Below are 72,089 nucleotides of genomic sequence, written 5' to 3' on the forward strand. Positions count from 1 at the left end.
GGGACTCTACGACGAGGAGAACTGAAATAGATGACGATCAAAGTCACATGACAGCTCATGATCTGGAAGTTTTTATCATAACTCAGCTTCTGCAAACGGAGTTCTGCATGTGGATGCAGCAGCTGCTCCGCTGCTGCTCCGCTCTCACCCGCGAGGCTGCAGCAGCTGGGAGCTGAACCAGGAAGCTCTCAGCCCACTGTCCCGCCCGGTCTTCATCTGGAGCAACACCGTGTCCTCCCCAAAGTCCTCCCGCGGTAAAATCTGATGGTCTCTGGACCAAAGCAGACCGGCACCACCGACCCGTACCACAGACGGACCGCGACCACCGGCGGGACCGGTGTTCGCGAGCCGCTGTGGCCGGCAGAGCCTCACGTTCCGCGGCGAGAGGCTGTGACACGGCACGGTGCGTCTGTGTTATTGCTGTTTAGTGGCGCCCCCCCCCGCCCCGATGGTGGTGGTTTTGTGAATAGAACAACAATTGTTGTGTATATTTATCTTATACGAGCCCTTTGATCCAGAAATGCGAGTGTCAGAAGAGCGACAGACACAAACAGCACACCTTTCATAAAAGACGCTCTATCTCCTTTTCTAGAAAAAAAGGAGGGATTTTGGTGAAACCCAGCCATGTTTAGCTTGACTTTTCTCAGGAACGGAGGCACGTAGAAACAAACGGTTTGTGGCCATTTGAAGGATAAAGTTAAACCACCTTTCAAATGAGCTACAGTATGTGTTGGTGGCAATAATATAGAATACACTATGGCTCTAAAATAAAAAGTCAAATATGGTCTAATTTGCCGGTACACTTGACTAAAACTTTGGAAAGGAGCGCGGCACTCAATGAGTTAAGCTCATAGGTTAATCTTGAGCGCTTGAGTTCAACGTCATCGCCTTCACTTACCCGTCTGTTCGCTGATTGGTCCGTCCGCTCTGGCGGACGGAGCAAACCGAAACGCATTGCTAGTTTCCTGACTACATGGTTGAGGCAAATGAAATTTGCCGGAACCAGTAGGCGGCGCTAGCCTGGCTAATCCTCATCTGCTTTCCTCTCTTCTTTTCTTCCACTTATTCTCTACCCTTTTCTCTCCCTCTTCTCCTTTTCCTCCTTTACTCACTGTCTCACTCCTCTTTCCCCTCTCATCCTTTCATTCTCTACCTCCTCTCCCTTCTCTTCCTTTCTAATTCAGCTCCCCTTGTCTATCCCCCCTCCTAATCTCCTTTATTTCCTTTTACTATCCCTGCTTCCCACTAATTTCCCTCCGTGTCTACTTCACCCCCCTTCTCTTCCTCCTTTACTTCCTGTCTCAGTCCTTCTCTCTTTTCTATATAGTGTGTTGAATTATGAAAATGGTCTTACTCTATTTCTTTTCTTTTCAAGGTGCATACTGACATGCTGGACAGCACGATGAAGGGTATACAGCTGAGCTGATCGCCTGTGAAGGGAGTGAACAAGGGCCCATTCCACACAACATTTTCGACATTGCCGTCGTGGTTGCAGAGACTGTTGTTCTCCACAGCCGGAAAGACATTGCACAAAGGAGAAATTAATCTCAGGCAAGATTTGTTTTTTTGATTGTTGTTCTATGGAACGGGACCCTGTACATACTGACTTTACTCCTTCACACACTCTGTAACCTGCATTGATAAGATGAGTCTTTATTGTTTCTTGATTGTTCTATGCATTGGAGCCCCTCACACTCACTCTCCATGACTCTAATGTTTTTTGATAAGATAACCCTTTATTGTGACTGGAGAAATTCATCAAGATTGTTGTTTATTATTTTTGTTCAATAAATGTATTTGAACTGTAAGTCTATTCAGTGTGATCTTTAGTAAACTTGTTAACTTGCCATTGTGAGTCGAGACAAAATCAGTAATTTAAAAACATTAGTTTGTTCAATTTGCAACTTTAAGTCCAAAAGCTGCCTTAAAAACATGAGTTAAAGTCACTTAAAAACATTAGTTTGTTCAATTTGCAACTTTAAGTTCAAAAGCTGCCTTAAAAACATGAGTTAAAGTCACTTAAAATGCAATATAGTAAGTAGTTTGAACTAAAATCATCAAGTTTAAGTAGTACAAAATCATGAGTTAAATAACTAGTAGAACTGAACTTCATGAGTTGAAACAACATATAATCATAAGTTAAGTTAACAAGAGAAAGTACGTTTTATTTAATGTACAATGTAACATTGTAAGTAATTTAAACTCAGAGTATCAAGTTAAAACAATAAATGGTCATTAATTAAGCGATTTATATAACTTACATTCCTTAGTTGAAATAAAGCTTTTGTCAAAGTTGAGTTAACTCATGTTTTTGAGGCAGCTTTTGAACTTAAATTTATAAGTTAAACCACCCTGAAATTTATTACAGTGTATGTAGATATGTTTCTGTGTGTGTGTGTGTGTGTGTGTGTGCAGCAGCAGCAGCAGCATTGTGGACTGACACTTCTAATAAACATCAGCATTAAGGCAGAACTGAGCAGGAGAGTGGAACACCTGTCTTCCTCTCAGTTCACCGCCCCCCCACACATCCTCTCCTCCATTTGTCTTCCTCTTTCTTTCTATCCTTTCATTCTGCCCCCCTCCTCTCCTCCTCTCCCCTTCCTCTTCTGTCTCCTCCTTCCCTCTCACATTCAAGAGGAGATACATGAAATGTCTTCAGCAGTGCACACAGGGCAGCACTTACTGCAGCTGAACAGGCCTTTATGTGTCAGGAGAGGTTACTGATAGAGTTTCAGCCTGTTCTGTTTGACGTGTCTGCTAGCTTAGCTTAGCTCCCCCGGCTCCCCTCTTATCGCCCCTGCACGCCGCCGTCGCCACCGCTGCCAAGTGAAAACCCTATAAGTCAGATTTTTCTTTCTTTTCTTAAAAAAAAAAAAAAAAACTCTACTAGGGGAAATTTAAATCATCCTTAACATGATGTGTAGGAGTCCTGCCCTGAGTTCCTCAGCAGGACAGCACAGGGAATTTCAAACAACTTTAAAAAACCTTACAGCGCTCTGTATGAAGTTGATCGTGGGTCGTCCCAAAGCAGCAGTTCACACCAGGAATGTAAACTCTGCATTTTACTGAGCACCACCAATGTCAGTCAGAATATAATTATATAAATACACACATTTAAAATAAGAAATGATCACTTTGAAAATGTAATGGCATAATGACGGCACATGCAACATTTGGCCCCTGGGAACAGATATGACAGCCCCCCCCTCTGTGACATGAGATCAAGACACAAAGAGACACAGAACTTCTACAAACAATGCTGCTGTCACTTTTGGTCGTCGTGTGGTTGTTTTGCTTCTTTTTTTTTTTTTTTTCTTGCATCTGGACTCGGAGAAGTTACAGCACAGGGGGGTCAGTTTGTGTTTGTTTGTTGATGCTGGACTTCGCCTTCACAGCCAATCTCCTAAACTAGACAGCGGTTGTTGGTCCTGAATCCTAAACAGACCGACAAACCGACACTGCAGCCTAGCCTCCTTGTTAAACATGAACAAATGCTGCGCTGATGTTAGCTGTCCTATACGTGTCAGAGTTGGCATAGCACATAGCTCCCCCGGCTCTGAGTCACAGCCATATGGCGCCACAAGAACTGATGTCTGTTATTACACGGCGTGATTGGTAACAGCACTTGTGTGTCTGTTGTAATATACAGTTCTGAGCAAACAACATATTGTGTATGCTATACCAGGCAGGTATTTGTGTGTGTGTGTGTGTGTGTGCGCGCGCTGAAAGGTGGAGAGGAGTGCGAGCGGTGCTTGGCTCTGCATTAGAGAGCCATATGGTGAGAAAATCCACTGCTGAGGAACTTGTTCACTGTTCAGTGTGTCTGACTGATTATTCAAGTGTGAGCGCTGTGAAGTGGCGAGTACAGAGACGGTTCTTCACTTCATCATGTGACGGCGCGTTGTTGTTTGGCTTCGACACTTAAAACAATGAGACGGTGGAGGGGGAGAGAGGCAGGTTTATTTATGCAGCACATTTCATCCACCAGGCATATTTAAAGTTCATTAAATGCGCCACAGAATATTGAAATCACAGAGCTAATAATTCAATACGCAATAGTATTACAGAGATTTGTCATGGAGGTAGATTTTTCAACAACAGTATTAGGGTTCTCTCAGGCCTTTGGTCTGTTATTGGTGGTTATTTTAAAAGCTCCTGGCTAATTTGCTTTATTACTTACTTTAATAAGTAACCTGTCACTAAACTGTATTACTTTATATTAAAAAGCTCTGCAAATTATCCCCTCTGCTTGTGTGTGTATTACCTAACTTCTGCAACATGCTGCTGCGGTGCAGTCGGTGCTGCCAAGTGTGTTATTGATCACCGGATTTAAATGCGTTGTGAAATTAAACTGTTTTTAAACAGTCAGCCACTTTCATTCATGTGTGTCAAGCAAGCTATGGTTGTTCTGTTTTTTTCTTCTTCCTCGTTTCCAACTGGAACAACTGACTGAATAACAACAAAAAAAGGAATTTATATGAGAGAAGATGTTAATCTGTTTCAGAAGGGTCAAATTATTGGCATGCATTAAGCTAATAAAACATCTAAGGAGATTACTGAGGCTACTAAAAGTGGGTTAAGAACTGTCCAACACATTATTAAAAACTGGAAAGATAGTGGGAACCATCATCTTCAAGGAATAAATGTGGTCCAATGTGACCACAGAGTCCAGACCTTAACCCCACTGAGAATCTTTGAAAGATTAATGCAACTCTGGATGTAAATAAATGTTGTGGCACTGCTTATCAAAACGACGCCATATCAAATGTGTGCTGTAATCAAAGCTAAAGGCGGTCAAATGAAATATAATGTGTGACTGTTTTGGATGGACAGTGTATATATATTCTAAATATAATGTATTACAACAGGGCTCGACAGTGCGACAGTTTTGCTCGCATTTGCGAGTTGATAATAGCCCGTGCGAATAAAAAATTGCATTCAGTCGCATCAGTGCGACTCGGACAGAAACTGCATGCACCGCTTTGCATGCTGTTTAACGTGAGCAGTATCTCCCCCGCCCCGCCCCCCCTGCCTGTTTGGTGATTTTGGCCGCCGCATTGATTAAAGCTTGTGTACATCGGGGCCGTTCAGATGTAACGTCTTTTCCGCACATTACTTTCAAGGTAGACGCGCGTCATGCACGCCAAGGCGACACCGTAGCAGCGCACATTCGGTGCGATGCGCTTTTTTTCCGTGCACGTTCGACCTGCTTCTTCCTCCGGTTCACGGTCTCGGGCTGTGTCTCTCCTACTGTTTCACACGGAGCTCTGCCCCAGGTGAAGGAAGCCCTTAGGTGGTACGTGGCCTCCGAGGCTACCGCGGAGCTATCAAAAAAAAAAAAACGCTTGTCGCGGTGAGAACAGCTGACATGTGGTCACAGTCTCACAGTGTAACATTCATATAAACTTCAACCTCAAAGCTCCCTGTCTGACCTGTCCCTGAACATCACACAGGGGCAACATGGAGCTGCTTGTGTGACAGGTTGTTGAGGAAAAATGTTTGGTGTTTTTACTGTTCTCAAATGTAAAAATGGGTCATGTTGGACCCTCAGCATTATTTAAGGCTTAAACAGCCTGCTACAACATTTTTCATTGTGCTCCTAAAAAATCTTAGTGTAGAGCCCTGTATGTAATGTTCAGCTTTTTATACTGAGGGAATAGGTTCACTGCTCATCAATACCCCCTCCCCTGGGCCACATGCACACACATACAGCATAAAACTAAAAACTAATATTGGTTGTAATAAATATTCTATTTTCTCACACATATTTGCATTGTTTGTCTTTCCTGATTTTTGTTAAGGCAAAGAGCCAGTTAAAACATTAAAAATTAGTCTACAGGGTTAGGATTATAGGCTAAATCTACTTTATTTGTTTGAAAATGATATTTTCACCAAAACTACAAAATTTTTATTGTGCTACTAAAAAATGTTGTGTGCTACTAAATTTTTCAGCATGGTAGCACAGTGCTACTTGGAAAAAAGCTTAGCGTCAAGCCCTGTACAACTGTGTCAGCCCAGCATCCCTATTCTCTTTTCCATCATTCCCTCCTTGTCTGCTTTCCCTCTCTCTCTCTCTCTCTCTCTCTCTCTCTCTCTCTCTCTCCCTCCACCCCCTCCCCCTCCCATTTACCCCCTTCTCCTCCTCATGTCGACAGCTGATGTTGGCGTGTCAGCAATATAGTTATTTTTCAGGTGTGAGGAACTGTTCCTATAGCAGTGTGCATATATACTGTGTGTCTATGTGTGTATAATGTGTTTCAGGGTGCCTATACCTGCTGTCTGAACCTGTTTGCTGTGTGTGTGTGTATATATCTGTATGTGAATGTGACAGGACCAGTAACAGAGAACTGTGCTTGTGTGCAGCTGTGGGAATGTGTGGGTGCATAGAAAGTATATACTATGTGTGTGTGTGTGTGTGTGTGTGTGTGTGTGTATCACTTGCTGCACCAGGGAGCTAGATTGCTCTCTGCATTTGCTGCATAAGGTACTTCAGCAGTGTAACTGTACACTACACACTAAGTGACGCAGTGGATGGCTCTATTGTTTTGCTGCATTGAGTATTTATACAGCTCCGTCTCCATCTCTGCACCGGGGCAAACCCCTCGGTGTCGGTGTATCTGCATTATAACCCAGTGCTCCAGGGTGTTCACGCTGCCAGCACCAACTGGGATCTCGTGCGTTTTGGCTCCTCGCTGCAGCTTCTCAGCCGTTTCTACCTGACTGACTGTTCAGCAGCAGTGAAGACTTCTTTGTTCATTTAAGCAGGAGTAAAGGTGGTGCAGGTGCACGCTGCTACAGATGTACTCATCTGATACAGTGGAGCAGGAACAGGGTAGAAACAGATCTTATTAAGAGGAATGCCTGCTGGCAATGGTTACAATGTAAAAATGCACTGATTACATTAATTTAAGCTGTTTTTGAGCTGCACGACTCATTTTAGAGTCGGGATAAATTTCATCGTTACGTCAGGCGTCATTTGTCATGCTGTGTACAGGGTGGAGCGATGACCGATCAGCTGCTCCCCAACAGCCATTGAATACAGTCGGAACAATTTCAGACATGTCAGAAATGTTGGTCGGCAGATTCCCCAGTGTAGTGCTGTCACGATCAAACGATATACCATACAAATAATTGCCATTAACGATTTAATAAAATGTAATTACTTACTTACATACTTATCCCCATCACGCCGGCTGGCACATAGGGCAGCACAAAGTCCCTCCACTTCTGTGTGTCTTTGGCCATCTTCTTGATGGTTCCCCAGCTCTGTTGGAGGTCCTTCTTTATGGTCCTACACCATGTCATTTTAGGCCTCTCTTTCTTTCTTTTGCCTTCTGGGGTCCAATTAAAGTGACTCTTGGGATAGCGTTGGTGTGCACCCTGAGGATTTGGCTAATCCAGGACCATCTTCGCCTAAGGATTATGCTGTACATGTTATCTTGTTGGGTGATGTTGAGAAGTTTATTGTTTGAGATGGGCTTCGGCCAGAATATATGTAGAATTTTGCGCAGGCATGATGTGTGAAACGTTGATAGTTTATAGATGTAAAGCGCTTTGGGTGTTGGGAAAAGCGCTATATAAATGTAAGCCATTATTATTGGATGTCACTTTCTGTGGTCTTCCAGCATTCTGCACCATACAGTAGTTGGTCCAAATGTTGGTTGGCAGAGCCACGTTCAATTCCTCAGTGAAGTTTTAGTTAACGATTAATTGCCAAACAAATAATTGGCATTAACGATTTAATTACGATTGAATAACATTTCATGCCACTAAATGAAAGCCTAAACATAGTTTGATAATACACACACACCTCACCTTATGAAGAAGAAGAGCCATTTATTGGAACATATATGCATTTCTGTTTGCAACTGTTTGCCATCCACGATAGATGCTCATTGAAATACAGTCATCAAATATTAGAAATCTTATTAAAAGAGCACCAGTCAAACCTCAAACGGTGGAAAACAACGAGGAAATGGTGATGGAAATATGACATTTATGTTAGTTTCATCCAGCTGTTTTTATACAGATGAATGTAAAACATTGTAACGATCGTGCAAAATAACTGTGGTTAGCTCAAATAAATGCTATCAGGCAGTAATGTAATAATTGTGACAGGCCCACCCCAGTGTCTGAGCATTTTTCTCACTGTGCCTGCACCAAGTGTCAGAACACAACATCTGAAAATGCCAAGGCAGCACAACACTAGACCGAAATTATGGAAAATAGACGAGCTGTGACTCCGGTCACAACTGAAAAGAAGCCGGCGCTGTTTAAAAAATAAATAAATAAATAAATCTTCGTTTTTATAAAGTTTGCAGGACACAGTTTGGCACAAATTATCAAGGCGGAAGCTTCTTCTGCCTTGTTAGCATTGTAGCTGAACAATTTAACCTTGAATAAACTGTATTGACAATTGTCAATCAATAGCCAGGAATTAAACAAGAGGATTTCTAAAATCATACAGTGTATGCACAACTTTATAATCTGTGACAGCTGCCCGCTGTCTTGTTATCTGAACCGACAACACATCGGTACGACTGAGGTATCAGAGCTGTCAACGCTGATATTAATGAGATGTCTAAAAAACTTTAATGAAACGTCAGGTAAAACAACAGAGGATGAAGCAAGAACAATCAACACTCCACAGCAGAAGAGATGAGAAATCTTTCTGTCTGTCTTTATCTTTGTTTCTTCTTCCTTCATGACTAATGAGGTTTTAATGGACGAGATTAGTAAAACTCTCCTTGAAAAAAAGGAAGGTAATCAGAATACATAGAAAGATTTGACAGCCACTTCCTTCCACTGTAATAATAAAGCTTCAACCAGTAGCCAGTTTACCCAGTTTTATGGTTCTGTGGATATTTTTAAAACTTTGCTCTGCTGTTGATCTTGGCCTCCTCCTGCTTCCGCGCCACCTGTCCTGTGCTTGCTAGCTTGTCTCTGGTAGCTCTAGTTATTTGCTCTGTCGCTGTGCAACAAGAGATTTGTGTTGCTGAAGAGGGCGTCTGTAGCTTTTTTTTTTCTAGGAGAGAGACAACAGTGCAGATAAACAAGTGTGTTGTTAACGCTGGAGCAGCAGCACCACTGTTCACAATGACCCAGAGACTCTCTTCCATGCAGATGATCACATTATTTCCCAGAATCTCTGTAAACCACGGGATGTGAGCATCAGAAAACAAACTCACCAGAGATATCCACTCCTCATCTGACTGTCTCTATCATTCAGTCCCTGTCATTATGTTTTCTCATTCTGTTCCTCTCATTTTCTTTTCCTCCGTCGCCCTCCCCCTTCCCTCTGTCTCTTGGAGTATAGTGTAGAAGAGATGGATTGACTGAATGTCTGTCTCTCTGTGGGAAATGAGCCTGCTAATGTGGCGAACTGGGCTTGTTCCATATTCATCTGTAAGCCTGTGAATCATTGTGCGACTATAGAAGCAGCCGTGTGCACGGAGCCACATCTGCTTCCCTTCCAAAAGTCAAACAGAGCGCAAAATGAGTGGTGAATATAAATCCATTTCCTGTCTCTTTCAGGTCTTCATCAGTCCATCTCTTTGCTTTTCACTCTCTCATGATCCTCTTCCTCTGTGCCACCTCTCCATCTCCCCTTTCACCTGCTGTCACAGACATACTATTATTTTTCCTGCTGCTATTGTGCTGTCCCTTTCTCTTTTAATCAGCCTATCCGTCATTCTCCTTATCTTCTTTCTAACTGTCTGTGCCATCATCCTCAGCCATACACAGACAGAGAGACACAGAGACAGAGAGGAGGCTGTTATGAAAAGGTATCTGAGAGCCAGACTGACTGACACACGGACGCCCTCACCAGCTGCATGGAGAGGGGAGGGCAGGGGAGACAGACAGAGACAGAGAGAGAGAGGCTGGGAGTCACCAGGGATGGCTGCAGGGATTAAGGTATAAATAATCCACAAGTCAATCAGACACAATATTGTGGTCCGGTACAACAACCTCAGCAGAGCCCGGCTCATGGCTCGGCAGCAGGCCAGTGTTAAACAGTGGCTTAACCAGTGAATTACAATAGATCGTCAACAAAGCACACCAGGGCTATAGCAGGTCTGCTACATACGGCCCCGCTATCAGTGAATGTTAAGTAGCCGCGCAGTGGAGCAGCGGACCTGAGAACACAGCTGGGAGAGGGGTCATTTCACAATAAAGGCTGGTATGGCCTGTTATATTATACAGCATATTGGCAGAGGGGTTGATCCAGTGAGTCACGGTTTTTCATCGGTCTCGTCAATAATGCTCTTCATGCTGTGTGTTATTCATCCGGCTCTCTGCAGACTGAATGATTAAAATAGGCGAACCCTGTCTCCTCGAGCTCATATGCATTTTAAACTTAAATAAGTCTGGTAGGATACATAAGGGACACATAGAAAGAGACATTTTATATTTTTTAACAAACGTTATGAGGAATTAGTGTCATTCATTTGTTTGACAACATTTTATATCCCAATATTATCTGCTCCTGCAAACTAAAGCATGGTTAAAGGAATAGTTCACCAAAAAATTTAATTCAGTCATCATTGACTCACCCTCATGCTGATAAATACTCCAGAGGAGTTTTTTATTCCTCAAAGTGCATCTGGAGACCCGGGAGGGAGGTTCGTAGTCCAACGAAAACTTTATATGAGAGTCAATAGGGCCTGACACAAAATGGTCCATAAAACTACACAAAAACCTTGTAATATTACTCCACACTGCTCGTCCGCTGCAATCCAAGTGTCCTGTAGGGATATAGTCCAGAGTTTACTCGAAACTACGTCATTTAGGACATTTTTACAGCCTAAACAGTTCTGTATTGAATTTGCCTGGTGTGCCCCTTCCCCCCTTTTGGCAGCTTGATTGACACATCACGATTCAATTGACTTCAACGTTACGTTCAAGTTGATTGGATGCTGTTTTTACATGATTGTCTGTCCCACAGGTGACTGACTTTTTTCATTTTTGTGAAAAAGCATTTAATTAATTGGTTGCAATCAGAGTGTGAAAAGGATTTCAAGCAATTTTGTATGATCTCCAACCCTACCTTTAATGTTTTCATGGTTACGTTCAGACAACTCAGAACTCAGCACCAACAGGCTCATAGCAATTCTTATAGCAAATGTTGGTAAAACATTCAATAGATTATAGATTGAACACCCATTGTAAAGTTTCAGAGCATGTGGTGAGTGATTCAATCATTTTTTTTAGTTGTGTCTCCTGCTCCTGAGGGAAATACCAGGCTCTCTTTATGCCCAGTGCTGCAGCTAGCTGCTAATGCAGCGGTACTCAATAGGCGGCCCGCGGGCCGCATCCGGCCCGCCGAACCTTCCAATCAGACCCGCGACTGAGTTCTACTAGTTTACATATTACTGTATACTGTATTTCTCGGGCTCCGTGCGCCTGTAAGTCAAAGCGCTGGGACATGGAAACGTGCGGAGCGTTTGTGTGTGCCTGTGAGGCCCTGCACTGGGATACAGAAACGCTGACGAACCCAAATCACCATGCGCGAGTGTTTGGGGAGCGGGCTGGACTGCAGGGTTTTCCCTGCCTGTCTGCAGAGACCATGGGTGATTTTCACCACCGTCTCGGTTCAACTGTGTGTGCATCATGCATGGGGGGCCGTTCAGATGAAGAGTCTTTTGCGCGCGCTCAAACCCATTCAATGTAGCCGCGCGTCATGCACGCTCACAACTCAAAAGCCGTAGCCGCGCGCATTTGATGAAACGCAATTGTTTTTTCGTGCACGTCTGCGGCGCACAGCTGCACGACCTGCTTCTCCCCCGGTGTTGTGTCCCGGTCCCATCGGTCTGTCTCTCCTACTGTTTCCCACTGAGCTCTGCCTCGTTTGAAAGGTGAAGGAAGCCCGTGTGTGGAAAGACGTCGCCTCCGAGATGTAGAATGTGTATTATAGAAGAGAAACACACATTTCAGGACCAATGACTTGTATCCTCAGAACAGAGTCAGACATGTCCTGTGATGGTCAGGTCATATTTAAGCTGAAAATCACAGGGCATGTCTGAGGATACAAGTCAGCAGTGTAAAGCTCCAGCATGATATGTAAATGATGATATGATAATGTCAAGACATTTACAAAACACCATTAAGTGTATAAATAAAAATTATGTGCTTACAAGTAAAATAAAAATATTTAAATTATTAGACGAAAAAAGGTGAATTTAATTTCAATCTAGGCCTATTTGAATGTGCGGCCCCCAAGGTGTCTGTTCAGAAAAATTCTGGCCCTTCGACAAATGTATTTGAGTACCCCTGTGCTAATGTTTTCTCTCTGCAATTTGATAGTGGGATAGAAGGTTATCAGCGTTTTGATGAAAACATTAAAGCCTGCTGTGACTGGAAATATCGCTGATTTAAGAGTACGGTTGAACGCTTGAACGCTCCATGGAGCCCAGGTGATCAATATAGCCAAACAATATTGATAACAGCCAGCAAATGTCGGGTCTAATCATCATTTTTAACGGTTTGTGTGGCACGTTTTGGTGCGTCTTGACATTTGAATATAGCATTGTTTGCCGATTGCAGAGGCTGGTTACTATGGTTACTAAACATGTAATAAAAGTGCAGCTTCCTTCATACAAAATCATCACCGTATGGTGCAGTCAGGGTGCCACTTTATCAAAGAAAGAATATTCTGTAATGTGACTTTTGAGGGAGTTGCAGAGGTCTCCTATATTGGTTTTTTATTACGCTTTGAATTTCGGTGACTCATCTCCCACCAGCTGGGAAACCAGACAGACGGGCAGGAAGGCAGCACAGGTCATCAGGATTCACCCTCTCAACTTTGGTTTCTGTTGGGTAAAGTTCACAGGTCACAGTTCTCACAACACACACTATTTCTGAGTTTTAAACCGTCTATGACAGATTTTCCTCCTGCATGTCTCAAACTGTTCTCTCTTATCTGTCATCTAGACTTAAATCAGTCATAACTGAATGTTGCTCAGACCTGTACCGAAGTGAAGTTAAAGAGCAATTTGAGGTATAATAACAGCAGGTCAGCACAGATATCAACATTACATTTTCAGTACCTGAGAAAAGCAGATTAAGGGCACGACCAACAGCAAGACAAAAATAACAAATAATGAGTGTTTGGCCCAGATACGTTCTCATCATGTAATCTGGGACTGACCGACTGGCTGACTGTACTGGGCTCGACAGTTCATGTTTTTACGTGGCCTAGATACATAGTTCATCTGTTATTTTAATCTATCTTTGGACCTAATCTGGTTTTAGTTACATATAAAGAACATTAGGAATTTAACTCATTCCTAATGTTTTGTTTATGCAAAGAAAAGCAAGGATTGATTAAAACGAGGACCACAAATATCCCACACAGGGGAGTTACGAGACAAGAACAACAAAATAATTTATTTTGGTCAAACTGCGATTTGCAGTTTTGTAACAGTAAAGTTCATCAGCAGCGTCTCCTCCAGTGTTTCTGCTGTGTGCTCTCGTTTAAATGGTCTCTGTCCAAGAACTTACTGCAAATGACACTTTCTCCTAACAGACCGTGCAATGATGGATTATCAGACTGGGAGCGTTATGTCTATACTATTATGCAAAGCTATTGGTGGCTGACTACATAATGGAAATGGAAAATTAGTTGTAAATTCACTGACTGGTCTAAAACTTATGGAAAGCATTAACTTACCGTGTTCATAAAATAGCACTTGAGGTAGTTCAAACAGGGCATGTGCTCATTCTGTGTCATTAAGCACTTATACTTAATCAGGCCTGATCATCATGTGTGAAGAAACCTGGACCAACATGAACATGGCGTTAGAGGCTGAGTGCTAATAACTGACATTGAACCATCAACGAGTAACGGACAGGCACATTTTCACACAAGTAACTTAAACGTTGCGACAAAATTTTTCCATTTCTTGTAAAAAATAAAAATATTCAGCTGTGGAAACTGGATGTAATTGCTGTAGATTTTTGACACTGGAAAAAGAACAAAATGGAAAACCTTTTTTCTGGACCAAAACATCAACTGTATACATGTAGGTGTTCATCCACTTAAAGGTCCAGTGTGTAAAATCTAGCATTGAGATTCCGTTTGGGCTGCCGTACAAACATGGAGGTGCAAGATGGGGACACTCTCTAAAGCACGACCCTTGCTAGTGATTATACACTTATAAAAATATATTCATGGGCATTATATTCAGATTTTGCCAATAAACCTTGCCAAATATTACACACTGGACCTTTAAAGCCAATATTAGGAAGAGGTTCTACTGTAGCACTAAACCTTTTCACAGTAGTTGTCAGAGCAGTAAAAGCACAGGTGTAGCTAACTGCGAACACTGGCTTTGTTTCAGTGAGTCATTATGCACAATCGCCAGGCCTCGAAACCTGATCACCCACATGCAATGCTGCCATTATCAATATGATTAATTATAATGTAATTAATTATCCCAGAGCGTGCAGACATGTCACGTCAGGACATGTGAAGAATGTATATTACAGGTGGGAGTGCACCAACTGTGTTTGATTGACGTCACCATTGGGCTGCTGTTAGTTTTGTTGCACCTGTCAGGACGGGACGCTGTGCGGTGAGTCATCACTGTGATTAGTACACACACACATGTGCGCGCACACACAGAGAGTTTAGTGACATCACCACCAGCTTAAACCTGACAGAAAGTCTAACTGGTTAGTAATTAAAGAGACCTGTGTGGGTGTGCAGGAGTTATAAGTGATATAAAAATGTAACCTTGGATGGATATACACTTTATAAACTGTGTATGTGAGTCTCTTTCTGTACTACACTGAGCCAGGTGGACTGCAGAACTACATTCGGAGACTTGTATAATATTTAAGAGGTCTATATGGACTCTGAGTATGTGTTCAATTCCAAGGGGACGGAGCGAACTGCAGCACTGCTCAGGTCCAAGTGGGCTAAAAGTTTTTATAGGCACTGAATGTCTCGCTTTCCAAAATAAAAAAACCCAGGTTGTACTTCTTCACTTAAATTGCAATGAGAAAAGTTTTACAGTTTGGCTCCCGATCGCCACGTTTACTGCCCCACTTCAAGTGAAACTGTTAATACCTCTAGTTTCCTGTTCCACACACACACACAATCAATTTTACAGTGAGGAGACATCGCTGCTAACATCTAAATACCCTTCGTCTTCAAGCTAGAATCAATTAATTTGTTAATTAATCACACAAATACATGCTGTATATGGACATTGATCTACACACACTCACACACACACATGCTCACCTCTTTTCCCACGTCCCTGCCCTGTTCTCCTCTGTGGATCTCAGTATGAAAGGGTCCCTCGCTCAATTCTAATTTCATCTCCGATCTCTTTTTCGCCATCGATCTTCATACACCCTGTGCGGCACCAAGTGATATTGAGAGGGGGGGGACTGATATGGAGATGGACATTGATTTGGAATTAAGTAAAAAATGAAGAGGGTAGACGTGTCCCAGCGCTTGAAGAAAGAGTTCAGAGAGATGAGAGGAAAACAGAGTGAGAGAAAGATACAGAGAGAGCGACAGTGTTGATTAGATGAACCGATGCCGGTGTTATGACAGAACCTGCTTCTTCCCATTTTCTACTTCAGCTGAGAGAACTTCATCGGGAGGAAGCTTAAAGGTTGTCTTGCTGGGACAGCTGACAGCTCGCTCTGCCTGCTGGTTAGGCTTTCTGCACAGCAGCATCTGAATACTCGCCCGAGGTGTAGTCTTTGTACAGCAGGGTGTCTGGCTCGGGATTTGGATTTTTACTTTGTGTCTGGATGTAAGGTTAAGATGTAAAAAAAAAAAAACTGCTAACAGGTTTGGCTTTTGCTCTTCTGGAAGTGATGATGTAGAAAGGAAGCCGCCTTGTAGCATTTCCACAAAGCTCCTTTCTTACTGAGATGTCATGTCTTGCGCAGGCAGCCATAGAAAAACTGCAACAGTCAAATCTGCAAACACAGGTGTTGAGGTTATCCCTGCCCACAGTCTTGACGATGCCATTGTGCAAGAAAAAAAACCCCTTAGCTGCAATGCACCCACAGAGGATAACTGTCAGCACTAACTATAAACCTCAATGGTCATTTCCAGATTAGCTGACGACATTCCTCACAAAGCCTGCGCATTTAAATACGCAACAACAACAACTGGTAACGACAGCTGTGACAGAAATGCAAACAAAAAAACCATCCAAACACCCATTCTGCTGCAGTTCTGCTGACTCGGTGGATTCATTAAGCAGCTGCCTGGTACTGCGTGCTGTAGGGCGATTATACCGCTCCTCAGCCGGGCCGTAATCAGGAAGTGGGCTTCGAATGAACAACCCCAGGTTAAAAGAAACGCACAACAACAATCGCAGTGAATAAGAAAAGGAAATACTGTAAATGACGCCACTGAATTGGATCCTTTTTTTTTTAGATCAGGATCAAATCTGTAACTAGGACAAAGTTCGTACTGTATATCGTGGGAAATGAAATATTGTGTCACCTCACCATTGATGGTCATGCAGTCAAGGTCGTTCAAGGTTGTGGCCAGCGGGATCCTTGATGGACACATTAAAAACGTCTGTGGTTTCAGAAACATTGCTCGCCGACTTGTTGATGATTTGCTCATTGGCCTGTGTTTCCCCTGACCTGGTCACTTCCTCCTCTGTCTCCATTCAAAATAACATAATGGCAACAAGATGCACAATATAATGTTATCTGCACATTGGTATCAGCTGATAATAACTTATCTTCAGATATGAAAATGATGCATATGTGAAATTTGTCATCATTTCATTTCATAAATTGTCATTTATAAGTACATCATCACAAGAGGTTAATTCTATTGCAGGAGAGACAAAAAAGTGCTTACATCAGTGTTGAATTTTGCAATCTGCAAAATTAGTTTCAAAATATTGGCACATCACAAATTGGAAAAAAAATCAATGCATCTTTGGTACGAATGTAGTTTTTTAGATTTTTTTTGGCCCTTAACTTAAAATTTTAGGAGCGTGGAAAATTTAGGGGCGAAAATCATAAAAAGACTTGCAGAGCAAATATTCACATTTCCTTTTCATTCATGATCCTCACACACATTGTCCTGCCACCTGTAATGACAGATACCAGATTCTTTGAGTCGCCCCTTCACATTTCACCAGTGTTAAAAAATACCCCAGCATATTTACTGGTTCCACATGTGCAAGTAGATGAAAAATATACTTTCACTGTCTCAATTTTTAGGGGCAAAATGCCTCCATTTAGGGGCAGCCCTGTCTTTGCCACTTTCTTCAGCTGCCATCCCACCTGCTCTCTGTAGATTTGTTCCTGGGTCTGGTTAGTGTGTATGTAGTGACTGTGGTGGACATTGTGAGCACGGCCTCAGGGGAGATGGCACATCCCGAGCCCTGTAGTCTTACAGTTTCAACAGGGACCCGAGTCCAGAGCCTCAGACCTACAGCTCCTTTTGGAAGGTTTTTACTACACTGGGCTTTGCTTCCTGATTTTTTTTAGTTTCCCCCTCAAAAAGAATTGGGTGGACTTGAATCACCTGCTATAACAGAGCTGCCAGATTCCTGGCTTCTAGTTTCTACTTTGCAGCCCTCAATTACTCATTCATTTCCTTGATTTTGGCAGGCACCTGTAACTCGCTCGCTAGGAGCTCCTCTGGCAGAGCTCACCGCTGTATTATTTCAAAATGAAGGGCAAAAAAAGCACCCCGAAAAAGATGAACCAAGTGGCGCTGAGGAGACATATAATACTGTGAGCTGTCTCGTGGAAAATGGTGTTGGTTGGTATGGTCTGAGTATGTAGTGAAGAAAAAGAATGAGCTGATGTCTTGTCAGCTTTACACCTTCATGTTTTTTAATGTTGAAAACATCCAGATATACCTCAGCTGTGTGATGTGGGCCCACGGCAGAAGGGACCTTGGCCCAACGGCGCCGAGGCCAGAAACCTGCTGGGCTCATTTCACCTGCTCTGCTTTTTACCCTGACACATCTGACCAGAGGAGACGTATAGAGAGAAACAGAGAGAGAGAATAAGAGAAAAGACTGTTGTCTCCCTCCCACCTCCAATCTCCCCGGCTCCCGTGGATCCCTGTCTCCCCTCTGCCCTTCACGTCCCCGTCCCTCCCCTCGTTTTCTCACCCCCGGCCTGTTTATTTGCAGCAACCCGTGCAACCGTGTGTCTGTGTCTCTCATCCGCCTCTCTCATCATCGTCTTCTTCTCATTCTCTCCACCCCACCTCGCGAAGGAGGTCAAGAGGTAGAGGAGAGGAGGGATGGAGAGAAGGTCAGATGGTGAGGACGAGAGAGGAAAGAAAAAAAAACAGCACAGAGAACTGAAAACCTTCTGCAGTGGGTGTCCTTAACCTCTGTGTGGCTCTCTGTGGGCTGAGCAGACCACTCGCTTCACCTCCATGTTGTTCAGCTCAGCTCTTTGTGTGTGTATGTGTGTGTGTGTGTGAGATACTGTATGTATGAGGCTTCAAAACTGCTCTCACACAGCAATTATAGTAACCTCTTGTCTTCATGACTATATTTTAGTAAGATATTTCTTTTCTTCTTGTATAATGTGCCCAGTGCGCATCCAGTAATAGAGGTATATGAAGAAAAAAAAAGATCTCAACAAATGGCCCATTTAGTACCATTTTATTTGTTCCCCATGACATCTCTAATGACAATGTAGTAGAGAAAAGTTGGAAGGGGAAGTTCAAAGTTTAAAAGCAAATTTTCAAGAAAGTAACTTGAATATTCTCTGACATTATAGAGTCACAGATTTATGAGAAAACAGCTTTTATTTTGTAGTAAACAAGGGAAACAGTCAGTTTACACAGTGAAATGAATGAAGTTGGTAGATTATGGATTGTACCCGGTTAAAAGGAAGAAAATAAAAAAAATACTCACAGTTTTCTCGCATATTTGTGAGCTTTTAATGTCAGGGAATATCTAAGCTTCTCTCTCATAAATTTGTGACTTTAAACTTAAAAAATTTAACTTTTAAACTGCTCTTCCAGTTTGATTTTTTAACCTACAAAGACCCTTTAGCCTCCTTCATAAAAGAGTAAACTAAATATTAGAAACAGCTCTGACTGACTTGTGTTTATGCCGATATGCAGCTGGTTGAGCAGACAAGAGGAAATAATAGAACGAAAGCCATCCTAAAGCCCAGTGTACATATATAATGGATGTTATAGGACGTCTGTGACCTTGAAGAGTTATATCAAGGTTTTCTTTTTAAACATGACCATCCATTGATTCTTTAGGGAACGTGACACCAGCACAGGTTCTAATCAATTATTACACAAAGTGATGGATTTACTTGTCAGAAAGTCTATTAGGGCTCCAACAGCAAACACACTATCAGAATTCAATCAGAATCTACAGTACAGTTTCATGATGAATCCTCCGGGGTTGCTTCAGTGATCGGCCGGCTCTGCAGTCTGATATTAGAGAGAAGATGAAATCAAATGGAAATCAATCAAATCAAATTAAGGTTTATTGTCATTTTTTACTGTCGATATCTGTGCAAGGCAGAATGAGAGCGTTTCTCAAGGACCAAAGTGGAAAGAAAAATAAAGAAAAACATTAAACTGTATTTCAGCTTTCATATATCCTCAGATCCTTTTAGAAGTATAGAAGACAAAAACGATGAGCTGTATTTTCACCTGAGCTCAGTGTGATATTCATCTCAAGTTATGGTCATACATTATCATCTTTGTCAATACCCATAAAGAAAAGCTTGCATTAGTCAATTACTATTTCCCATAGCCAGGCAGGTTCTGGGAACTCCTTTACAGTGGGAGTTATTAGAGAAGAAATCCAGACGTTCTGTCTAGCAGACAGCCCAACAGCCCCAACAGCCTGGTCCTCTGAAAGCCATAAAGACTTTAAGATGAGGCCATAAAACCAACTCCAGCCGCTCTGTTACTGGACGCTCTGTCTCTTGTTTGTCAGTCAGTCGGTTGGTCTGTCTTCTCGGCCCTCTGTGGTCAGCATTAGTATCACCGGAGGGCCAGATAATTACTGAGTTATTATCTCAGTAAGTCCAGAATGAATTTCATCCCAGTGGAAATGGCCATGTAAGTGATTTTCTACAGCTACTGTGATTGGGGTGGGGTAGGGGGAGGTGGTGGAGGGGGTATCCAGACCTCTAGGGTGCTCAGCTAATTATTTTTCAATCCGTAAAAAATCCATGGCAGAAGTCTGACTCACGCTGCAGTAATTACTCGACGTTTGGAATTAAAGAAATGAATTTTTTTCTTTTTTGACTCTTGCTCGTTGTAATCACTTTTGAGGATGCACACCACGGGGGAGAACACTTCACAATGATTTGATTTATTTTATTCCATGTTCGTTTGATGTGAGCCTCCATAACAAGCGAGCGTTGCTAAGCAAAGATGTCAACAGAAACGACTACTCGTGCTAAAAAATAAATAATCCTTTGGATCAGTTTTTCTTCATCCCAGCTGGCGTTATGATCACTTCATTGATGACCTCGGGGGAAATTAATATTTTTGAGCTGGAGCTGCTGGATCACATACATACACGCACACACACGCACATTCACAATGTCCCTCTCCTTGAGTGACACTCGCCTTCTAATTATTCCTCTATGTTCACTTTTGCCTTTGAAAACTCCCATTAAATATGAATGAGCCCCTCCCCTCCTCCTCCCCCCACAACCCCCATTCCCCCCCTGTGTTTTGACTTGACTCAGCTGAGCACCAGCCTCCCCAATCATCAGCTTTTATGATGTTAAGTTGCCATCAATTAGGGTCTCATTTGATGTGCTCCCTCCCCGGCCACCCGGTCCGACGGTGCCGTGTGCCGTCAGCGGTGGCAGCGGGCCGGGGATGCGGCCCTCAGCAACTTGCTAATTAAAGCAGTAATTAGGCCTAATCCTGGGCTTTAAATGAGCTCCTTAGCGGGCCAGGTGTGCCAGACAGCAGTGGAAGATGAATTTTGCCTCATTCATTCGCTCGCTGGCTCGTCCTCAATTTACATACTGATGGACTGTTTGTGTCCTCTATGAGATATTTGATATAATAAGTGTGATTCCTAATAAAAGCATGCAGAGTACTGAGTGTTTCTGGCTAAACTCACATCAAGTCGTAACATTTGATGCAGAAATGATGCATCACATCCGTCCGCACACATCCAGCAGCGTAGTAATACAGTCCCAGCTGAAACAGCTGCAAGGCTAAACAGCTGTGCCTTAACCGACCGTGCAATGTCAAACACACGTCTCCAACTATAATGATATTTTTTTTTGTCCTTTGCTTTCAGGTGGCACTCGCTCTCAAAGAGAAGTCTGTACTCACAAGGACACAAACATCAGCTGGACGTCTGGTCACTACTTCTCTGGAGCCTGTTCCAACATCTGTAGGTGGAAACAGCTGCAGCCATGTGCATTAAACTCTTAAGTAGGTACGTTACAAAAACTTCTTTTAGTCACATGTGACATCTGTGCTTTATAAACAACAAATAATCATTTTATAAATCTCTGTAGCCCCTGCATCATTAATTCATCACCGGTACCAGTCAGAGTTTGGCTGCATCTCATTGTCCAGTGTCAGAAAAGTAATCAGTGATTAATTATTAGCTCCTGTATAAACAGAGAGATGCATAACAAAGGATAGAATTAGATCATCACAAATACAGAGCAATAAAATGCAAATGATGTGAATGACTCATCACACCAAAGTAAATGATTAAGTGCGAATAATAATTAGATTTACTGGTAGGTATGAAGGCCACAAAAAGGAAGCACCCTAGCAACCTGAAAGTTTTATTATTCACGTCACTCTTCATTTTCACTTTATGAAAATGGGCTCGGATCGTCGCCAAGGATTATGTATATGTCTGGTCTGAAGAGCACTGTTTATACTAAAACACTCAGTAATTCAAACAGTTTGAAGAGCATGCTAACATGCTAGCCTTGCTGGAGACAATTCTTGGCAAATGAAGGGATGAAGTCTGATACTGAATTCTTAATGTTTCCTCTGGAGTGCCAAGAGCTGTTCATGACAACAGTGGCTTGCGCAAAACTTTCAAATAGCTCCTTTAAATGAGGATCAACCAATGGGATTGTGAATCAGATGCTAACCCAGTGCTCCACACCAAGTTTTGACTGGGTGCACTGTTGCCACCAGCTTTCTCAGTTGGTTGCAGCAACACATGAGTTCATTGCACCCTCTGTTTGTCTTTTTAGTACATAATGGTATTAATACAGCCCATTAGATGATTCAGCATTCTATCATTATCAATGACATGTACAGAGATGATCTCACATTCATTGGTGGAGACGTTTTCATCACTGCTTATGATAAATTTGTTGATTGTTTCTTTATGAAGGAGGCTCTTTGTTTAGAAATGTTCATGGACAAATGTAAATCTCACATCGTTGACTTAAAGATGCTGCTGTTAAATGGTCGAACCATCAAACTTTTAAATACCCCAGTGGTCAAAATGGCTTCTTTTCTTTCCCCATGAACCACATCACTAAACATGAGTCTGAATAAACGCGCCTCTTGACACATAAACATATTTCACCCTATGTGAGTGTGTCCTGTATGGAGATCAGTAAACGCGCCGTGAGCGAGCTGCCTGTGTACATAACTTCAGTTCCATCTGTTAGCTTTAAGTAGAGGAGGAAGCGAGGATAGTTGCTTGTGATTCGGGCACAGATGGTCTGTTCTTTCTGATAATGTTTCGCAGTTGGAGCCGTCAGTGGAGAGAATGTGTGAATTAAAAAATCCCAGTTGAATAATAAACTCTCAGTACAACTCCGCAGGTTCTTCAGCTATGATCTGCTGAGCAGCGCTGGCCAAGTGACGAGAGACGAAAGCAGAATAACTCAGCGTGTGTAGGAGGTATTTTATATCAACATCTTGTTGAGGCAATTTTGGAGGAAGGATGTAAAAAAAAACAAAAAAGAAAAGGAAGAAATACAAAGTCGGCCATTCATTAAGTAGGTACTGGAAGAAAGTGAACCATGTGATTTCTTGAAGGAGAGATGTTGTTAAAAGGGAGGGGAGGCAGACAGGAGGAGATAAGTTGGAGAGATTAGTAGTAAGAGGCGAGCAGGAGGTGAACAGATAGAGGAGGGATTACAGGAATCCCCTGACCTCGCCAGGCAGCCATTAGAGCAAAACTAATTACCAGCCAACGACCCTGGAGAGAGAAGTCAGTGCCCTGCCATACCACAGTCCACACCCACACAAGTGCCCTTCTCTCCTCACGTGCACGCGTATGTGTGTGTGTGTGTGTATATGTGTGTGTGCATACTTAGTTTCTCGCTCTGTCTCTGTCCCACAGACCTGATCCATATGATGTATGGATGTATGGGAGCAAAGGGAAATGGCTAATCACCTCCGAGAAATGAGGGAGCGAGAGAGAGAGGGAGAGAAAACACCTTCAAGGGACCTTTACCAGACCTCCCTCCCTCTCCTCTTTGCAGCTACACACATAAAAATCTTATAATCCCAGTTTTCTACCTTTTATATTATGTAAAATACATGTGGACCAGGACTGACAAAGCTTGAAGGCTGAGCTGCTGCTGCAAACGTGCTGAGGAGGGTGTTGCTGGTAATCACAGATACACTCCTCCTGCATCTCAACAGCTCAGCGTTGTGTGGACCTGTGTGTCGAACAAGTCGATTGGTTGATTCATTCCTTGTCCAGAGTTGGGAATTTGAAACAGAGGCAGAAAGACAAAAGTTGTGTAACAGACCAACAACCACATTGATGTTCACCCGTTTCCTCCGAGAAACCCCAGAAAATGTTACTGCAGCTTCAGTTGGTCAGTGAGACGATCCAGAGTGACACTTTTTTAGATGGATTGCAGTGAAGTTTTGTGCTCCAGAGGATGGAGTCTAATAACTTTGCCTTTCCCTGTATCAGCCATATCATCTCTTTCTCTAGACACAAGTTTTCTTTTTGATCCCTTCACTTTTCAACTCTCATCAACTCAAACTTTACTTTATGACCAGATACTGGGTTGTACCGATGAGTGATTGGTGATCATTACCTTCTTTTACGTCGGAATGATATTTACGTTGTTTTCCCTTTTTAATCCGTTAACTTGAACACACCACCAATCATATCGGACGATCTCAGTATTTTTAAGGATACACAACTCCACCCAGATACTTGCAATGAAAACATCCCAGTGACACATGACACTGGTAGATTTTAGCATTGACCACAATCCCACCAACCACTGCCATTTCTACTGTACCTCAGGACATCAATCCAGAGGTACATACTGTATATTCCAGCTGAGCACAGCTGCTGGAAGTTTGAGTTAAGGCCTTTACACACTGGGGACGTGAAGAATAAAAGACACGAAGATAAGAAATATCCAGAGGCGAATATTTCGCATCAAAAAACCATTCATACCGGCAGCGATGTGAATATGCGTCAGACGCGACAATTGTAAACCAAGGTTTCACTTTGCGTAGGGTGGTTCTTGCCTTAAAACCGTTAACACACACCTACTTGTTGATTATCCCTCATGTATTCAACACCGGTTTGTTTACGTTATCCAACCCTGTTATGCCACTGTCGCCTTGTTACCAACTCTACTACATCCACAACAGCAGCTCAGTGTCCTGATGACCGAGCCATCGTCACACCTCGCCCTTCATTTTATTTGTAATGTTTGTGTCCCTTGTCAAACAAGACAGAAGGGTGTTGTCATGGTGTTGTGTGGGGTTGTGACGTACCTCCTCTCAACGCAGCACGATTGGTCGATGTGTTTATTCGTCAGATGGAAGCTCACAAAACTCGACCTCACTCTGAAAAAAAAATGTTACATTTTCACGGCATAACATTCGCCGTCTGTATGAAAGGAGTCGTGATGAAAACCAGACTTTGAAAAAAAATATTGACCTGCGAAGTACCCACACGAAAAATACGTCCCTGGTGTGTAGAGGGCCTTTACCATCAGGCTTTGTCCTTGTGTCTACGGTAGGACACGACCTACATGGAGAGCCATGCAACATTTCATCAATGTGAGGAAACACACAGAGGAGCTAAAGCCATAGATCAGCCTGTAACATTTACCTCATGCATTTCTTAATATCGTTGAGCAGTTTGCATTTGTGATCGATGTCAGGGGAATATCGGCGAGGGACGCGTTCGTTGAGCAAGGTTTCCCTTGAAAGCAGATTGAAATACCGACTCTTTGTTGGTGGACCCTTTGCTCTCAGCGGTGGCTTCCAAACGCAATCAATATTTGATAAAGCCGGAGTGAGGAACATAAAAAGTTGTGGCACACATCCAGCCGTTTGCTCTGTTAGGTGTCACACTTCCTTTTTGTCACGACGCCTGCTCGCCTGCCGCTGTGGTTTTTGCTCAGGGCTGAAACACCAGAGGTAGGTCAGAGGGGCAGAATTTAAAATACACACTCACACACACTGGAATATGAATTATATAGAGATACACAAGCAGAAAGACACAAGGTTCAACACTCCTTCAACTCTGAGCTTTAGACGAAAGTCTTTAATCTTAGCGATGCCTTTCATCAATTAGGAGAGACTCAGACTGTCTAAAGACGTCCTCAGGGAGCACAAATCCATTATCAGTGAGACACTGTTGCCCTGCAGCTGACTTTGCTGTCGAGCCCTGAAGTTTGGCCATCATCATTAAGACATCACCTTCATTATCCATCCCAAACCACAAACGTTTCGTCTCTGTATGAAGAATATATCCAACAGCACGATTACTATCACATGCTGAAGACTTTTCCTTTTCGTCTCACGGTCTGCATTTCAAAAAAATCAGCCAGCGCTCGTTAAAATGAAACTTTTCTAGCCAAGTGGATCATAAGTAAGCAAAAGTTGATAATTAGTTAAATCTTGTACAGTTAGAACTACAGTTGAAAATACATTCTTTACATTTAAGCATTTTTTTTTTCCGGTTTCCACTTCTATTACTCCATAACTAACGAGCATGCCACTTAAGCACGAAGATAAATGTGTTTTATGGAGGTTATCAGAGGTTATCATTCGCAAGTATGTGTGACAATGTTACCATGGCAGTCGCACAAGTATAAGCAGAAGCACCGCGGCACTTTGGCTCCGTCAGTCAGGAGGAAAAAAAAATCACACGACTGTATGAAACAGTTTAGGAGATACTGTATTATTATTACTTCCCGTTATAACCGTGGTTCTGGTATACTGTAGCTCTAAAGCAGGACAACTTCTACTGTTTTAATGTTTACAACCTGACAAACTGCCGCCATGTTTATTTTTTCATCTAGTGTGAAACCTTTACACATAATCCCTCTGCCATGACTTTATCAAAATGGCATGTACGGGATGAAATAAATAAATAAATATTAACCACAATGTCAAGCACAGTGAGCCAGTGATCAATACATACAATATGTGCTTGACCTACAAAGATCAAATTCCTATTAGGCTTGATGGATTAAGCTAGTGGCGATGTATGGATTTTACATTCATGGTGATATCAACCTGAGGTCACCTGAAAACGTCTTGACGGGTGGATTACTTCTTAATCTCCTCACTTACTTCAAAGAATAGAGTCGAGGGTTGCATGTGTAGAAGTGTTAAATCAACCTAAAGGCATAGCATGAAGTAAATACGGAGCTTTGTACCTGATGTATACAGTAAGTAATATAGATTTTTGCCTTTAAAATGCTCCTGTGCTGATTGGAATTAAATGTTTGATAATACTGCAATTCATTAATTCTGATACTTACTACTTAGTAGGTAAGTAGTAGGTGAAACATCTGTTAACACACTCTCTAAACAGAAGTACATGTTGAAATCATTGTTTGTGTAAGTGCAGCCTAAATGCACATCTAAATAGTTTGTTAATCATTTACTTCATACACTTTATAAATGATCTTGTCAACGACTGACATCTCTTAAATAACTGGTTTGTAATTGATTGATTGATTACTGGAGTAATAAATGCAGAATCCATACTTTAAATTTCTAATCGTGTTTATAAATTAATTAAATTAGGATAGGAAGACTGCTTTATAAATGATGAATTAATTGATTATTAACGCTTACCGGTACCTAATGTGTGTAGTTATTCTAGTGTCTTGCCAGAATTTGTTGTTAAAAAAAAAAAAAACGCTAAAAAAATGAACCAAGAAAAAACAACAATGAAGCACTGACGGTACTTAAATATAAATAGAACAAGTAAGTAGTAAACAGAACAGTAAAATAAAGTCAGATATTTATGGCTGAGGCATGTAAAATACTAGTCTGCTGTCTGGGATGCAGGCGAGCTGCTGGGCTAATGAATGAGCGGGGTTGTAATAATTACCTTATTAGGCCCATAATACACGTTTTTCCACTCAGCCTTGTTGTGTTTGAGCGAACAGGACTGCAGCACACACTCATGACTACTCCATTTAGCTCCGTTGTCATGTTTATTTGCTGGAAAGACAGTGGGATATTGTGCGGTAATTGAGTCTATAAAGGCTTCTCTGGTATATCGCCGCCATTGTGAGCATTTTAATCTTTTTTATTTTCTCCACTGCCCCGTCTCTCAATTGTGTGAAAAAGACGACAAAAATAACAAGCAAACAGGGAGGATGAATTGGAAAATGATGTTTCTAATTAAAAGTTAATTTATTCCCCGCTTGCTCGCTGTTTCATCTCATGTAACCACCGCTATCAAGCAATTAAAAGATAACCTTGCATTGGGAGGTCAATATTTTCCCACTTATTCTCAAATAAAAATACACGCAAATAAACACAATTCATACAAGTGCAAGCCAAGGCCACTGTGCTCCATGTTTTATTCATGTAGCTATAGCCTAAAGTAAATTTGTCCTATGGTTTCAGGGACGCTCTCTGTAAACACATAACCTAAGTATATGTAGCATCTTTGACGACCTGCTGCAAATTATTCTAATGAGTGTTTTAATGATAAGTGCAATGTAAATATCATCTGGACGTTTTAACCTAGATATACACGTTTGGAAAATATGCCACTTCTTGATATAGAAATCATTTTTTATTACTATTCTTTTATTCTTGCAACTAGTATGTTTAATTCCCCCTGAGATCATATTCATAATAATTCTCCAATAGCTCATACTGCCTTTTGCATGTCTGACTGAGGGACATTACGGCTAATTTCAGGTTCAGTTGCCATTAAGACGCTGGTGGACCATGTAGAGTCTGCTTCCTCTGAGCTGTCAGCGATGCCGTTAACCTTGGGAGGAGGACAGGTTACATGTGTCTTTATGAGTCTTTGAGGAACTGATGCATTTACACCTTTTCAACATCTGGCTAGAACATGTCTCACACCCCGTCTCGCCTAGATTTCAGTCCATCACATCTTGTTAACACTTAGCTTAGCTCTAAGCATTGTCAAAACTGTAAATGTAAATGTAGTCTTGATGACAGAGAGTGAAAGTTTTTGTTTATGTAGAATCAACCGTTCTCATTTACAGTATTCTTCATAAGGCTTCAATATAAATATATATCATTTCCATGTGATGAGGATATCAGGCAGTTTCTAAAGCTTTCCATAAAACTGACCGCTGAAAGATTTATAAACCTTCCGCTAAGTGGTTACTACATGAGAACGACCTTAATGGTGGGCATTAATCGACTTCTTTTCGCCATGGATGATGATTTACTTCCCTTCATTTATACCTGGGGCACCTCTGCTGCTGAGCACATTATCATATACAGTATGATCCCAGTGCCCTATAGCACTCTCCATGTTGCTTACTTATATGAACTCAGTGTTGACTCCATTGTCCGCCTGGTTGTTATTTGTTCTCCTGTTTGGATGTAATAACTCTGCTGGAAAGGAACAGGAAATAGCTTTGAAAAAAATCTCAGTTTGCTAATCCTTTGCCGCAAGTATATACCTCAGATATTAATTTGTTTTTACCTTTAGAATAAGATAAGAAGAAGAAAGAAGAAGAAGAGTAAATATTAGCAGGAAACAAGAAGCGTTACACAAACATTCTGTTGGGTGGGAGCAGTTTATCTGAAGAGGCATTTATTTCCACTTCTCAGACTGTTTCATCATATTTTTTTGAAAACGTATGTAGCATTTCAAGTAAAAACATATAAAGATTAGAGAGTTGTTGGAAAGATAAACACGATTAGGTTTAATTTAGATTCTCAGATCATCCTGCGACCCTCTGGGTTAATCTTGTTCCATCTGGTCCCGTCGTCGGCGATATCACAAGTAATATTCCAAAAATGATTAGATTGGCTGAGCCTTTGCTGTTAGTTATTAAGAGACAGTGTCGAACATCTCAGGATGAAAACCTCTCATTTGCTGGGACATCTGAAGTCGGTACTTTTTTTTTTTTTTTACGGCAGTGAGTGTCGAAGTTTTTGGAGTGCAGGACCTGAATGACAAATGTTCTGTCTCATCCAGGGACCCGGGCTCATTAAAACATATTACTGCTCCTGTCATGTGGGACCCACAGGCATTAAGCCTTTGGCCCATTTTGGGTATGCATAGTTAAAGTAATCATGATTCATGGTGAGACAACCCAGTAATCTTAATTACAGCATTGTTGTCTCTGTGTGTCTGTTGCACACCATAGTGTGTGTGTGTGTGTGTGTGTGTGTGTGTGTGTGTGTGTGTGTGTGTTGTGCTTGTATCCACTGTGATTTATGAGCAGATGTGAAAAGCTTTCACATAAAGTAAGTAATTAAGAGTTAGGTTGATGAAGTCCAAACAGAAAAGTACTGTACATGACATGGTTTCACCTACATTACAGTACCTATATATAGATATTATTGACTGTGTGTGTGTGTCTTTCTATGTTGCTTATCAGGGTGTTGTGTGCTCTCTGTACAACAGGTACCAACACCAGTACCTACAGTCGGTGTGTGAAGTTTTTCCAAAGAGAAAAAGAAAGTTAAGAAAGGTTTACAAACTGTAATGATGAATTTTTAGCATTTGAAAATAAATCAGCTGGATGTATTAAAAAAGAAAGAAAGAATAAATCAGGGAAACACCAGGATGTCATTATTTTAGGCCATCATTTAGAAAAAGTTTGTGTGCTTGGCCGAGGCAGCACCGTGTTGCCAAAGTAAATTGTTTTTGAAACAAAGCAAAGTAACAAATAACCAAACAATAATAAAAAATGGCACATACAAGTTTAATAACGACGTCATACCAAGATAATACTTGTATTGTATTTTTCTCCCTTCTTTCCACTGCGGTTGTTGTGGCTGCATATTGAGCTGAGTCCCTGGTTGTGGTAGGATTTGTTGTTGTATTATTTCAGAAATGATAGAAACTGTGAAAAGGTTTGACGTAATGAGCTGAAATTCATGTTGATGTTGGGATGTTTGTCACAGTCACATCTCATTTCTGACACACAGTGCCACAGTCTCAGCTCAGTCAGAGCATGATGTTGTATTAGGGCCATTATGGGTTAAAATTAAAAATTGAGCTGGAAGAAAGGAGGGGTACATTTTCAGAGTTTGAAAATTCAAAATGATCAAATTTTAAGTTTGCAAGTTATATGAAAAAACTTGAATATCCTCTGACAGTACAAAGCCACATATTTCCGAGAAAAATAAAAATGGCAAATTTCCAAGAAAATTTGCAAATTTTTCAAGGAAAAAGATATCAAAAACTTCTACTTCTAAAAAGCTCTACTTTTCAGTTGGATTTAGCACTAAGGAAATACTTGTTATTTCCGCCCAGAATCACCAGATCATTATGGTGCCTGCTCTATTCCAACGCTTTCAAGTCTCAAGAGAGTTTCCTTCCTTGATTTAAAAGCAAAACAAACCCTCAAAATTTTAAATATTTTTTTTAACTTTACTATGTCAGAGAATAGTCCAAGTTTTTTCTCTCAAATTTGCAATTTTCAACTTTAAAATTCTGGTCTTTAAATGTTCAAATTTCTCCTCTCTCTCTTCCAGCTCATCATTTTCAACCTACAATGGCTCTAAAACACCATCATACACAGAGAAATGAGTGACATTTTTTAAATATTTCGGTGTGAACTGAGTCCAGGATGTCTTGCATAAATACAGTGTGTGCTGCCTGAACAAAGACGCCAAGGCTTGTGTGGTTGTCTTGCAGCCTGGTGTTTGTTTTTGTGCAGTTTAATCAAGGTAACCGTAACAACAGATCATTGTGTGTAATGGCGCATCGCTTTTCAAATTAGAGGCTGCAGATGGACCTCACATACATGTCCTAATGCCTTCAGTGAAAGGTGACGGCTTTCATAGCTCTGTGCACACCTGAATGAGCGACCGCCCTGTATGGGATGTGTTTGAATGAGGATTTTCTATTTTCTATTTGTCGATGTTTATCTACGGTGGACATGAGACAAACTGCTGTGACTGGACCGAGCAAGTTCGTGCTGGTTCCAGTAGTTTGTGCTATTTCTACGTTATAAAGGGGCATGATTGTGTCTTTATCTCACCACATTCAGCTTTATTGACATTGTTTTGAACTTATTAGTGATATTGCAAAATTATCCGTCGCAATTTTCCACAGGAAAACACTGGATCTCTGTCCAGTATTCACGGGATGTTTCCTGCAGAGCTCATAACAAAAGTAAAGCACATTTCAAGGTCAGGGAAAATACCAAAAAGAAGTAACGCCGCCTGTATTTCCTCCAGAGTCTTTCCCCCTCACTCTCTCTCTGATGGATTGGCCTGTCTTTATTTCCTCGTTTCCCCCTCCCTCAATTATTCTGCTTATTTCTACATCTCTGCCCGCCTCTTTCCGCGCTGAACTTTCATACACTTTCTCTCCATCTCTATGTCTCGAAGCTATCGTTCTCTCTGACTCATTCGTTTTCTCTCTAACTTTAACCTCAATACTTTTCTACCTGGCCCCCCCCTCCTTCCTCCAACTCTTCCTCTCTTACAGTGTTATCCACTGGTCTCCCCTGACGGAGCAAAATTAATTAGAGCTCATCCCATTAACTCAGGCCCTGCCTATGCGGAAACAAGCCGAGGTGTGTGTCTGTCTTAGTGTGTGTATGTGTGTGTGTGTGTGTGTGTGTGTGTGTGTGTGTGTGTGTGTGTGTGTCAGCTCAGCAAGAGATCCTGTAAGGAGATGACGCACCAACCTGAGCTGGACTCCAGCTCCCTCCAGGCACAGAAAGCCCACTGGGACAAACAGCAGTGGGAATGGAAAGAGAGAGATTTGTATTGTGAAGGGAAGAAAAGGGAAAAAGGATTAGAGATGAAGAGAGGAGTGAAAGAGTAGGAAAAAATTGTGAAAGAGGTGTTAAAGTATTCATTAGGAATGAATGGAAAGATTTCAGATGGGTAGTTATGACGCAAAGTCAAACTACGTCAACGGAAAACCTGACGAAAAAGACGTCACACTGACACTGACTGACAGGTGCCCTCTGGGTAGTGAGGTGACGGAGTGACCACAGCGGGGGAAAATTAGATGAGAAAAGTAACTTGTAATAGAGATTCAGGGACAAAAAGACAGGAAAGGAGAGAGAGGGGGGAGGAAAAGTTACCAAAGAGAAAGTAATGGTGAGAAAAGTGAGCAGAAAAAGAAAGAAAGAAAAGTGTAGAACAGGTCAAACAGTGAGTGATCTGCTAGAGAAATGTTTACGCAACTGTCACTGTCACCTGTCAGAAGAGACTGAATGTTTAATGGTTCCCTCATCCTGCACTTGGAAGGTGTGAACATAAAATCTACACAGAAAAGCCTTCACACATTATTAATTAATGGAGCTCCTACATCCCTCTTATGAAATCTTGGTCCTAATGTCACAATCTATCCACCTTTTTCAGAAACGTCAAAAACGTAAGCCAGGTTTGCTCTTCCGGTGGAATTTTATGTTTACGTTTCCATGGTTTCGGTAGTCGCGGTAAATGCATGGATTTTTTTTTTTTTCAATGAAACTCTATAAAACACATGGATCATCATGCCAGCTTTTAACAAAGGATATCACACAAATTGACATCCGTGTTAAAAGCCAGCGTTAATAGATCCGTGCGTTTACCGCAACTATGACAACGACTGAAAACCATGGAAACGTAAACGTACAATTCCACAGGAAATGCAAAACCAGCTTCTGGTTTTGACCATAGATGACGTTCGGAAACTTGTGGATAGCAGCAAATCCTCCAAACTGAAGAACACAATATGTTGTATGTTATTTGTCCATAAACTCAGATGTGTTAACCAGGGGTCGCGTTAACCGGATATTTTCCGTCATTGACCGTTTTTTTAAAACGGTGACGGAAAGATTTTGAGGCCACCCGTCATTTTGACAGATTGCAATTCACAGCCATGGCTGTCTGGCCATGTGCATTTGTTTACAATGAAGCCGGCGGATAATCAATAAATGGAGTGGTGGATAACGATATAAAACATATACAATGTCACAAAGTCACTACGGTGAGAATTAGATAAAAAAAAAAAAAAAAAAAAAACTCACAGCTGGCTGGTGCGCTCAGTAGAAAACGCAGTAGTACCTCCTCTAGGCCTGTGTGGAGCGTGTGTGGCGCTGTAGCGCTGCCACACATAAACACCAACAACAGAGAAGAAGACAGAAAGCTTCCCCGCAGTATTCAAACTCCTTCAAGTGGATTAAATGTTGACTGGGAGTCGTGTCAGTGCAAATATGACGGTGGATAATGATTTAACGGGCGAGATTCAGCTGCAGTGTCCGAGGGGCCGACAGTAGTCAGCTGTTAAGTTACGTAGCTGTAGCTACACAGCGGTGTGTCTCGGTACAGGTAGAGCGGTGGGGGCAGGACATCACCGTTTCACACACTCGCCACGCACAACTCTTCTAACGGTAACGTTAAGCCTTCTTTTAATGTATTTTGCCCGCCGTGGCATTGTTTATAACACTTAAAGCTGAGTGGGGTTTTGTCCTGTCTGAATTTGTGCTGCATCTGGCTGTGTGGTCTATAGCTTCAGTTGTTTCAGTGATGCGCAGTGGCTGCGTGTGTGCGTAAAAGAGAGATGAGAGGCACAGAGAGAGAGAGAGAGCTAACGCCAGTGCACTATGCGGTGCCTATGTGAAAACGTGCTCCTTTGGATGTTTTGGTATAACACATGGGTTAGCATGTTGATTGTTGACAGAAAACTGATGTCATCATCAGGTATTTACGTTGTATTTAGATGTTGAGTGGCAGAAAGTGACCCCGCATTCACTGACTGACCCACGGTTAGATGTGCTCTGACGCAGACTCTGCTCCGGAGCATTCTCTGTTCAATTTGTTTGGACTTGATATGAATTAAACATGAATTAAAATTGAATGCTATTGAATATGGCATTATTATAATTTTTAAAAAATTAAAGTGACCGGTAAAAATAGATTATGACGGAATTTTTATGACCCCGTCAGTCAAAATGACCGGCGACGAAAAAGTCTAGCGCAACCTCTGGTGTTAACTGATCTGTTCTACGTCTTTAGGTTGGAGTTGGTTGGACAAATGTGTGTCCAGCACAGATAAAGATGCTTTATTTTGCGTTTTACGCTTTAAGCTATAAGCCATAAGAGCGATGACGTGTGCACCAGTTGGCAGACCAATCAGAATATGAAGAAGAACAAGCTCGGGAACCCTTTAACCTTTAATGAGTATGTTTGTCAGTTGTACCATTGTACTGTGGTTATCCACAGATCTCACTCATGAGGAATGCTTCAGTCTAATAAGAGAGTGTGTTCACCGTTACCTACAGTACAGGATCTGACCTCAGACAAGGTCAGATGGCAGATAGAGGCTGATAATGATCAAAATAAGACAGATTGAGGTCCATTCTGTGGACGGGGAACAAAATGGAAAAGGAGAGGAAGACAAAAGGGCATTTCAATTAAATGAAGATGAAAAAAGTACAGTGACCTACGACAGCAAGGTGGAGAGAGTGAGAGTGAGAGAGCGGGAGGACGAGCTTTAGCCAAGCTTTTCTCTTATATGTCCTAATTTGTTTGGTAAGAAAAGAGGACAGAGGGAAATGATATAAGAGAGATGAGCATCGGGCTGCGTAATGAGAACAACACATCATCATCAGCTCACCTCACATCACTTCCCTCAGCCACCTGAGGACACGACACACACACAGAAACTCATGAAATGCCATCTGTTCGGCTGCCTGGTGTCAACACTCTGCTCTGGGTCCAGCTCTGCCCTCGAGCACGCACACACACACACACACACACACACACCACACCCACACACACACATACATACATATACACACACACACACGTATGCTGCCAACCCTAGGTTGTGTCTGAACCCTAACCCAGCTCATTGACAGGTGGTGTTTGTCTATTAGAGGTGGGAAAGGTGGCTTACTCACATGCAATATCAATTGTGGCCAAAATCTGCAGGGAAAATGTGAATCTGCTGCCATATTATGTTTGTGTTCATTAACTTTTGATCATGAATTTATCTTTAATCAGCGGCTAAAGACTCTCCCATGTCATTTGAATATGCAAATGCTAGCAGTTTCTGTTAAAGGTCCTCCAAAGCTAAGAGGAGGCTTGATCGACTGCTTGCAATGTTTGATTATTAGCGCTTGGTAATTTCAATGTAGTGGATAAATTCAAAATATGTCCTGATAGTAAAGGCATCACCAGAGTTTTAGGAATCTGTTTTATAGAACAAGCCCGTCACCAACACAGCAGTGTTCATGTGACTCCTTGTGATGTGGGAAGTTTCACTAAAGATGTATTTCCCCGATAAACTTCTGAGGTTGTTAATACCTGGTTGAGGCCCAAAGACATAAACTGAAGAAGCATCCCTCCAGTAGGGTACTTCAACCATTGGGCTCGTCCGGGATTTGAACCCGGGACCTCTCACACCCAAAGCGAGAATCATACCCCTAGACCAACGAGCCATGTGAATGTTGGTTTGATTTCAAGAAAAATCTCACATTCAGAGCTCTATATAACCATATTAAGAAAATCCTGACCCATAAGGTGCTTTGACACATTTACAGTGATTTAACCTGGTTTCAGTGTGTCCCTATTGGGCCATTGACTAATTCACAATTTTTGTATTACAACAAGCCAGTGGACCGCTTGTACCCAAAGCGTCCATAGACCAACAAGCCACTGAAACTTGTATCTTATCTTACATCTGAAATTCCTAACTGATATACTGTTAGCCTTTTTTTACTAAAGACACATTTTCACTCCAGACATAAGAGTCTGGAGCTTCTTTTGATGGACTGTTTTTGTCAGTCTGCATAGTTTCTGTTAGAGGCACATTATAGGACTCCTACAAGGGCCTTCGGCATTCCAAATGAAGGGCTCGTCCGGGATTTGAACCCGGGACCTCTCGCACCCAAAGCGAGAATCATACCCCTAGACCAACGAGCCACAAGGAAATTTGGGAACAGCTGGATGTTTGAGGGCTCTTTCAAAGGCCTTCACTCTTAAACAATGGGCTTGTCTAGGAATTGAACCTATAAACTCTCACTCCCAAAGCACTTAGACTGAAGACAAATTCAGTCTTCAAACATGGGAAACAGGTCAGAGAGAGTTTTTCATAGACCAACAAGCCACTGAAACACACACTCTGTTCTGTTGGTACAGATGTTTCTTCTGCTTCTAATTTGTCGCTAAAGACCTCTACCATATCTATCCAAACCGTGGGCTTGTCCAGGAGTTGAACCCCGGACCTCTCGCACCCGAAGCGAGAATCATATCCCTAGACCAACGAGCCACTGTAGCGTGAACTTTAACTTCAGAGAAAATGACAAATTCTGAGCTAAACTTTTCAAACACAGCACGTACCTTTCACAATGAAGCAGAGTGGAGTTCCCTTTAAAGACACTTTTTGCAAACTGTGAGCTTTTTGAAACAGGGAACTCTGATACATATACACTTTCTCTCTTTACATCATTTTTGAGGTAGAGCTGTATCATTTCAAACAAGGGGCTCGTCCGGGATTTGAACCCGGGATCTCTCGCACCCAAAGCGAGAATCATACCCCTAGACCAACGAGCCGTGTGAATCTGGGTTTGATTTCAATAAAAATCTCACATTCAGCGCTCTAGACATTAACTAAACCTTAACCCATAAGGTGCTTTGACACATTTACAGTTGTTTAACCTGGTTTCAGTATGTCCCTATTGGGCCATTGACTAATTCACAATTTTTGTATTACAACAAGCCAGTGGACTGCTTGTACCCAAAGCGTCCATAGACCAACAAGCCACTGAAACTTGTATCTTATCTTACATCTGAAATTCCTAACTGATATATTGTTAGCCTTTTTTTTTTTTACTAAAGACACATTTTCACTCCAGACATAAGAGTCTGGAGCTTCTTTTGATGGACTGTTTTTGTCAGTCTGCATAGTTTCTGTTAGAGGCACATTATAGGACTCCTACAAGGGCCCTCGGCATTCCAAATGAAGGGCTCGTCCGGGATTTGAACCCGGGACCTCTCGCACCCAAAGCGAGAATCATACCCCTAGACCAACAAGCCACAAGGAAACTTAGGAACGGCTGTATGTTTGAGGGCTCTTTCAAAGGCCGTCACTCTTAAACAATGGGCTTGTCTAGGAATTGAACCTATAAACTCTCACTACCAAAGCACTTAGACTGAAGACAAATTCAGTTTTCAAACATGAGAAACAGGTCAAAGAGAGTTTCTGATAGATATGGCCCTTGTAAGACTCGAGCATTATTTGCTGTTCTAAACAATGGGCTCGTTCAGGATTTGAACCCGGGACCTCTCGCACCCTAAGCGAGAATCATACCCCTAGACAAACGAGCCGAGTGAATGTGGGTTTGATTTCAAGAAAAATCTCACATTCAGCGCTCTAGACATTAAGTAAACCCTTACCCATAAGGTGCTTTGACACATTTGTTTAACCTGGTTTCAGTGTGTCCCTATTGGGCCATTGACTAATTCACAATTTTTGTATTACAACAAGCCAGGGGACCTCTTGTACCCAAAGCTTTCATAGACCAACAAGCCACTGAAACTTGTATCTTATCTTAGATCTGAAATTCCTAACTGATATATTGTTAGCCTTTTTTTTTTACTAAAGACACATTTACACTCCAAACACAAGAGTCTGGAGCTTTTTTTGATGGACTCATTTTGTCAGTCTGCATAGTCTCTGTTAGAGGACCCCTACAAAGGCCCTCACCATTCCAAATGGGATTTGAACCCGGGACCTCTCGCACCCAAAGCGAGAATCATACCCCTAGACCAACGAGCCACAAGGAAACATTGTCAAGAAGAATCTCAAATTCCTAGCTCATATACATTGTAAATGGCCAAAGAGCTTGTACAGATTTTTCTGAGGGACTTTGAAACAGCTGTGGGCTCTTTCAAAGGCCTTTACTCCTAAACAATGGGCTTGTCTTGGAATTGAACTCTAAAACTCTCGCTCCCAAAGCACTTAGACGGAAGACAAATTCAGTCTTCGAACATGGGAAACAGGTCAATGAGAGTTTCTGATAGATATGGCCCTTGTAGGACTCAAACGCCTCCACTATTCTAAATTCAGATGTTTCTTCTGCTTCTAATTTGTCGCTAAAGACCTCTACCATATCTATCCAAACAACGGGCTCCTCCGGGAGTTGAACCCGGGACCTCTCGCACCCGAAGCGAGAATCGTACCCCTAGACCAACGAGCCACTGTAGCATGAACTTTAACTCAACAGAAATTGATAAGTTCTGAGCTAAACTTTTAAAATGCAGCACAAATCCTTCACAATGAAGCTGTGGTTCCCTTTAAAGACACTTTGCAAACTGTGAGCTTTTTGAAACAGGGAGCTCTGATATACATACAAATACTTTTAATCTCTTTGTGTCATTTGTAAGGTAGAGCTGTATTACTGATATCCTCCAAAGAATGGGCTCGTCCGGGATTTGAACCCGGGACCTCTCGCACCCGAAGCGAGAATCATACCCCTAGACCAACGAGCCACTGGTATGTGATAAATTATCAGAGACAGAATCTAATACATCTTTTTGATTGACAGTGTTTGTTGTATCTTCGTAATATTTGTTCATACATAAGCAAATCAACTCCTGCGGAGGTTGAAATTAAAGTATCGAACCTGAGAGTTTTAACCAGCTTTCGTCTCAAAATGATGTGTCCATGAACCGCAATGGGGCTTGTGTGTGTGTGTGTGTGTGTGTGTGTGTGTGTGTGTGTCGGTGTGTGTGTGGGTTTCTAGCCCAACTTCAAGGACACACAGTCGGTTGATCCTATTGACAGTCTCTGAGAGTGAGAGACACGGAGAGGGGAGATGGAGCAGGGTTAATGGCTGATTCATCTTGTCTTTGAAGTGCTCTTCATTCAGTTCATATAAAGAAGCTCCTCTCAGATGAAAGTGGAGTTGAGCTTGAGAGGAAAGAAGGAGAGTGAAGTTGAGAGACGGTGGGGGATTTTTGATGGGGACATCCATTTGACGGGGGGTCATAGTTTATTTCCATCTGTGGCCTGTCACTCAAGCCTTCATTTCCTGTACGCCTGTTTACCTGCCTCACCTGTCTGCAGGTTATTTTCTCTGCTTATACAAATTTTATTCATTTTAGAGGGATGACAGGCTGGGCACAATAATAAAAAAAAAGAATAGGATGTGTATGCGGTTTGATTTCCTGCCATTTCTGTCTGTCTGTCTGTCTCGCTGCTTGTCTGTCTGTCTGTCCAGTCTCTATCATCCCGTTTCCCTCTCTGCGATGACCGGCCCAACACTAACTGTCCTTGCATGCCAAACAGAAACATTACACAGCTGCTCCCTGCCATGCTGGCAAACATCTCCTATACTCAGGTTTTAATTTCTCTGCTAGATACCGCAGGCATGAAAGTGCAAATTTGTTTGTGTATGTGTGTAAGAGAGACGGAGAGAGAGACCAATCCTGTGTTGGCTTTATAGGCCAGAACATTTTTTAGCCAAACACCCTCCAGCTTCTAACATGCTTCAATCACAAATAAAACAGCATTTCAACACCCTAATGCTGAAAACTGCTGCTATTGTGTCTACTTTAGGCCATCATCACCAATGAGTGGATCCAGAATCATTTGAAGCTCAGGTTGATCTGTGCCCAGGATGCACTGACGATCCACTCATCCAAATGACATTCCTTTTTTTTTGCTATTAAATAAGTTCTGTGGTTTTGCATCAAGGGTAATTTTGAGTTTGGAATAAGGCTGCTACATGATATAATGGGACTGGGCTGCCACTGTTTTCATGGAAAACTTTATTTCATAACAATCAACTCAGTGGAGATGATGTTTGTGAACGAGGAAATTGGCTGTAGAGACCAAAACTATTTTTGCATTTGTAAACGTGATTATTTCTGCTGTAACGTTGAACATTTTAACACAGGAGTCGATGTGGATTTACTCACTGTTGGAGACACACCCCAGTGGCCATTTGCAGAACTGCAGTTTTTGGTACCTCAGTATTGACTTCATTTACATCCTCATTGGTTGCCGTCTGGTCTTAAATCCTTACCTGTATTTACCGTACATGAGTCTAAGGTTAAAATCCGTCCTTGGTTCATAGTCGGAAAATGACTTGCTGCATTTTAAGAGAGATTTATTCTCATTATTCGGCCGCCGGTTGCAAATATGGAGTTTTGAGACAAAGGAGAAAAAAAAAACTGGCTTTGTGGTGGTCTATCAAATTTGGTTTCTAAATGAGCTTTTTGTTTTCTGTCTCTCAGTTCATGAGAAGAAGCAGGTGGAGTTAGGTTTTCATTAATACACTGAACGCACTAACACAACCGGCAGACACACACACACACACACACACACACACACACACACACACACACTCTTACAAACCCATGTGTAGCTGTTACTCGAGATCTTGCATTTAATTGTGTGATGATGTGTGTTGGGTAAACTGTAAGTATTTTTGACTCACATTTGCATGTCATAACTGCTGTTTGTGAGTGTGTGTCTGTGTGTGTGTGTTTTGGGTCGTTTTTTTGTTTTTTTTTTGTCATTTCCAGACAATGAAAAGAAAAAACAGTGGAGGACCAACATGGTAGAAGAGGGAAAAGGTGAGGAGGCAAACAGAGAACGAGGAAGCAAGATAAAAGAAGAGAGGGGAGGAGATAAGAAAAAGGGGAGTTCAGAAGTAGTCTGAAAAAAAAGGAGGAGTAAGTGGATGAACGTGAGATAAGTGTGAGACAGGTGGAGCAGGAGGGAAGAAGCTGCATCACAATAAACAAACAGAGGTGGAAGTGAAGGCACAAGGAGTCACAGGAGGAGGATGGAGGGATCGTCAAGGAGAGAAAACAGGCAGGAGGGAGAGATAGTGAGCTCCCAGAGCAGGTAAACATTGTGATGGAGAGGAAGGAAGGAAGGACGGGAGGAGGAGGAGGAGGAGGAGGAGGAGGAGAGATAGTAAACCTCCTCCAGCAGGACTTAAAAAAAAGTTCTAATGAGAGACAGTGAGAAAAGAAAAGGTGGAGAAGGTGTTGAGGGATGGAGAGAGAAGAAAAAGACGGTCTCTGATTCTTTCTGTCTGGCTGGTTAGGATGCTAACTATGTCGGCTCCTTGAGGACCAAAACACAGGTATCTTGGAGTAAACACAATTAATGAGGGATGATGGAGGAGAGGAGCAAATGAGCGAGAAACGGATGGAAACACACCTACGTCTACGTCAGCTTCCTTTTTCTTCCTCACTTTTTCGTTTTCTCTCTGGTTTTCTTCTCGTCTGGTCTCGTCTCCGTGTCACGTACCCCTGCTCCTGCCTTCCTGCCTCTCAGCTGGTGGGTGGGTGGGTGGGTGGAAGGAAAGCGACGCGTTGGCAGCTCTGTGGCGCTGACAGCTCCTGATAGAGCCGTTCTAATGGGAGAAGATGATGATTGACGGCCACGCAGCGAGCTGACAGCACATAAAGGTCACATTAGCTCCCACTGCGATAGATCGAGGGAGAGATGGAAAGAGGCAGCGAGAGAGGGAGTGAGAGAAAGCAGGTAGATGAGAGAGGGAGAGAGGGAGAGAGAGAGAGAGAGAGGGGGGCTGGGAGTGAAGACAGACAGGTAAAATGTCAGAAAGCACTGGGCCGATGGAGGGAAATGAAAATAGAAAGGCCAAATGGAACGACAAACCACTCGGAGAAGCTTCCCAACACAGACAGAAGAGAAACAGCAAGCTGCAAAAAAAAAAAGAGGAAAAAAGTGAGACATGTTTCCTCCTGTTGTCAGAGAGAATCTGTTTCTCTTCATGCTCAGTGTTTTCATCCTAATCACTTTTATTATGACTTCAGTCTAACCCCCATGTTCTCCAGCTCCCACTGCACACAGCACATCTGGTGACTGCCTATAACTGACACTTGTCTGTTGCCCTTCAAATATCAAAAACAACATACTCACAAGCAAGCAGCTATATAAATCTCATACAGTTGAATATATTTAAACAATGTATCAGAAGATGGGCTCAAAGCTGCACTATCAATATGTATCTTGTATTAGATGTAATGTGAAAACAGCAAGAGTCAGAATTTTTACAGTAACTACACACTATTAGGCAATAATTAAAAACATTAGTCGTACCTCCGACTTTCATTCTTGATTAATTAACATCCTTGGCAAATGCTTTCGCTTTCGTCCGTCTTGCGCCGGTCCAAGATTTTCACCGCGTGCCCGGAGGCTCATGGAAAATGTAGTGTGAAAACACTTCGCTTTCCGAAACTCCTCTTAGTCCCTTTAATAGACTAATCTATAAAGTGTTGAATGATTTTAAGTTCACACTTAATACATGATTGATTCAGCATTATTTAATCAAGTATTATAGCAATTACAAAGGTATTTAGTAGGAGGTTTCAGTTGATTGATGAACAAACTATTTGGATGTATATTTATTTTCATATATCCTGAAATATGAAAATACAGTAATGTTTATGTGTGTATAAATGACATAGCGACTAATTAGCATCAATGTAGGATGACCGCTTTATAAATAATGAATTAGATTGCACCTTTCCAATTTCCAGCCAAATGACCCATACAAACTTGATAAGGTGATAATATCCCAATTTTGTGTTGTTCTGTTGCCTCTGGTGGCCATAACACCAACAAATGCAGTTTTAAGTAAATGCCTCATGAATTATTGGTGGCTTTTGTAACAGTTACTTGTTGCCTAAACTTTTTTTTAATGTAGCATATAAAGGAATAACTCTTATCTCCTAGTTTGGTATTGATTGATGATTCACTGTTTCATGGCTTCAAGTCCTGTGTTTTTGTCTTCCGGGGTTAATTGTGCTTATCACTCGACAATGCCGGAGGAAAGTGTTGTGCGACTATACCGTATCTACGGTAGAGGTTAAACCTACACACCCACAGCCCGCCCACACAGATCTCACTCTCTCTCCCTAATTAGACCTTTTCTCAGGACTGTGTGGGCGTGGACCAACCAGGCTGGATCTACATCTCATCCACCGTCCTATTAGTTTTATTACACCTGTTAGCGTGGGAGCCCTCACACCTCGATCTGTCTTATTAGTACGCGTTGAGAGGTAGGATCAGGCAGGACCATTTTTTTCCCCTTTTTTTTTTTTACAGACTTAGTTAATATGATTGAGATCAGATACAAAACCTTTGTGTTTCCGCTTTTTGTTCTCATCTGACCTTGACCTGTCCATAAGCACCTACCAGCTCATTTACTCCACTCCATACCATCCTCGACCCCCTGCCTTTCCTCACCTCTGCTCTACCCTCCTCATACATATCATACATATTTCATTCTCCAGTTACTACATGCAGCCTGACAGTCCCTCTATAACAGGATCCTGACATTTCCTGATGGATGTGGAGACAGCACTGAGAGTTTACCTCTGCTTCCTCCTCGTCCTGCTGCAGCTCTCACCCCCCTTCCCCTCACCCGCCCTCATGTGCTGTGTGAAGACAGAGAGACAGACACATGATGTGTGTGTGTATTTGGGGAGGGAACAGTATGTGTGTTTGTGTGTATCGCTCTGTCTCTCTGCAGGCTGTTTATACTAGTCTGGAGTTTTCCACCAATCCTACGCACCCACACACACACATACACATACACAGAAGCTCAAACACTTACACAAGAGACCAGACATCTCATTACTTTTAGTGGTTTTTGTGTGTGTATGTGTGTGAGTGTGTGTATTCACAGTAAGTGCACTTCTCGTGGTTATTTGTATGTGACAGGGAGAAAAGAGAGAGAGAACATTTGTATGCATATTTGTATTCGAGTGCATGTGTGAAGGCGAGAGACAAAGTATGTGTGAATGTGTGTCTTTTTCACAAACGCTGTGCAATGTATTCCATATGTATGTAAGCGCATGCGTGTGTGTGTGTGTTAAGTGCTGTCAGTGGACAGATGGTTATGGAAGCTGCAGCATCATTTTAGAACAAAGGAGACCATAAAGTTTTCTGGAGTGATGACAAATATTTGTGTGTGTGTTTGTCCTTGTGTGTAAATCTCTCTGCCCTTTCATCATAGCGAAAAGCAGAAATCCTCCATACTCATTTTGCTGGTCATCATTTTGAAAAGGTCAGGTTGTGGCTGAAGGTGAAGGTTGGAGGAAAACTCAGGTTTATTACAACTAAGAGCTGATTTGTGTAGTTTCTACCTCTGCAGGGTGTGATCACTCTCTGGCAACAAGTCCTACATCCTGAACAACCATACAGCTGTGCACCTACTGTACCACCTATATCGTTTCCTTAGGGTTAGGCACTAATACCTTAGGTTTAGGGAAGGATTGTGATTAGGTTTAAATTAGTGTGCCTAAATTTTCAACATTAGGTCTGCGTTGCCATAGATTTTGTTGAATGATTCTGTTGACACAGATGTTGTCACTAGCTGTGTCCCAATTCAGGGGCCCAATCTTTCAGAGGACCCAGCCTCGAGGTCCACAGATGCAACAGCTTCAGAGGCACCTCTGGCGGCCGTGTCAACCGAAGAATCTTGGGATAGGGGAGGCTACGATGGATAGATGCGGTGTGTCTTCCTAACAGGCAATTTGCATAATCCCACCCCTACCTGCGACCGATAGAAGGGGCGGGGCAGGGCGAGTAGTGGCTGATTTGCATTTAAAGGGACAGGCACTGAAACCAGCCGTTCTGAACAGGGCTGTTTTGAGCGGATGAAAAGAGCTGTGATGTTTGATCCTTGGGGTATTTTGACCGAAGTATGTCACAGACATGTCTTTAAGACACCAGGGACTTATTTTAATTTGTGGAAAAGAGGGCATAATATGTCTCCTTTAAATTGGGACAGGCCTTGTCATGATTATGAAATGTGTTGTGTGGAGCGCAGCACATATTTCCGTAAGGACAATAAAGGTCTTTTAAGTTAAGTTTAAGTTTACTGTGAAAGGATGCCGCCCCTTAATTGGGACACAGCTCCAATGTTATGTCACTTGTCCTTTGCTCCTCCTGTCATATCTTCGTGCAGCCACTAGGTGTGTTTTTTTTTTGTTTTTGTTTTTTTAAAGCAAAAAGGTTTCCCCAGGTTGCAGTTCATCAAGTGTGAATATTTGCTGTTTTCTGAGATCAGTGTGGGTTGAACAAAACAAGCACTTTGAGGCTGTCACCTTTGGTTTGGATATTTTGTGACCCACAGATTGTTTTCACACCTTAAAAGGCCAAATGACAAAAACTAAAATCTTCAACAGGTTAACTGATAATTATAATTGTTGGTTGCAGCCATATTAAAAGGGTACTCAAACCCTCATAACTTTTACAACCTAATTTGGATGAATCAACCTAATTTGGATGAATCATAACTGTCTTCATAAGTGTGTATCACCCCTGTTTTCTGCACTGATAAAAAGACGCTGTAGCTCAAGCCAAGTAAACACACGAGCCTCCTACAATGGCGACAGCATTGTTCCCAAGTGTACAACATCATTTGGACAGTCTGCCTTCTCAGTAAAAGGGGTTAACCTATGGAACACTTTACCCACTCACCTGAAACTGGAGACTGATACAAACTCTTTTAACAGAGGACTAAAAGCATGGCTAAAAGCAAAACAACAATGCCCGCAGCCCACATATATAAATATGGACTTTTTCATTGTTACTATTATTACTATTACAATCATGATTTCTGTTTGCTCAATCCTCTTTTGTTGATCTTGTGCTCTTTAGATTAGTATGCTACTGTTGTGATGTTGTGTCATGCACTTGGTTTTATCTCATACTGTTGATAATATGCTCTGTGCTTTTAGAATAGCCGCCTATGGACTGGTGTTGAAAATTAGCACATGTGCTAAACACACCCAAGCAAAGCATCTGGTCTGTCCACTGGAACAGTCTCAATGTATTTGTGATGTCCATATCAAATAAAGAAACATAACATAACATAAGCACGAAAGTATTTGCATTTGCATCATATAAAACAATCATATTCTCTGTTTAAATAACTATAGAAGAACAGTCCCAACAATAAACAGAGACAGATCAAACCCAAAATCAACGTGACAAACACATGATGATAATATAATGGTAGTATTACCAGGGTTTGTTTCTCAGACGTTAGGCTGCCTTTAAAGAAAATAACATCAGTTTAGTAACAGTATAAATTCCCAAGAAATCAGTGGGCAGTCCACACATGAACACTACTGTAACTGCATTTCTCATGATAAATGTGTCCCCACTGTTTGATCTACGAGCTCCCCCTTACCTGATTTAGAGATGAAATAGCCTGATCTTGCAAATCACAGGTAATGAGGATGGATGAATGAAAGAGTGAAAAAATAAACAGATGATGTGAACTGAGACATTTAGACAGAAAGAGAAAATCCCTCCACACTGTCCTGTGTCTTTCACAACACCCCATCCTCACCCAGACTGCCTTGCTCATATGTGTACGTATGGATTTTGGATATAAGCCAGACATGTGGCTGCATAGTTAAATGGTTCCTGGGAGACTTAAGGTACAGACAAATCTGAGTCAGTATGGAGGGGAGCATGGAGCACAGTGGTTGAAGGCATTATCATAAATAGTGTTGGAAGTGAACAGAGAGATATTGCCAGAGACCCTAAATCTTACCACTGTTTGTTTGCATGGCAGTGGGAGATAAACTGTAACGCATAAGCTTCTCCTCTGCTTCTTGTCTGTGTGTGTCGGCTCCGTTATTCTTGTGAGAACCTTCTTTAAGGTTGTTAAAAGTGACATTTTTTTAGACAGGACCTTGAGAAACTTGTGTTTGATCCTCATCTCTTTGATATTTGAAGTTGCTCCAGGGCAGCGTGAATGCTTCTCTGTATCCTTTTATGTTTGGTGAATTATACATTAAATTCATTATGAAGTGTTTTTTTTTTTACACTTTGAGACTAATGCTTTTACATAAAAGTGCATTTGTTGTTACAAATTCAAATCCATCCGTCTTGGTGTATGTATAGTTTTCCTCCCTATCTATATGGGATGATTCATTTATGTAGAATTAATGCTGTGTTCAAATTGCTTGAGTTATTGTCCTTTAAAGCAATATTCATGAGGCGGAAAAAGTCTTTATCCCTCATTTGATTTAAGTACTGCCAGCCGCAACAGAAACTACACATCCACAAGCTCATTTAAAATGCTGAGTCATTTCTGGTGGTGGTGGGAGCTGAGTCGGCAGAAAGCTGCTGCTGCTGCTTCAGCTCTGTACACACGAGGTCGACTGACCTATACTAGCTTCCCTGTGTCCTACAGCCTTCTTCCCTCTAAATGTATGTGTTGGTGTGATCGATAAATCCTCACCTCCTCAGTCTCTCCATATTAAAATCCACTCTGGTTTTTTGGGGGCTCAACACCGCATTAGTGTCCGGAGAGAAACGTGACGATGTCAGTCAAGTGTTCAAACTTCTCCAAACAGCTAATTCCACAGATTTACCTGCAGCTTCACTGCTGATGGTTTAAACTAAAATTAAAAACACATTATCCCACACCTCACATATATGTGATTTCCTTGGACAAAGGAATAGTTTGACAATTTCCGGTTCGCTTATATTAGCACAACAACCTCCTGGAAATCTATTACAGGTTCATCTTACCAGACTGTCTCTTTTCATCCTTGAAAAGCCAATAACCTTTATGATTAAGGGTGAATATTCTATTTTAGATAAGATATGGAAAATTGTTAGAGGGAAAGAAATATAAATATCCCTCTGGGCCTTGATTATATGACGTCATTTGACATTTATTATTCCTTTTTATCTTTATTTGAGACATGTTAATAGCAATTTTGGATCTTTTGGCCTCAGTGTTGTGCTCTGTTACAGTAAAGCTTTGCTGTGGCTCTACTACTTGGACCTGACTTATTTTCTGTTGTTTGTTGTTAATGTAATTCATGAAGGATTTGGACTTTGTATCTTTGTATCCTTTTCTTACAAAATCCATTGTATGCTTGAGTCATGTGTCATCTGTCACTGAATTTTTTACACTATTGTTTTTCTACGGATAGAACAAAACAAGATCTGAAATGCTAGTTATAGTTGTTTTAACTTTAGCTGTAGGTAGATTTTTGTTTTAAATTTTTGGCTAATGTTTCCCCTCAACTAAGCTAATCAACTCTAGCTCTAGCTCTAGCTTCATATTACACAGACCCAAGCTACTGTACAGCAGGTGTTGGATTTCTAATTTTAATCTCAGAAACAAAGCACAAAATTTGAAAAGTGTTGACTTAAAAAAAAAAAAAAATGTCGGCCATTTTTTGCCATTTAATTACAGTAGGTCTTTCTACTCACTTCTGACAGTTAAAGGTCCAGTGTGTAATATTTGGCAAGGTTTATTGGCAAAATCTGAATATAGTACCCATGAATATATTTGTATAAGTGTATAATAGCTATGAAATAAAATTTGTTTGGTTCTTGTAGCCTTATAATTATTCTTTTATAGCAAGGGTCTTGCTTTAGAGAGTGTTGCCATCTTGCGCTGCCATGTTTGTACGGCACTTCAGTGAGTGAGCACTGCAAACTTGAATCTGAACACTAGATATCACGGTTTTGCCCCCATATTACACACTGGACCTTTTAAAGATGAAGTCATGATTTCAGAGAAAACCTGGAGAACCTCCTCCATCACTTTCCTACACTCAAGTGCACTACAGAGATGTGATGAGAGACTCCTGCACAGCTTGACATCCTCAGAATCAAGCATGTTGCTCACAGTGTGAACACATGGTCACCGAGCAGCATGAAGAGCCGAGGGGTTCAGTTTGTCTCTGTGTTTCTGTAGCGACTGTCAGTCAACGGAGTGTCGTCAGGAAAGGAAGCAAACAAACAAACAAACAAACAAAAGAAACGCTGAAAAAGATGTGCAGATAGACGAGAGGCAGGGTTACAGGGTGTCGGCTTTGATAGGTGTCAAAGAATCAACTGTGAGGCGTTTCCTCTCTCAGCTGCTATTGATTGACTCCGAGGAGAGAGAGGGAGAGTGGGGAAAAGAGGGGAAAGAAAGATGGGGAGAGAGGGCAGGAAGAGATTAAAGAGGAAGGGGAGACTCAAGAGGAAGGGTAAGACAGCATGTGTCTGAGGTGAAGAGAGGAGGTGAAAGAGGGAGACGGAGGATAAGGCAACATAAGGGAGTTTAAAAAAAAGTCAAACTGAAAGAGGATCTGACGAGGAGGGTGAGTGAGGAGAGATGAAAGGACGGGGAGAGGGAGAACGAGTGGATTTGGCAGGAGGACGGCTGAAAAAGAGGTGAAATTAAGTTCAGTGGGGAAGGAAAAGGAGTCTTTCATATTTCTGTAATTAGTTGTTTCGCACTCCTCTTTTCTCGCCACCATACAGGAGCGTTTTTCTCTCACTTTCAACCCACAAGCTCCCATTTCACTTTCTCCCAATTTTTTTTGTCTATTTCTGCCTTTCATCTTCCAACACGCACACACACCCCAACACACACGCACACACACACCCCAACACTCAACACACAGGCACACACACCTTTGAATGTGTCTTAATCTCCAGATCATGATGGAGCATTAGATGAGCTCACAAAGTCAATGTCAGCCAAAACAAACAGAATCTTGCTCATCAAACATGGCGTATTATTAATAAAGTCTGCGCTTTCAATACGTCCTCTGTCTTCCTGTCAGACGCCTGTACACACACACACACACACACACACACACACACACTCGCACACACAACTTCACAAATCGTCTCGGTTGTTGTGCTTTGCCTTTTTTCCTGTCACTCTCCGGCGTCGCCTTAGAACTACAACTCTCATAACAAAACACTATTGTTTCTTTGTTTGCCTGTTTGAATAGAGTTGTTTGTCACGTTTGTGTTTGTGCTTGTGTTTTTTTTTAATGTTGTTTACTCTGTTTTGTCGAGAGAAAAAAGGGGATAAAACGAGTTTCGTTTTTGCGTGTAAATCCGAGTGTGTGTTGTTTGTGTATTTGTAAGTGAGACGGACAGACAATAGCTCTGCCAGGGAAAAGAAGAGCAGCGAGTGAGTGTAAAAGAGAGAGAGAGAGAGGGAAGGGTGTAAACGGCAGTAGTAACCGAGAAGGGGAAATTAAAAAGGCAGAGGAGAGCTATCAGAGAGCCTTTTAATTAGCCATCCTGTTTATCACCGCTGGCAAACGAAGCCAAGGTAGCGTCTGTTGTTGTGTCAGGAGAAAGTCAGAGGAGGACTTTCCTCTGAGGCAGAGAAGGAGAGACGGGAGATGAAAGAGACGGGAGACAAAAGAGAGGGATACACGGGAGGAAAGTTAAAAGAGAGATTCACAGATTAAAAGTAAGGCTTGTTTATTATTTAATTCACGTACCGATCAGCCACAACATTAAAACCACCTGACTAATGTTGTTTAGGTCGCCAAAACAGCTCTGACCTCAGGAGACAAGCACCTGAGCAGCAGATCCTTGAAGTTCTTCTTGAAGTTTTCCAGCTCGTCTCACCAGTGCTTCCTCGGCATGAGATCAAGGCAGAGTCAAAAACAATAGTTTGTCATATTCCTCGAAGAATCCCAGGACTATTCCTGCAGTGTGGCAGGGCAAGAGGCCACGGCCTTGAGGAAAGACAGCTGTCATTGGTTAGTCCTTCTAAGTAATATCCATGAGAATGTCAGAACACAAGGTTTCTAAGCGACACTAAGCATCACACCACCTCCACCAGCTCGTCTTTATCCCATAGTGCATCTCGGTGCCACCTCCTCGTCCAAGACCGGAGCATACCAAAGATGGTTTAGACACCAAGACGCCCCATGACGAGTCAGCTTCACGTGGGCTTCTCCACGGCTCCGCCCCTTTAGGAGACTAGCGGCAGTCTTGAGTGTATTGACTCCAATGAGAGACTGTTTCACCCCGTAGTCACTGAAGTAAATATTGGACTCATTTTCCACAAGCCACATCTCCTCTGAACATTTAGACACTAAAATGGCAAATTCCAGATGAACAGATGAACTTTGTTCAAGACCTGTCTCTGTCTCAACAACACACTCTCGCGATATTTGGCACAGATCTCCTCGGCAACGCCAACAAATGTTCGCGAACGCAACTAATTTTCTTCATACTAAATATGACTGTTAGCTGTGTAACTATTTAATGTTATCATAAGAAAATATAAATACAGTAGCTCACTTTCGTCTGCCAACTACTTTTATAAATCCCCACACGTTTACAACACAAGGTGGGGTGACCACGGCCACTTAGGAGACATGAAGTGTATACCAGTCCATGTCATTACCGAGGTTCGTCATGGGCCATCTTGATAGTAGTAGAGTATCTTTGAGCATAAGCAACAACAATGAGAATACGTGCTGTTCAGTGTAATATATATTTAGCAATCAAGCATATTGTAAGAGGAGAGTTCATTATAGCCGATAACCATAATCCTATGCTTCATTACAGTCATAATTACCTTGTAACCTCCAGTTTCCCCCTTTGATTCCCCTCTAATTACATTTGAGGTTGTTTACCCCTGTACTTCCGTAGGGACATCTGTGTCCTCTAAGCGCCTCTGTGTAAGTTTACAAAAATGATGCACAAGGGTTAAGATCATGTTTTGTGAAACAAGTGATGTACAATCTGGATTTACAATACAACCCATTGTAAAAAAAAACACAGAATAAAGTCTACAACATAATTAACATACTTGCCCTTAGGTGTGACAGCGACTGTGGATCATCAGAGACGCTTGATGTACTTTTTGATGCCTCATCTCTCGACACTCAGGTGCTTTAGTGCGACACTGTGGCAGCACAGAAAGAACAAACTGAACACACGACAAACGCAAACCTAAATGCAGGCCTGCCTGAAACTGAAACACGCAGGATCCGGCTGCTACCATGTTAATCAGTTGAACATGCAACACCAGCTGTGCGTGCTGCAAAGTGAGGCACTCTCAGAGGCAGTGCTGCATGCTCAAATAGGCTCTAAAGTCACGCTTTGGTTCGCAGCATGCACTTTATTTTTGGAAACTAGAGCAGCGCTGGCAAACTTTGTAACCCCTAAAACTGAAACTATGTCCTGACTTGCTGCCTGGTTATACAAATACGAATAGGAATTACATTATTAATCCTTGTTAGTACAGGTTACATGTGGTCTGTCTAAAGTTTGTAAAAAATTTAACCAAAAAGTGATTGAAAGTGACATATATGGATCTCTTTGAATAAAATAAAGATGGACCTAATTGGGAGAGAAGCTTTAAGACTTTAATTTAAGTTATTTATTCTACTACGTAAGTTTTATTTAATAAAGTTTCAGCATTGTTATTTAATCTGAACCCAGTCTTACCTTTGACTCCAAATTCATACTCTGCTTACAATTTCACGCTGTGTATTCTTAATGTCGGCCCCCTGGGGCCCCGAGCTGCCCAAACAGTTCATACTGTACCTTGTTTCTGCTAAACGATGCACACCGCAGCAACATGAAAGCACAAACGAGCAGCTATTAGCTCACGTACATGTTTGTGCCTGTGTGTTATTATATTGGATGAGCGTGCGTGCATGTACAGTATATGCCTCTCCGGTACGTGTGCACGTGTTTTTATGGGCGTTGAAGCATGTACGGAAACTACATGAGGGATGTTGGGACTCAATAATATACCCTGTGGTGCCAGAGCATCCATTTTAACTGTCCTCTTTATACCAGCTAGATCTAATTGAATCTAATTGGGACAATTAAAGTGAAATTGGACCAGAAGAATTTATTGAACCAGTTATCTGTAGTAATTAGGCAGTAATTGGCCTATTGTTATCTTTACAAGTCTCTGAAGGGCTGACAAAGACCCAGCACACAGACCTGTAAGTGAGACTGGCACGTAGACACCGTCTTCATGTTTGGTGTATGTTAACACATGTTTCTGGCTCTATGTGACGGCACCGAAAATGCAGACGTTTGTTTTCTTTGTGCGTAAATCTTTGCAGTTTTACTTTTGTCCTACAGATGCACCTACAGTATTGATGTCCAATGTGAGCAGCTAAATTAATGACCTGCACACAGAGGACATTTTCACTTACACTCTTTCCCTCCTTATTGGTCCCACATAAATAATAATAATAAAAAAAACACCTCAGATACTGTGACAAAAATAGAAAGGAACACCATGTGAGTGAGAATGGTGGAGGAAATGAAGAAACAAGACTGGACAGGTTTCGAGAAGGAGAGAAAATGTGACTGAGAGTTAATTAAGATGAGAGAACATTTGTAAAATAAATAACATCTGCAGGAAAATTATGATTAAAGCCTCTAAAGATGTCACAGATGTCACAGATAATTATTATGAATCTATTCATATACCTTTACCAGAAGCCTTATACCATTATAACATAGATGTGTGTAATGTGTTGTGCAAATTGGAATCACTTCACCAGTCTTTTACCTGTCACGTCTGACACAACTGACATGTGATGTTCCTCTTAAAGCCCTTAAATACATTTTAAAAACCTCCTTAACATCTATCATCATTTATTAAAGGTAGTGCATGAGGAAGACTGAGTGCTTCATGACTGATAACGTGCTGTAATTTAGTTTATTAATAGACAACACCAGAAAGCCTGACCTTAACATGCATTTTTCACGTACAATTTGTACTATGTAGTAGTGTGGTGCATATTGAAAATCCTCATGAAAACCCTTTATTTTACATTCCTATTGATTAATAGTAAATAATGCAAAAACATATCTATCCTTGTTTAACGGTTAAAGGGAAGGCCAAAGAAAACGGCCATAAAAGGCAGAACATTATAGATTCAAGTTTATATCGTGGACATAAACAAGGTCAAGGCCTCAAATAGAGAACCAGTGTTTATTCTCATGTATCAAACGTCAGTTAAGTCAGATTCAACAAGCTCTTCACACTTACATTTAGTTTCTGCTGGGCTTGGATGCATGTCTTAAGGACTACAGCTCTGAGTTAAATCTCAAACCCCCAACTATAGGTCAATCTCTGGATCTTATTCCCTCATCTGATGGTTAATCTTCACTTGAACCATCTCCTTCTGGAAGTATTAGGTTAGGTAGGCCTGCCTTTATTCCGCCGTTATTCCTCTTCCTTTTCCACATGTAGGGGAGAATCTTATATCTCTGACCATGCCTGGCTTAGGAGCAGTCATTACTCATCCTTATCCTGAACCCAAGTTAAACAGCAAACCCCCACTGATAATAAATAGTTTACTTTTAGAATAATTATATAGGTCGATTAAAATACGTATTCACGATTAGCTGCAACTCTACTGCATTTGACATAAAAAGAAAAATTGTTTGGCAACTGATTCGAACTACGAGACAATACTACAATATATCAGAATGTGCGTTTATTGTGTTACCAAAAACAAAACAACAAACAACGTAACGAGACAGAGTTGCTTTCGAGGTAAATTCATGCAAAACCACTGATGTGTGTTCCCGTCGGAAGCAGGTCTTTGCATTTGCCTCGAAAACAACTCTGTCTCGTAACGTTCCTACTCCTAAGACTATAGGCATTACAGCAATGGGCCAAAATGTTGAACTATCCCTTTAAGGCTTCATCTTAGGGCATAAGATCGGTTTCTCCACTTTTTGCACTAGAATAACAGAAAGTGAAGCGTAAAAGACTATTTTTACAGTAAACTTTGGTGCACACTGAATGCAGGTCTTTGAGTATAGAGTTGTCACTACAGTATGTTGACTTAATGACATGTATGTAAATGATAGCTCATCCTGAAATTATACATATACAGACAGAGAATTTGCATGGCCCAGAAGCTCAGAGAGTCAGAATCAACTTGGGGGGAAAAAAAAGGTGGCACATTTACATGGCGTCTTATCTCGTCGAATTTAAAATCAAATGCAAAACATTCCATTAAAATACCTAATGAAGCAAAAACAATAGTGAATGTGTTTCTGGGGAAATGCATTATACCTTCACTCTAATCCCCAAAATAGTGCAGAGGAGAGTGCAGGGAGGGATGTTCCTTCAAAGTGAGGAAGACAAAGTGATGACAGCGATGCTTCTTTATGGTAGATGGGACCTGAGAGGATGAGATGAAAGAGGACATACAGTGATGACATTAAAGAAGCTTTTAAAGAGCAAGTCCACTCTAAAATATAAGTCTAAATAACGGTGATAACCTTGCCTTTCGACATCCGTTGTCTCGTTTCATGTTCCCTTTTGTTTATTCCTTGAGAGCCTAATATTTTTTTTTCTCCAGCTATAAATGTCAGCCCTCAAAATTAAAAACCTGTGCCTGTGCAAACGCTCAGAGAGATACTAATGTCTCCCTTGACAACGGCTCTGCTGGATCAGACAGTAAAGTTTTCCTTAATGGAAAAAGCCCAGCTCCGCTCATGTTGCTGCACTACAGTAATCCCCTACTGTCAGCCTGTGGTCAGCTACGTTCACTTCTATAATCTCATTAAGTGCTGTAGATTGAGACTCAAATTTAGCAAAATAGAGAAAAACTAAAATCACAACACTTCTTCAAAGCATGACTCAAAGTGTGCACTACCCAATCAGCAGCAGGTGTTTTTTTAAATTATTATTATTTTTTTTTATCCGTCCTGCCATTTTCAGTGAAAGCAGTAACTACGGTAACAGTTGCTAGGAACAGTTAACTTAACATTTTCATGATAGGAATGGAGTTTAATTTGAGGACAACTGAGAGAAAATGGAGACAATGCCTTCCCCATTTTCAGGTTCTTCATTTACATCTGGGAGAAACACCAGACCAATTTCAACTGTCAAACAAACCTGATATTGGCATCTGTCCTACTCCTTGGTTACCAAATGTTCATTATAGGACAGGTTTAGACTTTCTCATTTAACGTTTTCATGTTGTTTGCTTGTTAGAAGAGCTTGTTGAACATTTTAATATAAATTTGCTCAGTTGAGTTGAAGTAATTCTATATACCTGGGCACTGCATCCAACCTGGATCGGGTTGCATTGGGTCCGACATCCCCTGCTCCGGTACACTGATAAAATCTAGAAGACTTGAGAGTGCAAAAACATCCTCCTCCTAATTGTCAGGACTCACTCACAGTCCTTAATGATTTGGTCAAACGCAGACCTGGTGAGGCAAAGCAAAGAAAAAACTTTGTTTCTCAGTTGTATTTAAATCCTAGTTCAGTGACACCAATTTGTGATTAAATGTTTTGCAAACTGGAGGAAAAAAAACACTATAGTTCAGAAGCAATAAATGGTGTAGAAAATAGTAAAAAATGTTGATTGTCATACCACAGCTCTGAAAATGACGTGGTTAAAACTTACTACATCTTTCTCCACATTAGGTTAAACTTCATCAAAAGCATTGATGTGTGAATATGTGCTCCCTTATTAATATTATATGTCTTGTCCTTTCCTCTACTTTGCTCATCCTCGACTTGATTTAAGAAACCCCTTTTCAAAAGTCTGTGAGACCTGTAAGACTTCTGCTGCCCTGTGTTCACATGATAAGCAGTGACTTTACAGAGCCGTAGTAGTAGACGCTGAACACTGAAGGTTGTTGTGGCCCTGGACTATTGTGATGATGAATACTGTGGAGAGAGAAAACTCTTCCTCACAGATGTAAAGTCGTGTCATCATAACAGATTTGTCATGCTGCTCATTACGTCTTCAGACCTGCCGGCGCAGGTGGAGGCGTCTCCTCCGCACTCCGTCAGTGTCTGCGTGAGGTTTTAGACCTCAGTCACAGCTGGAGGACAGACTCCGACTCCGACACTGTTTTCTCTCTCTCTGTCTCTCTTCCCCCCCCCCCGTGTGTCTCTGTATTTTCAGTCGTTCTTTTCTCTCTCTTTCGCTTTCTCCACGTCTTCCCCGACGCTGAGGCAACAACACCTCCAACCTCTCTGTTTCTTTCTTTTCTTTTGACTCCTGTTTTGCTCGCTCAGTTCTTCCCCGAGGGTTGTGTGTCAGGAGCTGCCCGAGGAGGCTCCCTATGCCTCCCTGTGTTCCTCCCTTACTTCCTCCTCCCTCCTCCCTCCTCCCTCCATTTTCCTCGGTATTCCATCTTATCCCCATGGGATTCCCGAGCCTTAATTATTCATTGTAATTTGTAGATTAATTCTGCATGGCTACCTCCCTCCTCACACACACACACACACATGCACACACTTCCACACACATGCACGCCTGCGCACACACACACACACACACACACACACACACACACACACACACACACACACACACACACACAGGCTAATTCCTTCGCCTCTCCTTCTCTTTATTTCTTCCTTCGCTCCACCCCGGGCACCCCTCTGCTACACACCTCCTCCCTCACTTCATTTTGCATTTCCTCATCTCCTATTTTCGCTCTTTCCTTTCCTTTCCTTTCCTTTCCTCTCATCTACACTGTACTTCCCTCTTCCTTTCTCCTTCCTTTCTCTCTCTTTCCTCCACTCTTTCCTCTCCTCCTTCTCTAGCCCCAGCATCCTCTTCCCATCCCTCCACCTGTTCTGTTAGTCGCTGCATTGGTCTTTTGTTCTCCTTGCACCTTATCTCTCCCTCCCCTCTGGCTCTATACTAGTCTCTGGGCCTCTCTGTCTTTCTCTACCTAAACATCCTCTCCTCCTCTCTCTCCCTCCGTCGCTCCCTCCCTCGTTCTCCTCTCCTCTCCCTCCCGGTGACAGGTTCCATTATCATGTTTCTCACGGCTCGCCTGCTCTCCTCCTGATGGATGACCTCACACGAATATTAATTTACTGTAGCATTAACAATATCACATCTTATTCTACACTTCCCTCTCCTCCCCCCACTTCCGTCTCTCCCTCTCCCTCCCTCTCTACCTGCTCTTACCCTCCAAACACCCTTCAGCCACTTCTCTCATTTTCTTTTGTCACTTCTCTTCCCCCTCATGTCTTCATCTCTCTCAGCACTTTCTGCTGAAGTTAGCGCAGCTCATTCTGAGTACATTCCTTCACATTATTGCATATACATTCAAAAAGACAATAAAATACTGTTACCTATGGAGCAGTTCTATTAACTCGCTGCAGCTTATCATCTTTCCAATTTGAATCCAAATGCAATCTTCAGCACCAACACAGACCTGCACTATATGTTCACTGCAGGAATACAACATTAAATTGAGTGGCATTTACTGAGGCCCCATGAGATCCTTCTTTCCGAAGTCAAATGTTGAGGCAATTTGCATAATTCATGCAGCGCATCATGACACGCAATGCATAATGGAAATGCTGAGCGAAAGGTGCTCGCACGATATATAGATCGTCAGCGTGAACAGAAAAGCTGTTGACACGCGTGGCGGAGGAAGGCAGTGGGAAAGACGAGCGCTGATGGATGCGAGTAGAACAGGCTGTCGGCTCTGAACTCTCGTTTCTACCCACTTCTTTCTCACGCCACTCCCCCACCTCACTCCCTCTTCCTTTCTTAGTCCACTTTCCCCCCTCTCACATTGCATCTGTCTCTCACTCTCTTGTCTCCCACTGTGCTTTACAAATCCCACTTTTAAAAAAAAATTATCTTATCATCTTCCTCCCCGTCTTGAGAGGCTCATGTATGTACACAGGATTTATCATCACCTGTCTGAGTTCATTTGATCAGCAGGACTCATCAATGGGGGTTTGGAGTCTCCTGCCCCACAGATGCAGATAAATGCTGTATAATCTTTACAGATTAACACTGTTGTCTGGCTCATAAGGGTCAGAGGTCAATAAACATGCAACATCAAGTCAAATCAGTCAAAATTGCGTGTTTGTGACTTAAAATGTACATTGTAGGTGGGTAACTGTCTGGGGCAACTAATTATTGCCAATTTAATGTAGAAATCACAAACAAATATTAATAATGTGTGTATTTTGGATCTTTTTGTAGTTAATTATTTATTGCATAACAGGATTGCATAACATCTGAAAATTGATTACTACTGTACATGCGAGAGAAAACATATGCAAAGTCAAAAGTTCTATATATAATGGAAAGAATATCAGAAAATGAGAAGATAATAAGTATTACAACAAAAAAGGAAAAAAAAACATGAATAAAAGTACTGTAATGATAATTATACCCAAAAAATATGAATAATTCTAGTAAATATAGGCTAAGCTTTCTAAATCTCCACTCCCCACTCCTTATCACAAGAGGATTGATGAAATCAGTTAAAGTTGCATAAGCGATTCATTGCAGACCCATCAAAATGAAACAAAAATTTGGAAGAACATAAATCATGTGTTTGATTCCCTGCCTCAAAAAAAAGAAAAGAAGAAGAAACATATATATATACTGTATATATTACCTCCAAAAGATATGAAAAACCAAAGGCGGGTATGAAAAGTTCTCCTTGATCATATTTGGATAATGCCCTGACAAATGTACGAAGCCATCACAGTGTGAGACCCTCATTACAGCTTTCTGTATGTGACTTTTTAAAGGCGTTTCATTTAATAGCCTAAACACTTATTCATTCAAAAACATAAATATCTCTTAGTAATTTCCTGTTTCTTGATTGATTTTCAGCCTGTCCCACATGTACAGCGAGATGAGAGCTCTCAGTTGATTAACAAAGCAGATAATGTTGATTTTAAATCCCTGCTGGGCATATTAATCCTTACTCTAAAATAATTTACATCAGGTATTCTACGTGATGATACAATGAGCCATATACCACAGAATAAAATGTCACATGCAAACAAACCCAGTGGAAATGTTGGCTTCTTCTAGAAAACAAGGACTAATTTCCCTGCATTCCCTTTTTATTTACCTCTTATTTATGTCGTGTGTGTGACAGTTCTCGTGATGACCTTTCAAGCCAGTGAATTACCTTTGGAATGATTACAAAGGATTTAGGAGACACCAGACAACAAACATGACAGTTTGATGGAGGCAAAGAGACACAAATGGCTTATTTGTAAGAAGAGGAGAAGCTAAAATAATAGGAATAGAGAAGTGAAGAGGACGAGAGAGGGTGACAGACGAGAAGGCCATTATGTGAGAAAGGTCTTTGCATAGACACTGTAGTGAAATATGCAGGTGTGTACTAGGTAGGAGTGTGTTCCACAGGTAGCAAACCTAAGAGATGCACGAAGTGGAGCCAACACTGGAAATAGGAGCGTGTTGTCGTGGTTCCGCGGCGGTGACAGTCATGACCAGAGGCGTGATGTTTCTGTCCGTCCGTCCCAGTCTCAGCTCAGAGATGCCTTCAGGGAACTTCTTCGAAAATTTGGCACCGACTTTCACTCAGACTTGTATTGAGGATGAGCTGATTGACAGTTCACACACTTACCATGACAGAATTTACCACAGATGTCAAACAGGATAAAATGATTTAGCGATTGATGACACATTTTTATAGACAAAAGGTCAAAGATCAGCTTCACTGTGACATTGCAGTGTTCTGTAGTTCACCTCGATCCGACACTTTCTTACTATGGAGTTCACTTTCCTCTCACAGTTCAAACAGCACTGAGAAGGAACAGTTCTAACTTGTTGTCTGAAGGACATTTAGCTCTCACACCTCTTGCTGTGTAATTCCAAGGACGACGTCTGTGGTGTTAACGCAGGACAAATGATTGAGCACCCATACGCGACTGTCACTGTATCACTTTTGTCCTCTGTGTGAAAAACTTTCCACATCCTTGAGCGATACTATTCTCCAGCTCACTTAAGTGTCACTTTGTCCGAGTTGTCTGTTAGTCTAACTGCCGTCCTTTAATGCACCGGAGGCCATGCGTTGTATTGTTATTTATGACCAAAGTGCTGGCGGAGCTCGGCTCCTCTCGTTGTGAAGTTGCTGAGCCTGAGCAAGGAAACTTAATTAAAGCTAAACCAGGTATGTTTTTCGAATGAACACAAACACCTGCACTGAAACGTCTCCGCTTCCGTCCAGCTGCTCTCCGTATCGCTGCGTTTGATTACTTCTCTGTTTCATCTGTTTGTGCTGCGTATCTTGTCCGTCCACTGAAGGGAATTCATCATCAAAACTAATTCAGCTCTTGTACTCTGTTAAATTTGCGAATGCCCCGACTGAAGCCCGGCTTAAGTGAAAGCAGGTGCAGTAGGCTCAGATGAGTGAGAGCAATTTGAAAGTTACATTAGAAACCACTGGGTTGTTGGCTGAGCTCCTGTTTCTACAGACGATAGACAGAAACAGCAGACAAACACACTAATAGGCTGACTCACTCACACACAAAATGTATGCTAAGGCTGGCCACACTCATTTGCTGCACTGTTTGCTTCCTCTGTCTTAGAGGAGGAGGCTAAAATAAATCACACAGCTCACACACAGCAGTCAAAATGTGTGTGTGTGTGTGCACGTGCAACATCATCTATGTGCCCCATGACACAAGCATGTAAAGTAGCTGCAAACACACACACACGCACACACACGGACACAGCACCAGACCGGGAATTAACTGTTTTGGCCTCAAGCAAAAACCTTTTACCTCTCCTTACCTCCCTGAGCACTCAGCTGATAGAGTGGATCGTCTCCTCTGCCGTTCACCATGTGTGACAGGCTCAGACCGCGGGCTGGTGTGTGTATGTCCGTGTGTGTGTGTGTGTGTATGTGTGACTTACAGCAACACTATCTTCTTGGTAGAACATAGTCCAGTGGAAGGGAGAGAGAGACTCTCGTGTCCACTGGGAACTGGTTTCATTTCAACAGTCTCCAAAGAAAAGGATGCACTGCTGATACTGACAGCACCGGGATCTTAGGCTGTCGGAGGCTGGAGAAATATACCGGCTCACTTTAAATGCCCCTTTACCCACTTCACTGCAGCTCTTTGGGGATAGATAGCAGGAATAAGTCTCAGGACACAACTTCCCAGGCTTTTTCAAAGTAGAAGTAGATGGAAGCAGGCCAAGAATAAAAAGCTGTATAAGATTTGAATATGGTGCATGTTAGTCCAGCAAAGACATGATACCCCCTATATACCAACAGTAAAAACAACAAGTTATAGAATGAAACGGAGTAGAATAGACAAACAAAACTTTCTATGCAACTCCTTCAGAAAGTAATTTTCACATAGGAACATATCAATAGTCATGTAGTCATATACATAGTGAAACAGACATCCATTATTCATTGTAAAGTGTCCTTGAGTGACAGAAAAGCGCCTATGAAATAAAATGTATTATTATTATTATCCAACAGTTCATATAGTACTTATAGCTAAGGGGGTTTTCGACCCTCTGCGAATTTTGGCTGTGATATAATGAGCGTATATCACGGTCTGTCGCAATGTATTGCTTAATTATTAAAAAATGTGAAAAGTAGTGTGCATTGGCTTCAGATTGAAAGATTATAGATGATATAAAGCAGGTTTGTGAAACAGATTTGATGTTTTTCACATGTATATAATTACTGCACCTGTAAGAGAAACTGTCTTGGAGAATCCTGTGGTTTTTAGCAAATGTTACTCAAAAACAGGAAACAAAGGGAGAGAATATTTCATCTACTTCATACAGTAAGATGATTTTTCTTCTCACTTTGTAGAACCATAAGATCTTCTGAGCTATGTTTGTCTCAAAAAGAGCTTTTTTTAAAATATTTTTTAATTTCAGGATCAAACCCGTTTTTGGTTTCTGGGTATTATTCTGTCAGAGTTTGTAAAAAATAATAAAGATAGGGCTGAACTTCATCATGTCATGGGACACACAGTAAATGTCGAAGCAGGTTTGGTGTCACCGTGACACATTTAGAGAGAAGGGAACAGGTGCTGAGAGCACACCTTTCTTTTGTAAGGTCACAGAGAAACTCTATGATTCACTGATGAGTGTTGCTATGAAACAGCACACACACATACACACACACAATGCCATAATCCCTAGTCCCTAACTAAGTGTTGAAGTAAACCTAATGTAAAACTAACCTAAACCTTAAAACCATGGTCGAAACCATCAAACAGCCTTTTAAAGGTGTGAGAAAACGGCCAAGATGTCCTCACAGTGATGGCTTCATGTTCACACACAGACACACAGACACACACACACACACACACACACACACACACACACACACACACAGACTGACAGGATCACCCAGGACTGACACAGTCGTAATGGCCACTCAGGGCCATTACTCCTCTAAACTTGGGCGAGGAGGAACAGGATGATGAAAACACGAGCACGATAGGAAACCTGTGATAACGTGGGCAGGAAGAGAAAATGTCTTACTGATACATTTTCCAAATCGATTGATGCCTGAGTAAATGTCCAATTAATCTGCTTTATGATAGCAGGATGAGCTCTGTGGGATGAAATATGTATGAGGGTCCTTCAGACGGCTGTGTTTAAAAATTCTTTTCATCCTACGTCCCGAGGAAGTGTGTCAGATTAGTGTGTGTGTGTGCTGTGTGCGTATGTGTGTGTGATATAACGTACCTCCCGCCCAGACTTCCAGGAAGCGCTCACTCAGGAATACAAGCTCATAGGGGAGTGGGCTTCGTTCCCGTTTACTGTACACACATAAACATAACACACGCATAAATGAGCAAATGAAGCGCGTGAATGATCCGTCAGAAACATACAAACTGACATCACACAGACAGAAACATATCGCAAAACACATCCTCAAGTTCCTCAAACACTTTGCCTCATGTACAGTGAAAGGTTACACCTCCATCTCCCCTCTAACACACACCACACTCAATACAATTACTCCAACATATAAGCAAACACACACAGACACACACACAGACACACACACACACACACACACACGGCCGAGGGATCAGTCGATCTTGATTTCATCTGAAGCCAATAACAGGACAGGATCCAGACTCAAGTGTGGGCGGGGTGATCAGTGTGTGTAGTCACGCCACGCATCAGAGTAGGGTGGCTGTTGATGGTTTCTCCTGTGTGTGTGTGTGTGTGTGTGTGTGTGTGTGTGTGTGTGTGTGGAGTCAGGTTTTATCGCTGAGTTTATGGTTGTTTTTACGATGGTGTTTTAGCACCAGTGCAGGTTAAAAGACAAGAGGGAGTGTAGATTTCAGTATGGAGCAGTTTGAAGTTATAGATTTGTGAGAAAAAAGTAAAATGTGTTTATTTTTAACCTGCCATCTTCAGTATAAACTTACCTGATGCAGCCATCCTCACTAACCTACCTAGTATAGCTGTAGCTTTCCTTCCTTGATTACAAAAACACAAATCTATTAGTTTTTTCTAACACATTTGTGATTTTATAATGTAAGAAAATATCCATGTTCCTGTAAATTTGTAGTTAGATAGTTCAACATTTATTGGTTTCCCTCATCAAACCCTGATCTTGTGGACAAGTTGTGACCTGCACATTCAGTTCAGTTCGAGTTGTTTTCGAGGTAAATTCACGCAAAGCAGCTGATGCTCGTTCCCGTCGGGGGCAGTTGTTCGGCAAGCAGTCTCTGCATTTACCTCGAAAACAACTCTGTCTCGCAACGTTCTGTTATTATCTCATAGCGTGGTGAATGTGCAGGTCACAACTTGTCCACCAGAGCGTTTTGGAGTTGTTGGATTGTGTATTTGATGAGTTTGATGAGGGAAACCAAGAAATCCCATGAGCCTCCGTAGCGTAGCTCTGAGCAGCTCGCGGCTCTGCTCCGCCGTTCTAAAAATAGCTTGCAGCGACAAGGTAAAAAAGGTAAAGAAACAGTAACAAACCTACTGCTATAGGAATTATAGCAATGGGCCAATTTGCAAATATGTTGAACTATCCCTTTAACTTTAAAGTCTGTATTTTGAGCTCTGAAACTCACACCCACAATCTCTTTTAGCTCAGTATATGCCATGTGAGGTTTTACATTTGACTGTTTTCTTGTGTTAACTATACAAATACAAAACGTATAGTATTTTCTTGCTGAGTTTTGTGAGCTTGTGTCTGTGGCCTCACTCTGGGATGAACAGTGCTGCGGCCTAGCAACACAAGAGACAAATGAATTCATTACGCCTACATAAATGTCACTTGAGGGGAAGGTTTTTTTTTTTATATGTGCAAACTTGTTACACGTGCTTCATATTCACATTAGACTGTTCTCACTTTACATAATTCCCACATAGCACCAGCTGGAGCTACACACTGAATTTCACTTTCATATAGTTTTATTTTTTTTTGTATTTTCACAACACATTGAAATGAAAATATGTTTTGCCTTATGTTACCCGTTTCTGCCGAGGCGTACTTTGATGTATGTGCTTTTGTTTGTGTGTGCGTGTGTGTGTCCTCGAGGTGTAGGCGCACATATGCTCTTAGTGTTGTGCTTTGTGAATGGGGGACGTACGGGCAGCATTGTGGAGCACAGCTACCTAATGCTGTGCGTTTCCAAGAGAACATGGACGGTCTGCCAAGACTTTAACAAAGACACAAAGCATGAAGAGAGAAAAAGAGAAAGAGAGAGAGAGAGAGAGAGAGCTCTACACACAGACAACTCTCTTAGATAAATAGAGATTCATCTCAATAACAGCACGACACAATTTTAAACAGACTAATGCGCAAGTTGTAATTATCTTCTTTTCTTCTCCAAAAGCAAACGTCAGGCTCTAGCAGCGTTTTCCTGCGTGTCACATATTAAAAGAACATAAGTCTGATTTATTCACGCTGCTTGTTTTCTAATTTGAAAAACCTTATCATACCTGATTGAATTTACATTAACTTCCCCTCCTGTCCCACTGTGTCTCAGCCGAATTAAGTTCATCACTCTGCGCTTGTACAACACGGCTCAGATTCACTGATCCACATATCTTCCCTCCATATTTATAAATCCAAGATCAATCTATGTTTTTTTTTATTCCCTGAGTTCTGCTCTGTAAACATCCACATGCTCCAGTATTTGTGTGTATGTGTATGTGTGTGTGTGTGTGTGTGTGTGTGTGAATTGGAAAAGCCATGATGTTTGGCATTATGCTTTAATTTCCATGGAAATAGGTTGCGGGAGAATGCCCAGAATGAGATGGGATGGGAATTTCAGAGGCCCCAGCACATAACAGTTGGAATTTACTATCCGGCTTTTTGGTGCACAACACACACATGCACACACAGACACACACACAGACACACACACACACACACTCCCTACACTGCCGCCTTCATGCTCTGTCTCTCTTGTATTATGCAGGGTGGAAACATCATCAGTATGAGCAGTTAACTTGGCTGCAACAAGAAACTTACAGAGAATTATTGAAAAAAAAAATCGCACATTTGCTGCTGGTGTGAAAATATATATATTAGGGCTGTCAAACGATTAATTTTTCTAATCGCGATTAATCGCATTTTTTCCATAGTTAACTCGCGATTAATCTCTATTAAAAATATTATATATGGCGCTTTGGACTTTCAACACTCCAAAGTGTTATAATCTCTAGACAAACAACTTTTAGACCAGACCTAGCAGGCCTACCTAATCATAACACATGATGCATGAAACTCACACAGAATTGAAACGAATTGCATCCAGTGGAAATTGCCCTTTACTTTGCTACGCCTCTGCCTGGCCATGTGCATTTGTTGACAACGAAGCCGTCAAAAAATCAATGGATGGAGCTGTGGATATATGTTAGACTGTGTATATTTGTGTAGCAACCAACTTGAAGGTGCCTTACCGCCACCTACTGGACTGGAGGTCCCACACTCCAGTCCTCCAGTCCAGCAGACAGAGGACAAAATGGGCCGCGATTAACCGCGATTAAAAAATTTAATCGTGTTAATTTTTTTAATTAATCTCATCGCGATTAACGCGTTAACTCTGACAGCCCTAATATATATATATATATATATATATATAAAGAATGGGGTGGAACTCATCTCAGACTCGAAAGAGATTACAGACCCAGGAACTGGTGCTGATAGAACGGTCAGGACAGGATGCAGTCTCCTAAACGGTGCCTAATTTGAACTGGCTCAATAAGAGCCTTTTCCAATATCTTTCCAACACCTGGGGCCTCTGCTGCCACACCAAAATGACTCTCAGATGCTGCCTGGTGGGCATGCAAAGCACCCTCTCGCAGACACTCACATAATCACAGAGGCAAACATAAAGACATCTGCGCCTATAGGCTTTGAAAAAAAGAAAAAGAAGAAGTTTTATTATTGCCTAATAACACGCTGCCATGGGGAGGGATGATTAAAACGGAGGAAAAGGTGGAGAGGCGTGTGGCCGGGGTTAGTCAGGCGCAGAGGGGCTGGATGAGATGCGATGATGGTTAGCAGGGGTGAGGGGGCAAGGTGGAGGACAGAGGAGAGGTGGAGGAAAAGCATGGTCAAAGGGCTAAACAAAAGTGGAGAAGCAGGACTTTAATATTCATAACCTGGGAGCAAGACAGGCCCGTCGCTTTCATGTGCATCGGGAAACAAGAGAGGAACACGGGCAGAGGGGGATGAGAGGACGAGGAGAGAGAAAGCGATAAAGGCAGTAAATGAGAGATAGGGAGGGGAGTAAAAGTTTGCCGTTAAGTTCAACTATAGGGTGATTTCAAGCTCAATTACAGAAGCCATGAAAGCCTGAGCCGTTCACACCCTCCTCCCTCTGTTCTTCCTCTTTTCTCTCTCCCTCTGTCTCAAAACTCCTGTTCTCTGTCTTTACCTTGACTTTCTACTCTTTCATCTCTTCTGTCTGTTTTCTCACTCTTTTCCCCAGGAGGGCGTCTCTGTCTCTCTCTCTTGTCACCGGGAGCCTTCAGGTGAGCAACAGTCTGGTGATGATTTCGAGAGATTGTATTTTATTTTCAGAGCCAAAAACCGAGGCGACAATATCTTTGAATATCAATTTTCGATAATGAGATGCGCCTCTCTTGACCTGCAGACGCTTCGGTGCGGGTGACTGGCAGAGGAAAGTGAAATCCAGTTATAACTCCTAAGTTGTCATTGTGATTTCAGAACTTTTTTTTTTTTTTTTGTCAGTGGAGCAACAACAGCGGAGGCCGTGAACTCGCCTCGAGGGGTGGAAAGTATTGAGGAGTGAAGGGGAAAAATGGATGTCAGGGTTTGGACTGGACAGAACAGTAGGTCTGAGCTATGGCTGAACAAGAAAGAAAACATAAATGTCCCCCGGTGGAAATAAAAAAAAAAGATTTATTTCAAGGTTTTAGGATGTCCGTCCAGGAAACTTAAGACGACTGCACACCTGAGGTTAGAGGAGCAAGTAGCTGTCATTTGAACCCACAATACTGTTTCCATTAATTAACTGTCATTTTCAAATGTTAACAAATGCCCCACTTGGATGTGGGAGCTGACAGTAAAAATGATTTGTTTGATCTATCTCCTCTCCCACCAAACCTCCCTCCACACACGATGCACCAAGGTAATAACCATGCAGTATCATTACCAGAGATTAATAGGGCTTTTAATATAGTCATTAAACTCCAGTCTGAAATATAGATGACAGTTGTCAGCCACGATAGTATTCTCTTCCATTTCAGGATGCTTTCAAGCTCCTCGGGGTGCCAGAGTTATAGGTGCCACCGGTGCTATCAAGAGCTAACAACATCCTTTGGCATTTACACTTCACTGGTTTCCAAACCGTGAGTGCTGAGCTCGCTCAGACAGCCTATCAGGTCTGCACTGTCCACAACACAGCTTTTCAAAAATGCAGCTTTATGTGGAAGTTTTTTTAAATGACTTTAACACAACAGAAAGATCCATCCGGAACTTCTTTTCAAAATGTTTTTGGGGCATTTTATACCTTTTAAAAACACAATGGAGAACAGACGGTCGACAGTGAATGTGGGCACTGAGACGAGGGAAAGGTTCCCACCCAGACTGGAGATAAGGGAAATCTGAGCCTAAAATCCTAAAAAACCCCAGAGCCAAGCTAGCAGCATCTGTCAGTCAGTCCAACACTTTGGTCCAGACTGATATATCTCAACAACTATGAGATTCATGTTCCCTAGAGCATGAAGAATAATAACTTTGATGATCCCCTGAACTTTCCCCGAGCACCACCTTGAGATTCACATCTGTGGCTTTGAGTGAAATGTCTGTGTGACAGTTTGACTCATTTGCTCTCATGAATGATGTTAATCATTTGACAATGACTAAAGTGTTAAATTACATGTAGCGCCATCAGCAGGTCAAAATTTCAAAATTGCTAAACCAGCGTTAACTTGTTAGTATTCAACAAAGCAATATACCAAGATTGTTTAGAATCTAGTTGTTGGAGCTGATGGTGGGACCTGTTACATCTACTTACTGCAGTGTTAGTATGCTAATATTGGTTTGGATTTAACAGCTTTTAGATGCTAAACTATCTTGCTATTGTTCTACATCATCTTGTAAGTGTCAGTGCCCAATTGGTACCCAGAACAAGATCGGTTTCAGACGCTACCGCTACCAGCAGTGTTGGGTATAGTTACTTTGGAAAGTAGTTAGTTAGGTTACAACGTTACCATCAATTAAAAGTAATCAGTTACGTTACAGCGTTACCTATGAATAAAAGTAACGCGTTAGAGTACTCATGCGTTACTAAAAATGAAAAGCCTTTTGCAGCGCCTCGCACATGCTGCAACAACTGACAGACACACAGCCTCTTTTAAATGCACCGAGTCGAATAACATCAGTCATCCAACCAAATTAGCTCTACAGGATAACATTCACAGAAAAGACAGACAGAAATATGCCACATAGCGGGTTTTTTTTTTTTTTGATTCAGGAGAGCGTGAATCCCTCAGCGGCTTCACTGCTCGATCTGTCTGTCGGTTTGAACGGAGGACTCGCGTGTGGAGAGGAGGGAGGCTGGCGAGACGTGAACTTCCTACCTTGTGTGTAATAAAAGTAAAAAAAAATGCGGTAGATACTGGTATCACACTGCTGCGGAGTAGAGATCCGGGCTGGACGGGGGGGGGGACTGAGCTGCCACTCGCCGAGAGGGAGCTGCTGAAAGCGGGCAAGCACTGAGAGTCGGCCCGGGCTGCACTGTTGCTGCTGGTGAAGCAGGTCCGTACATGGAGCTGATCTATGGGCCCTGGAAGTGGATTTTTTGCGGTCGACAGAAGCTTATCACCAACGCAGTGTGCATTTTACCGTTATGTTCTTGTCCTTTTCACTGGCGAATTGAAACACACACAGCAGGGCACAGACGCATAGCGCTGCGCCTCGGCTGACACATCCGCAGGTTACACAGTAGTCTGTCTGGAGCTGCAGTCGGGATTTTCCTTTCCTTATCTGGCGAAAAGTAACGGATTACTTTTTTAAAAAAATAACTAAGTTACTGCTACCAGTGCCTTTTATATCTCTTTGCTGTTTTTGTAGTAGCAGAAAGCACTTTAATGAAATGTTAGCAGGCTCTCATTTTAGCCATTGCAGCATATAACTTGGTAAAATGACAAACTTCCCACACGGGTCGATGTTATTTTGTTCCTGGTTAACGTGAAAACTTTTGCCTGCTGCCTGTTAATCTTCTCTCTGCAGGCTATTGTATCAAGTTGTTCATTCAAGTTGTTGAAAAACAAGGTTAAAAAAAGGTGTTGAAGTAGACAGTTGCATGTGTTACTTCAATTTAGAAGGTAGTGTTTTAAATCCACTACTGCTCGTCTCATTTCAGGTTGTAGCTGTGGGGTTGTGACCGTTAATTAAGCCGTCACTGAAAACTGCAGTTCTGCCTTCTCAGCCAACAAAAGGCAATTACAGATTTTTGGAGTTTGAGTTATTTATAACTTTAATTAATTGCTAACTTTGAGAGCTGAACCTCATTAGATCTGTCAAGGGATTCAATAAATGGATGCAAGACTGGATTCTGATAAAACACATTCAAACTGCAACTTGTGGAGCCTAAGTTTACGTTGCTGTGTGTCTTGTCAGCTTGGCGGCTGGTGCCACTGCGTCAGTGTCAGGATTAAAATAATCGGGGTCAAGATAAATAACTCCTCCACAACCGTGTCCACCCCGCTTGGAGGAAGCTGAGCTTCACAGAGACACAAAGTAATTTTTGACCTTTACATAACAGAGCATGTTGACTAAGAACATATTGTTATCTATAGCAACACCCCGGGGGAGAAGTATGTGGTCAGACAATTACTATTTAAATCATCTCCCAGTTCTGTGAAGCTGGAGTTTAGAGCTTGGAGGCTCTTTGTCTGATTCACTCCTGACCTTAGCTAAAAACAGCAGAGTCTGTGTGATGATAAAGCTCTGCCATTTCATAATGCTAGTGTTGGTACAGGAAAACACTGGTATAACATTTGCTGTAGCACATCATGTAGCATCATTTGGTTTAGTGCAAAATCCCTTCAGTAGTAATAATAATAAGGACAGACAGTTAATGAGATGTAATGTGTAACAGATATAAGATAGGAATGTATAACAGATAACATAACAGCTACAAGTCAGAAAAGAGTCATACTGATGATGATAATAAAAGCAGAGATCTACAACAGTGTATTAAGGCTATTATATGAGATAGATGGATTTATTTGCCCTTTTCAGAGAAATTGTTTTCACCTTCCATACATACAGCCTCGAGAAGTACAAAACAAATTGGAAGAGAGGAGAGCTTAATCTCAAGTAATTTGTGTTTTTGTTTGTTTTCCTTTTTTTGTTCTTATGAAGGTTTCAAGACTGGAAGAGGGGAGGCTCCACTGGGGAACAGTCTACGGCTTCATGAACAGGAACATGGCTGCATCAGGTCAGTTTACATGGTCAGAGGAATGAAGTTGATAGGTTATGGATTTGACTATGATGGCTTGGATAAAGTTTTTTCTCACACATTTTTGACTGTTTAACTTTTTTTTTTTTTTTTGGTAAATTTGCGACTCTAAACTTGTGCTTGAACTTTTCTCTTATAACCTGCAGTGGTCCTGCAGTAATATACCATATTATCTAGATAAATAAACAAACATATTTCAGATTACCCGCCAAGGAATTATGTAGATCAAATATTGAATAGTCTCAAAGCTCTTTACACTACCTGCCGGC

General features: G+C 41.8%; 5 non-coding genes across 5 annotated transcripts; all 5 read right to left on the reverse strand.

Moving 5' to 3' along the window:
* Positions 1-35,712: 35,712 nt before the first annotated feature.
* trnap-ugg (transfer RNA proline (anticodon UGG)) lies at positions 35,713-35,784 on the reverse strand. Its single transcript has one exon. It is a non-coding gene; the product is annotated as a tRNA-Pro (tRNA).
* Positions 35,785-36,196: 412 nt separating this feature from the next.
* Positions 36,197-36,268, reverse strand: trnap-ugg (transfer RNA proline (anticodon UGG)). Its single transcript has one exon. It is a non-coding gene; the product is annotated as a tRNA-Pro (tRNA).
* Positions 36,269-36,826: 558 nt separating this feature from the next.
* On the reverse strand, positions 36,827-36,898 carry trnap-ugg (transfer RNA proline (anticodon UGG)). The gene has a single exon. It is a non-coding gene; the product is annotated as a tRNA-Pro (tRNA).
* A 411-nt stretch (positions 36,899-37,309) lies between these two features.
* trnap-ugg (transfer RNA proline (anticodon UGG)) lies at positions 37,310-37,381 on the reverse strand. The gene has a single exon. It is a non-coding gene; the product is annotated as a tRNA-Pro (tRNA).
* A 1,383-nt stretch (positions 37,382-38,764) lies between these two features.
* On the reverse strand, positions 38,765-38,836 carry trnap-cgg (transfer RNA proline (anticodon CGG)). The gene has a single exon. It is a non-coding gene; the product is annotated as a tRNA-Pro (tRNA).
* Between the last annotated feature and the right edge of the window lie 33,253 nt (positions 38,837-72,089).

Source organism: Trachurus japonicus, chromosome 11, assembly GCF_045865225.1.
Source record: "Trachurus japonicus isolate A0001 chromosome 11, Traja_1.0".
In the NCBI taxonomy this organism is placed as follows: Eukaryota; Metazoa; Chordata; class Actinopteri; order Carangiformes; family Carangidae; genus Trachurus; species Trachurus japonicus.